Here is a 72089-nt window from a genome sequence, read left to right on the forward strand (position 1 = left end):
CAGGAGAGCAGTAGGAGTTGGAGCTATAAATCTGAGAGCCCATGTGCATGAAGATGCCATTTAAAGCAATGAGACTCAATGAGATGACCTATGAGTATGGAAAAAGAAAGAGAAACACTCCAACCTTTAGAGGTCAGAGGTGCACAGTGAAACAGCAAATGGGACTGAAAAGGAGTAATCAGAGAGATAAACAGAAAACTAGGAGAGTGATAATGTGGAAGTCAAACGAAGAAATAGTTTCATGGAGGAAGGAGGGATCGACAATGTCACTTATAGTTTAAATAATATGATTAAGTTTTGATGATTGGATTTAGTAATATAGAGGTCATTAGTGCCCTTGACAAGAGTAGTGTAGGTGGAGAATTGAGAACAAAAGCATAACTGGGGAGAGTTGAGAGGGAATGGGAGGGGTGGATTAGGGGACATCAAGTAGAGGCAACTCAATTAAGGAGTTTGACGGTAAAGGATGGCAGAAAAATGGCCCAGAGATGGGACACATAATAGCGGATGGAAATTATTCAGTAGGTGTTGGCAGGGAAACTGACTATTCAAGAAGGAGAGGACAGAATTGCTGGGTAATATCCTTGAGTATTTCAGGGAATGGAATTGCAATTTCACGTACAAGTGCAAGGGTTGCCCTTGGCAAGGAGCCAGGATAGTACATTCGTAATAACAAAGAGGAAGTTGGACCATAAGGTCTCAGATGCAGAGTCACTTAGATATGCTATGGACACTTGTGGAAGGTCTCTTGGGATTGCTTTGATTTTTCTCAATTAAATCGTAAGCAAGTCATTAGCTGAGAGTATGGAGGGGGGTGAAGTGATGAGAAGTTTGAGGAAAGTAACAAAATATGAAATAATTGTTGAGAAAAGTGGGAAATAGAATAGACTAAGGGATTATAAAATGGAAAACTTGTTTACTTAGATGTTACTACAAATAGAATTCCAACTTAGAAAGTCTAAAACGAGGTCACCTGGGCTTGTACTTGCAGCCATAATTCAATTGAATTATAAGTTTCCAGAAAAACATATTTCCATAGTATCTCAGTAGTTGGGAAACCCTCTCTACGAGAGAGAGAAACTACTGCCACCTTGATCCAAAGTAGCTTCCCAAAGACATTTGTTTTAGTCCTAGACAATTGATGGTATTTATGCTAACAAGATAGGTCATGTTAGCATGATATATTTCAAACTCACTTCCCGGGGTGTTCTGGCCTTTAATTTCATCAGGCACCTGTCACATCTCCTTGATAGAGTAGGCAGTTCCAACCACAACTCTGTAGGGATTGGTTACCCAGAAATACACATCAAAGTACCTAAAACTATGGGCTCAGGTGGAATCCTGACTCCACTTCTTTCTTTCTTTTCTTTTTCTTTTTTTTTTTTAAAGATTTTGTTTATTTATTTGTCAGAGAGAGAGAGAGAGAGAGCAAGTGAGTACCAGCAGGGGGAGTGGCAGACAGTGGGAGAGGGAGAAGCAGGCTCCCCACTGAACAAGGAGCCCGATGTGGGACTCGATCCCAGGACCCTGGGATCATGACCTGAGCTGAAGGCAGACGCTTAACCGACTGAGCCACCCAAGCATCCCATGACTCCACTTCTTTCAACTGGGTTGGTAGTTGAGCCAGTTGCTGAACTTCACTGTGCTTGTTTCCCTCAATGTAAATAAGTATCCAAATAGAGTTGCTCTGAGTATTGTTGAATAAAATAATGAATTAAAACATGCAGAACAGTGCCAGCACAGAGTAAGTACTCATAAACATGAACTATTTTTATGACTGTTGGTCATTGTTCAAGAACTGAGGGGTTCCTGAAACTGGTAACTTGGAAGAATAGGTCAAGGACTGGCCCTGCCTAAATATGAAGATCGTGACTCAGTAGGAGTCACGTAGGTTCTGGTGCTTCTCCCTGAAGTCTAGAGGAAACTATTTTGCTTGGGGCTTTCCACACAGAGCTATTAATTTAACGACAGCAATGATATATTTTTTTTAAAGATTTTATTTATTTATTTAAGAGAGAGAGCAAGAGAACACAAGCAGGGGGAGCAGTAGAAGGAGAGGGAGAAGCAGGCTTCCCGCTGAGCAGGGAGCCCGATGCGGGGCTCGATCACAGGACCCTGGGACCATGACCTGAGCTGAAGGCAGATGCTTAACCATCTGAGCCACCCAGGTGCCCAACGACAGCAATGATATTGACACTGAGTTAATCATACATGAATATACATAATGGCTTTAGACAGCCATATTATAAATGTTGGTATTCTTTTACCTCCATGTGAGAGCATCGCACTGGGTAGGAATTCACATAATCTTCTAGCCATGCTGGACCAGAGGCAAAGTCTCAGCCTGGGTTGGCTTTTCGAGCCTTTGATTTCCCCGAGTTGCTGGCTGAGTTGGTTGGCTTCTTACGGCACTGTCTCCGGCAGTAGGGGCACCTGACTTCCTTTCCACTTCAGATGAAATTCTCACCTTCAAGGCTTTTTGCAAGACTTATTGTTCTAGTCTGCCACTAATTGCCTTTCCTCTCTCTTGTATTTCCTTCATTTTGTAGTGCATTTTGCTTCTTCTGAGTGAAAGACCCCTCTCCTCTCTTTCCAGGTCCAGGCAGGAGAACCCAACAATTCCCACTTAATCTGTTACCCCTAAATTCCACCAACTGAAGTATGTTCATGTCCAAGGGTAAACGGCAATGCAGATTAGGAGCTTGTTATGTGTGCAGGTGCACCAACCTTACCAAAGGTGCATCATCAAAACCACCTTAGCATAAAAGAAACACAGATGTGTTGTGCTCAATGTTCTTAATTATTTAGGAAGAAACACATAACACCATAAAACTCCACTTCATGAAGTCAGGCACCTCAAATGATAGCGCCGCTCTTAGTTCCCTAGTTTCTGCCACCAGGCGTAGGGAGGGGAATGAGCAGCCAGGGCTGACCTCTGGGGCTACCCAGATCACGTGGTACAGGGATGGTCATGAAATCAAGAGGAGGGAATGCTGCCATCCCCATTTTGCCAGACGTATGCCAGGCACTGCCCGAGGACAGTTTCCCGGACCACTGGGAGGGATGCTGCGCATGCAGCCGTGTTGTTAGCGTTACTTGTGTGCAAAGTGCCCGGTGATTAACACTGGGACCGCGACGGCTTTTACAGTCATTAAGGTTACACGTCTCCCTGAAATTGTCACCCTCTCAGAGTTGGCCTCACATCTGATTGCAAGACTCATCAAAGAGACAATGATGATATTAATTACAATTATAAAAATAGTGCCTCACTCTCGTGCCCCACTTTACAAGCTACACAGCTTCTTTTCACATTAGCTCACATTATCCTCACAACAGCTCTCAGACAAGTACTCTCGCCTCCATTTTATAGCTAAAAAAAAAAAAAGTGGGGGAGGGGGAGTTCCACCAGAGAACTCTCTTGACAGGAGCTGGGATTACAGAGGTGCATGCATTTTTCACAACTCCGCAAAGGACACTTAAAATGTATGTATTTTCATGTATCTGCATTTTTTCACATCAAAAGAAGAAATCGTCAGCAAATCTTCAACTCTAATTCATTATATACATGCTTAGGTATGTAAGGGGAAGTATACCAATTTCTTCAAAATTACTTGGAAATCCATCAAAAAAATAAGAGATTAATGGGTGGATGGAGGGATGAATAGATGAGTAGATATGTGACGGAGGAAGTAAAACGTTAATGGTAAAATCCAGGTGATGGGATTATGCATGTTCCCTGTAAAAGTCATTTAGTTTTGCCTTTTGCTGGAAATTTTTCCTAATAAAGTGTTTTGGGGGTAGGGTGGGGAAACAGGCTTACAAAGATGAAATCTGCCTGCAGGTTAGTCTGCGGCTGGACTGAGCCCCGAATCCAGCTCATCCGGTCCCGGTTCCCAGGCCTGACAGGGATGTTTGAGCAGATCACCCCTGCTCAGCATTTAAAGGCGGGCAGCAGGGCAGGCAAGGACTCAGCTCTGGTTCACTAAGAGCTATGAAAACCAGGGCAGACTCTACCATAAAAGGGATGCTATTCAAATAGGGAGTCTGCGCGCTTCAATCCCTCACTGATAAAGCTCAGGGAGCATTGTCCCTTCGTAGCAGTCCCTCTGGGGCATTTGACATTTATTGTAATGATGCTCAGAGCCCTGTTGCCCCTCTTCAGGGAGTACTTTCCCGAAATTGAAGCACTTCACATGTTCTCCACGACACACCTTTGTCCTCTTAAAAGATCCAAATGTCACCTGAAACCCAGTCAGGTGAAAAAAACTCAAGGTTTACAATATGGTCTCTTTGTAAAGCTACGCAGTAATTACAGAGCGTCAAAGGAGGGTTTGCATTTGTCTTGTCCGTGCCTTGTTTTTCTTTGATAAAATGAGCTAGACCTCTACACTAACAAAACTGGTTTCCTTGTAGGACACAAACATTCTCTCTGGGACTACTCTGTGCCAGTGTTCGGGGGATGGCAGCGTCTCATCCATGAGAGAAGCCACCAGTCCTTGTCACAACCGCTTGTCTAACACTCAGGTCCCTCCGACAGACTGGAAACTTCACAAGGGTGGGCCCCTGGAAACTGTCTCATTCCCCTGATATGGGGCCTGTGGCTTTATTGACAAAAATAACTAATAAAAGAATTAGTTAGTTAATAGATGAATAAGTAAATCAATGGACTGTTTATGTTAACTAATTTGAAAAACTATGAGCCCTTGGATGGTGTCTGGCCCAACATTTCTACTGTAATTTTGTTTCTGTTACATCACAGCCCGGACAGGTTATGCTCTGCACGAATTGAAAAGCTGACAGGTTTCCTACAAATTTCTTTTTCCGTCTTTTAATTACCATGAATCATTTTTGGTTACCATCCCTCAATTTTCTTTTTTTTTTTTTTTTTAGATTTTATTTATTTATTTGACACTGAGCGCATGCTCGAGTGTGCACAAGTAGGCAGAATGTCAGGCAGAGGGAGAGGGAGAAGCAGGCTCCCCGCTGAGCAAGGAGCCCGATGTGGGACTCGATCCCGGGACCCCGGGATCATGACCTGAGCCGAAGGCAGACGCTCAACCGACTGAGCCACCCAGGCTCCCCAACCATCCCTCAATTGTCTAAGTATATAGTTACATCTTTTGTAGAAAGAATTCTTGCATTTCTCTATTGGCTTATTTATGTTTCTTTCCTACACTAGTAGTTAGTAACAGCACAGGTCACACCAAGCTAAGCAGTGGGGTGGCCTGGGCCCCTTGGTCTTGCTGCTTTCAACTCTTCTACGAAATACAATGGTAACTCTCGGGTTAAGGATACAGTACTGTCTACTTCATTGTGTCCACAAATACATTTTTTTTTTATTAATAGGTGTTTAGAATTTTATCAGTAAGTGGATTTTCAATGCAACTGAATTCCTTCCCCCTGTCTTTTAAGCTAGTGCTGTGCATGGGACAGTGTTGCTGGCTTCTGTAATGAAGTGCTGGGTGGGGCTGATTAGTCCCTACGTTCCAGAAGGCCGTGAGGATTGCGGAAGATGGACATGCAGAGCTCCTGGCGGTGCGTGTTACACAGTGGGTGCCCGTGCAAGCTTCCCATCGCCTTCTTTGGATTCTGCTCCGCTCTAGACTACTGAGCTGTCTCTTTCCCATGTGTCTCTGCTCATTCTCTTCCCAGTTCCTGACCCTGTTCAGGTGTTGTATTTGGCTTTCCCATTCCCGGTTTGGCATTCCTCTGGGTCCTTGGGTTCCTCATCTTCCTTCATCCCTGATGCAAAGTTGGCTCTTTTCTAGACTGTGGTTATTGCTCTGGCCATTCTCAGATTCAGTTCCTGCCTTCCTGGTGCATCCAGCCTTCCCTCCAGTGGGTCCCCAAGTCTGTACAGGACACATTAGCCGGTGTTCAAGTGACATTCTTTTCTCTGAGCTCATAGCTGACTAGCCTCTTCTTCTTTTTTCATTTAAAAATTTTTGATTTTTATATACCGTTTAAGTAAGAAATTCTTACATTAAGAAGGGAAATACATTTTAGTTCAGACATATAATTAAAATCATTGGGAATATCTAACAAACTAAAACATTTTTCTAAAAAGCACTGAGCCTGAACATATGTTAGGGCATCCAAGTGCCATGGGGTCCAAGTTCCATGGGATCCAAGTACCATGGGGTCCAAGTACCATGGGATCCAAGTACCATGGGGTCCAAGTACCATGGCATCCAAGTACCATGGGGTCCAAGTACCATGGAATCCAAGTACCATGGGGTCCAAGTACCATGGGGTCCAAGTACCATGGGATCCAAGTACCATGGGGTCCAAGTACCATGGGGTCCAAGTACCATTGGGTCCAAGTACCATGGGAATCTAGATGAGACACAGAAGTAACATTACAGTTTAATGACTGGCTCTCCCTCATGTCTGTGCCACACCAGGTCCCCTGACTTCTAGACATCTATGATTTTCGATATACTCATTGTCCCCTTGGGCAATATTTCTTCTAATCCTTACTTCCCATGTGACCAGAAAGTCTTTTTGTTGTCCAGCTTCCCAGTGAGACGCTTACTGTGGAATATTCACTTGACTTCTGTCCGTTTCCGTTTCTTTTGACCAATCATGTCCTTGATACACCTTATACACCTCCCGAGCTTCATTCCTGTGTCATTGGCCCTCTGTATGCCCACACCTCTGCTCTGCTTTGCTATTGCAGAATTTTACGTAATCCTATTGATGGCAATATTTTTAATTGAACATCTTTGTTTTTTACAGTTATTAAAGTAGTAAAATTTCACTCAATCATATAATAACAATTTTCAGCAACTAAATGAATAGCTTTTGCTTGGTTTAAAGCCTTAACAATTTCTACTATAATTTTTCACAGGCTTAATCCTTATAATGATAAAATAATAGCAGAATATTAATGAAATATGACCTTTCCTGGAAGTAAGGGCTTTTAAATTTCCACTTAATTAATTAATCAGATACATCTAATAAGTTCATGTTGAGCCTACTAGATAGAATTGCTGGTGGAACATAAGATAAAAGAGGCTGAGAATTACTGTACAAGGACATACAACTGTAGAAAAGTAGATTTTCGTTTCATTACTTTGTCAATAATTCCACCGTAGAGACAAAAATAAAAGTAAAATCTATACCATCCCATCTGAAAAATACTGAATGATGCCCCTCTTCATCTATATGACATACTTAAAATAACTGCTATCAAATAACTAAATATATCCATTACTGGTTTATATGCTTGAATAAACTATATTTTTTAAAAGTATGTGAGCCATAAGTATTTTATCATAAAATGACTCAGTCTCTTGAAATTCTGAAGTGAAAGTAAGCAATGTCTGTCGATATCTAGAGTAAAGCATTTGTCTGGTATTCGTGTGTGTGTTTCAAAGTAAAGTAAACTTTGAAATTCAGGGGGAATTTTGGAAAGAAAATCGCTGTCTAATTAGAATGCAGCAGCTTTGATCAGCCTCTTTCTGATGCACATATTCTTTCTTTGGATATGTGAATATCTTAAAGTTAGCTTCAGATTTTAACCTCAGAGGTATATATGTGTGAAGGTGACATATGAAGTGGGCCTGTTGCATATGTAATTTAAATTTTAGAAGAGCAATCTTATTTCTCTGTGTCCATCTTTATGGGATGGAGGAAAGGGAGAGAAGAGAACAACTTCATTCTTGGTCTCATGTTTATTGCCCATTCATCTGTACTGGATTTTCCCCATTTGCCCAACAGATCCACTCTCCACCCCTTTGCATCTGCTCTCTGAGTCAGGACATTGAATGCAATGAACAACTTCAATAGGCCCCACACTCCCCGCACTAGAGAGATCAGAAGGGGGAAGCATGGGGTTCTTGCTATTCCCCCAGCTCCTTGCCTGTGGGGTGACCACCTGCAGGCCGCCTTCCCTGGACAGCTCAGGACATTGCTAGTCTTGTACACCGGATTTACCACAACCTGACAATATCTTGGCATGGAGTCCTCTAATGAAGAGTTAATGCCTCGTTTTTTAAAGTGTAGGAATTTAGAGAGAAATGCCAACTGCCTAAAGACGTGCAATTACCTTCTTTGTCCAAAGTGTAATTAAGCTTTGAATAATCCTCTTCTTTGACGTATGAAATCATATCTTCTTAACAGAAAAAAAGTCTTAGATTGAGTGTTTTAGACCTGAGTAGAGAGGTATGGAGCACTCCAAATTAAGACTTGAAACCTTTAAAACAGATGGGGGAAAGAGCCTGGATTGTCTTTCTTTTAGTAATTTTTTGCATTATTATTTCTAATAATAATATTAACAATATTAACAATGGTAATAATAATAGATAATAGTCGTTGAATGTTTAGTACATGCCAGGGACTGTTTCAGGTGTCTTAGGTCATTAAACACCCTAACAAATCTGTGAAGTAAGGACTGCTATTATTCTTTTTTTATGATTTTATTTATTTATTTGAAAGAGAGAGAAAGAAAGCAGGCATGAGCAGGGGGGGAGGGGCAGAAGGAGAGGGGGAAGCAGACTCTTCGCTTAGGAAAGAGCCCAACGCGGGGCTCGATCCCAGGACCCTGAGATCATGACCTGAGCCGAAGTCAGACACTTAACAAACTGAGCCAACAAACTGAGCCACCCAAGCGCCCCAGGACTGCTCTTATTCTTACTCTACAAATGAAGAAATAAAATGTGCAGGATTAAATAGCTTGCTCAACATAGTGCTGTATGTTGTTGCCTTCAGTGGACTTAAGAATATACTGAACAATGACTCCTGTCCAGAAAAATCACATGTACTAGTACTTTTTTGGAAATTAAAAACCATTTTAATTCCCACTTCCATAGTGCTAACCGAATTCCAAATGTCCATAGACCTGGCTGAAATAATCATTGAGTTATGCAACTTTCTTAATTTGGAAGTTTGTTACTTTGAAAACTTCAGCAAAAGATGCTTACATCTGTGAGCATTTCTATCCATGTGCCACATGTATTCATGTTGGATCTGTGGCCGGCACAGGGTGAAAAGTAAAACATACTCTTAGACATCATTTCAAAGTTAAACTAATTTTATCTTAGCTGATGTGAAAAAAATCATCTTGCCTAAAACTAACTTGGGCAGCGCATAGATTTGTAAATCTTTTTATCATCCAGGATGTTATTTTATAAAAGTACTAAAAAAGAATATATTGAGGCTATGAATCTTTAAAAAGTAAAACTGTAAATACATATCCCTTTAATATACTTTTGTATTTTAACCTAGTTTGTGAAGTTGCAGTCAGTGGTCTGAGGAGCACTGATACTTCTCTGTAACTGGGAACATAATTAACCTGCCTTTTCTGTTTCAGGCAAACTGTGAGCCAGAGATTGTAACTTGAAAGCTAGAGCATTACAGGTAGTTCAGCTGCCCGGTGCTGAGATTAAAACCACACAATCAGATCCTCGATTTCCAGTAGTGACTGTCACTGAAACAAATCTTCCTACCAAAAGAGTCCTCGCTAGTACAAAAAAGTAAAAGGAATTAACTCTGTGTTCTCAGTTACTAGTTAAGTCTCAACTAGTAAACATATTAGTTCCTAAATCTTTGCTATGTCATCTAAGTATTAAATAATAACAATGTATTTTGCTTTCATCCCAAAATTTTGGTCACAGTGTAACTTTCAAGACACTTCTTTTTTTTTTTTAAAGATTTTATTTATTTATTTGAGAGAGAGAGAATGAGAGAGAGCACATGAGAGGGGGGAGGGTCAGAGGGAGAAGCAGACTCCCTGCCGAGCAGGGAGCCCAATGCGGGACTCGATCCAGGGACTCCAGGATCATGACCTGAGCCGAAGGCAGTCGCTTAACCAACTGAGCCACCCAGGCGCCCCTCAAGACACTTCTTATACAAATGCATCCATTATGACTATACATCCAAAGGACCGTGTGCCTAAAGAGAAGAAAGTCAGGTATTAATGAGGATCTTAAAGATGATCTACTTTAGAAGGTGAGGTCAGTAAAGATAAAATAATTAGCAAATGTATTCATGGAATACTGTTACTCTCATATTGATAACTGCAATTATTTCTTGTTTTTATTCCATCTTCTAAATCTTCTGGTTTTTAGTTTCACTAAACTGAGAAATGACTAGTGCTTGGAAATCCCAACCTACATCAATATTGTTATATTTGTGGCCTTGTCACTCTCTCTCAATATTTTACATAATATATCTTGGCCGCAATTAAGATGCAAAGCATCATTTTAACTAATAAGTGATTGTTCTTCCTAATTTTCAACAAGCAAGATCCCCAATTAAGAATATGTTCATTGTTCTTCTCCATTTAACATTAGTCTCATCTTTAGCCTGGAATAGAGTTAGATTTTATTCAAAGGTCCCATACTAATAATGCCTCTGTGAGAAGAAAATGTTTCCTTTCATCAATATGTCACCAATGATAGTGTAAGAGCCAGGGCTGTTGACATCCCCAAGGTCATGCCAAGGTTCCCTGGACAAGTCTAGGCAGTCAGAACTTGTGGTCCCAGGTCCCAATTTATCTATGATTTTGACAGTAATACCAAGAATGTGTCAGGATTAGGTGAATCAGAATTGCCCCTCTTTAACCCATCACATGTCCTTTGACATTTATCATTGAAAGAATGTGAACCAAAACTTTGTGTGTACTTGGTTTTGTTGAGTGTGTGATTTAATTAATTTTTAACTAATTAATTAATTTAATTAAGTAATCCTAATCTCTTTTCAGTACTTTTTGTTCTGCACTTTCACCTTTGTATCTAAAATAGATGGATGAACAATAGATGTTTAATCTATTTTTGGAGCAAAAAAAAAAATGAATTCTTCGTACAACTTGATAAAATGCAACTGTAGAAAACATCCGTGAAGTCACAAAGTGTTTCCACCACCATCTAATTGGTGGTTAACTCTGAGGTGAGCGGAAAGAGAAAGGGAGCCTAGAAGAGGGGCTTTAACTATATATGTGAAATGTTTGATACCTTTAAAAAAAAAACTAGAGATCAGAAACCATATAACAAATCTGCCAGATTTGATCGATGGGCTCTTTTGGTGTCATATTACTTTCTGAGATTTGAAATATTTCATGTTTTAAATTTTTAGTAAAACAATGTTTCTAAATTTCAGTAATAAAGATACCTGTTAAGGGAAAAAAAAATCGCAAAGCTCCAAAAAATGTCTGCAGACCTAGTTTGAAAGAAACCAAAATAGAATGCTTTCTGGAAAAAAAAAATTAAAAACAGCGTTTGTTTTTCTTCTGTATGTTTTGGTGATTCATCCCCGGATTTGGAGTTGCAGATACAAGAAATGTATCTACATCTAATACCTGTACTTTCGGGGCTTGGCTGCTACCTTATTTTCACCTACTCTTGTCTTGCTGAGTGTTAGGCTTTCAGGTCTTATTGTGGGTGTACAATTAATGTGAGTTTCCTTAATAACCCTAAAAAAATTATAAGTATAGGGGGCACCTGTGCGGCTCAGTTGGTTAAGCATCCAACTCTTGGTTTCGGCTGGGGTCATGATCTTGGGGATGTGGGATCGAGCCCCAAGTCGGGCTCCATGCTCAGCACGGAGTCTGCTTGAGATTCTCCCTCTCTCTCTCTCCCTCTGCACCCCTTCCTCTCTCTCAAAAAAAAATTATAAGTAAAAATAAGAAAAGGGTATGTGGGAACAATGAACCTAACTTCTTCTTATAGTTGACATTTTAGTTGTGATATTTTAGAATTTTTAATATGTAGTTTTAAGGAGAAGAGAGAGAAAAGGGTAAAAAAAAAAAAAAGAGAAACAAGGATAGAAGCATAAAGAGCTGGAGGAGGAGAGGAATAAAAAAGAAAATGAAAGAAAAGAAATCATAGTGGAAAGGAGTGGAAGGGGAAGAGGAAAGGAAAATTAAAAATTTCATTATTTTCAGAAGCCCGAATTTTTTATCATAGATAAACTTTCTACTGCTCTTTGTATATGCTCACGTGTGTCAAAGAATATTCTATCAGGAATCGCATATAGTCTTGAAAACAAATTAAAAAATTTACCCACTCACACATTTTACTACTTGGACTCCCATTCCTAGAAGAATGTGTGAGATGAAATCAGAATTTGCTATATTCTTTCTTACCTTAGATAAGTGTATAGGTAGCTATTTCCTCAATTCCAGCAGGATTAAGAAGTTAGTCCACATTACTGACTATTAAGAACACAAACCTGGGTACACCTGGGTGGCTCAGTCGGTTAAGTGTCTGCCTTGGCCTCAGGTCATGATCCCAGGGTCCTGGGATCAAGTCCTGCTCAGGCTCCCTGCCCAGTGAAGAGCCTGCTTCCCTCTTTCCTCCGGCTCATGCTCTCTCTTGCTATCTCTGTCTCTTTCTCTCAAATAAATAAACAAAATCTTTTAAAAAAAGAATACAAAGCAAAGTCCCAATAGTTTATATTTGCTTTTGCTTTCTTTGCCTCAGGAGACATATCTAGAAACAAGTTGCTACGGCTGAGGTCAAAGATGTTACTGCCTGTGTTCGCCTCTAGGATTTTGATGATTTCAGGTCTCAGCAAAGAAAACAGTCAACAAAACTAAAAGGCAATGTATGGAATGGGAGAAGATGTTTGCAAATGACATATCTGATAAAGAGTTAATATCCAAAATATATAAAGAACTTATAAAACTCAACACTCAAAAGAGTTAATATCCAAAATATATAAAGAACTTATAAAACTCAACACTCAAAAAATATCCAAAATATATAAAGAACTTATAAAACTCAACACTCAAAAAAAGTTTTAAACTTATAAAACTCAACACTTAATTGGAATAATCCAATTAAAAAATGGGCAGAAGACATGAATAGACATTTTTCCAAAGAAGACATCCAGATGACCAACAGACACATGAAAAGATGCTCAACATCGCTGAACATCAGGGAAATGCAGTCAAAACTACAAGGAGATATCACCTCACACCTGTCAGAATGGCTAAAATCAACATCACAAGAAACAAATGTTGGCGAGGATGTGGACAAAGGGGAACCTTCTTACACTGTTGGTGGGAATGCACACTGGTGCAGTCACTGTGGAAAACAGCATGGAGGTTCCTCAAAAAAGTAAAAATAGAGCCACCCCACTATCCAGCAATTGCACTACTAGGTATTTACCCAAAGAATACAAAAATACTAATTCAAAGGGATACACACACCCAGATGTTTATAGCAGCATTGATAAGGAAAATCTGTGTCCTAAGACGGCCGACTGAGCCAGGGAGAGAGTCCCAGTCCTTGCCTCTGGGTTCTTCCGGGTTCTTCTCCCTGCTCTGCTTCCCGTGTGCACCATCCGGGTTCTTCTCCCTGCCCCACTTTGCGCACGTGCCAAGAGTGCCAAGTGTGCGGAAGTAGAAGTGTATAAATTGACCTCTTTGTTTGTGCTCGGGGCTCAGACCTTTGGAGACCGCTCTCCTCTGAGCCCACTGGCGTTAAATAAACCTCTTATCCTCCAAGATCTCCTGGTGCTGCTTGGTTCTTCCGTCGGGTGATCCAGTCCAGGTTCCGTTAACATTTGGTTCCCTGCTGGCCCATTGTTGCCACTGGTTTGGAGCAGTGACAGAATGAGGGATCCTAATGGAGAAGGTGTGCCCTGCCTAATTTTCGGCAATCTCCCACCCCGGTTACCTCGGGCTGGCCCTGCTCCACTGTTCCCGCTGGACTCGAGGAGACTTGGCAGGTGAGGACCTGGTCCCGACGTTGGATTCTGGTAACGCCTGGGGCCCCAGGACCTAGACAGGCCCACCCACACTGGGGTGGAAGGGAAGCCTGATCACCTCCCAGAGACATCTTAGAGATCTCACAGGTAGGGATTCCCAGGGAGGGAATGTAATAACTTTTGGACTGTGAATGTGTGCGTGAATGTGCAGTTCGACCTGGCTTGCTCAAGCGGACTGATTCTGTGACTCCATGGGCCGGCACCCTTAAGGTCCCCAGAAGCCCACGGAGTCTGAGTGGGCCCGTCTGTGATTCCGTGGTGAACGGCATACGGTCTATGGAGGCATCGGAATAGTTTCCAATCGTAAGTCACAACACTGAGACCCCTACGGCTAAGTCTCACCTAAGCTCCTTTGGGACACAGCCAAATGGGCATCTGATTGGTCTCCTCATCTCAGGAGGCACCCCTCCCCGCTTTGTCTGTCTCTGCACCACAGCACACAGGGACATCACCATGGGGTCAGGGCAGAGTAAACCTATGGTTCTAGAGACCATGATCAAAAGTTTCAAGAAGGGGTTTTCAGGAGACTATGGAGTCAGGATGAACCCCGGCAAGTTGAGAACCCTATGTGAATTGGAATGGCCCACCTTTGATGTCGGGTGGTCTTCAGAAGGGACACTGGATGTCCCAATGATTCATCGTCATCGAGTATGGCAAGTCATAATGGGAGAACCAGGACACCCTGACCAGTTTCCGTACACTGACTCCTGGTTAGGAATTGTTCAGACCCTTCCCCCCTGGGTGCGATTTGCTTGCAATAGGCAGGGACAGGCCAGGGTCTTAATCAAGCTTCATCCAAGCGACCCAAAGAAAATCAGCAAAAGCCCCAGTCTCCACAAATCCTAGCTGGAGATCCTGAGGATGAACTGACTCTGCCCCCACCATACATACCCCCAAGACTGCCTACACCTGGCCCTTCAGCTCCAGACACTCTGCCGCCATCGGTTTCACTGGCGCCCCCAGGCCCAGAGGATCCACCAGCACCCCCAGGCCCAAAAGATCCACTTTCTCCAGTACCAGCAGCCAGGCTGAGCCCCAGGCTGGGCGCAAGCACCCTCCAAATGCCGGTACGAGAGACGCGGGAACCCGAGAGGCACAATGAAGACAGGACGGTCCAATGTGGCCATTCCATGATGTATTATCAGCCCTTCTCCACCACCAACCTCCTCAACTGGAAACATAACACCCCATCCTACTCTGAGAAACCACAGGCTATGGTAGACCTCATAGAATCCCTCTTCCAGACTCGTCGGCCAACATGGGAAGACTGCCAACAGTTACTCCGCACCCTGTTTAACACAGAGGAAAGGAGGAGAATAATGAAAGGTGCATGGCAGTACCTGGAAGAGCACGCACCAGCGGGAGTCATCAACCCTGCTGCCTGGGCTAATACAGCCACACCCAAAGAGCGCCCAGCATGGGACTTCACCACAACTGAGGGACAGGCCCACATCCGCTGGTACCAGGAAGCCCTCCTCTGGGGAATCCGGGCAGGAGCTAAGAAACCCATACACATGACTAAGGTATCCTCAGTCACTCAATAACCAGGGGAGTCCCCCGGGACTACTACGAAAGACTATGTGAAGCCTACAGGATATACACTCCATTTGACCCCGAGGCAAAGGAAAGCCAACAGATGGTAAATACCTCCTTTGTGGCTCAGGCTGCCCCAGACATCAGAAAAAAACTTCAGAAACTAGAGGGTTTTGCGGGGATGAACATCACCCAACTAGTAGAGATTGCCAATAAGGTCTACATGAACAGGGAGGTCGCAGCCGAATGGGAAGCCAACAAAAAGATGAAAAAGAAAGTCAGCCTCCTTGCCACTGCCCTGAGAGAAAAGGACAACACAAAGATGGGAGACCCCAACCACCAAAAGGGGAGAAGCCTAGAACCCCCTTGGCAAGGGATCAATATGCCTACTGTAAAGAGAAAGGGCATTGGAAAAACGAATGTCCCCACTGGGGAAAGGCTCAAAAGCCCAGCCGCTACAAGGAAGAATCCCAAGAGGAGGACCTCATAGGCCTTGCGGGAATGGACTGAGACTGAGGGGGCCCGGGCTCTTTCCTCCTTGGCCCCCATGAGCCCACAGTCAAAATGAAGGTGGGGGGCCAACCAGTGACTTTTATGGTTGATACTGAGGCCAAGCACTCTGTTGTTACCTCCTCAGTGGCACCTTTCAGCAAAAGGACTGCGACCGTCTTCGGGGCCACTGGGACGCGGGCGGATACAGCAGCCCTTTTGCAAGGCTCGCCAGTGTGAACTCGGAGACCACCAGGTCTGACATGAATTCCTTTATCTGCCAGATTGCCCCATCCCTCTTCTGGGCCGAGACATACTCTCCAAGCTTAGGGCTCAGATAACCTTTGAGCCCACTGGACACACTAGCCTCCGATTGAACCCAAGGCAAGAGGAGATGGGGTCTCTAATACTAGCAATTACCATGCCAAGGGAAGAAGAATGGAGGCTATTCTGTGCCCGGGCCCAACCAAGCAGCCTGCCGGAGTTCAGACTTGCCTTCCCTTCAGTATGGGCTGAAAACAACCCACCTAGACTAGCCCAGAATCGGGCCCCTATCATTGTTGAACTGATCCCAGGAGACCAACCTCAGAGGCAAAGGCAATACCCCCTTCCACAAGAAGCTAAGATCGGCATCCAAGGACATCTGACCAAACTCAAAGAAGCAGGTATTCTAGTTGAGTGCCAGTTGGCCTGGAATACTCCACTCATGCCAGTGAAGAAGCCAGGAGGGGGATACCAACCAGTTCAAGACCTGCAGGCCATCAACAAGGTGACCATCTCTCTGCACCCAGTGGTCCCGAATCCATACACCCTCCTTGGCCAAATCCCAGGGTCGGCCAGATGGTTCACTTGCCTAGATTTGAAGGATGCCTTCTTCTGCCTCCACTTAGCTCCCCAGAGTGAGCCACTATTTGCCTTTGAATGGTCTGAACCTGATACAGGGCACCAGATGCAACTGACTTGGACGCACCTCCTGCAGGGGTTTAAAAACTCACCAACTCTCTTTGGGGAAGTGCTGGCCACAGACCTCGCCAGCTTCCCAAGAGAGGCCACACGATGTGCCCTCCTCCGGCATGTGGATGACCTCCTCCTCACCACTGACACACAAGAAGACTGCACAAAAGGCACAAAGAACCTCCTACAGCTCCTGTCAGACTCGGGATACCCAGCCTCATAGAAGAAGGCACAAATCTGCCAACAACAGGTCCGATATCTTGGGTTCCTCCTCACCCAAGGGAAAAGAGAAATAGGGGCAGAGAGGAAAAGGGTCATCATCTCCCTGCCACAGCCCCAGACAAAAAGGGGCCTACGAGAATTCCTGGGGACTGCAGGATTCTGCCGCATGTGGATCCCTGGATTCTCGGCAATAGCAAGACCCCTTTATGATCTCTTAGGGGGACCAGACCGAGAACCCCCTACCTGGACTGAGGAAGCAGAAGCTGCTTTCACAGAGATAAAGACCGCTCTGGGGCGGGCTCCAGCCCTGGGACTACCAGATGTAGAAAAACCCTGCAATCTTTTTGTGCATGAAAAGGAAAAAGTAGCACTTGGGGTACTCACCCAGACTGTTGAACCCTGGCAATGGCCAGTCGCTTACCTGTCAAAGAAGCTGGATCCCGTGGCAGCAGGATGGCCACCATGCCTCAGGGTGCTGGCAGCCACAGTCCTACTCATCAAGGAGGTGGACAAACTTACCCTGGGGCAACAACTTAACGTCAAGGTCCCTCATGCAGTTGTGTCCCTCATGAACGCACAGGGACACCGCTTCCTTTCCAACTCTTGGCTAGCACAATACCAAGGGCTCCTCTGCAAAAACCCATGGGTCACCCTGGAAACAGTAAGGACATTAAATCCAGCAACATTTCTCCCCACGGAAGAGGGGGAACCAGCCCATGACTGCTCTGAGGTGACTGATGAAGTCTATGTGAGCCGTCCAGATCTGCAGGATCAAGCCATAAAGAATCCAGAGCTCACACTGTTCAGCGATGGCAGCAGTTACCTACAAGAGGGTGCCCAGAAAGTGGGTTATGCAGTAACCACAACCACTGAAGTGCTAGAAGCTAAGGCATTACCAGCTGGATGGTCAGCTCAATGGGCTGAATTATATGCCTTAGTCCGAGCCCTCACCCTCGGTGAAGGCAAGTGAGTCAACATCTATACCGACTCTCAGTACGTCTTCACTACTGTACATATACATGGAGATATCTACAAGGAAAGGGGCCTCCTAACTGCAGCAGGAAAAGCTATCAAGAACAAAGAGGAGATGCTGAGACTCCTCAAAGCCGTCTGGCTTCCAAAGGAAGTAGCAATCCTGCACTGTAAGGGACACCAGAAAGGAGCCGACCCCATAGTGTGGGGAAATCATCTGGCAGATGAGGCAGCCAAGACTGCAGCCAGTCAGGACATGGACAGAGCCCGTTCCCTCACCATGGCCCTAACACCTCCGGAAGAAGTCCCTCCACCCAGCTACACTAAAAAGGAAAAGGAATGGGCTATGGCTGAGGGAGCCACCCTGACTGAAAAGGGATGGTAGATGACTCCAGATGGGCGCATCTTTGTTCCAACAGCAACTGGAGGGCCTCTAGTCAAGGAATACCACCAACTCACTCATCTGGGACAAACTGCATTAGAGGCCCTTCTCAAGAAGCACTACATCAGTCAGCTGCCAGCACTGTGCTGAGCAACGAGTGAACGATGCATAACATGTGCTACAAATAATGCTCGGTCTGCACCACGGCCCCCGCCAGGTGTCCAGAGGATGGGAGCAACCCTCTTCAAAGATCTAGAGGTAGACTTCACAGATGTGCAACCGAGCAGGGGGTTCAGATGTTTCCTAGTAATAGTATGCACATACTCTGGGTGGGTCGAAGCCTTCCTGACCAGGACAGAGCAAAGCCGGGAAGTAGCTAAAGTCCTCTTTCAGGAGATCGTGCCCCGGTTCGGCCTGCCATTAACAATCCATAGTGACAATGGACCCGCATTTGTGGCAGACATTGTACAGGTCTTGACCAAATCTCTCAACATCACCTGGAGGCTCCATACCTCTTACCAGCCCCAAAGTTCAGGGAAAGTAGAGTGAATGAATCGCACCCTCAAGGGAACTTTAGCAAAGTTTTGTCAGGAGACTAACCTCCCATGGCCGGATCTGCTACCCCTAGCTCTCCTGCGTGCTCACTGCACGCCCAGGACATCAGGTTTCCCCCCATTCAAATTAATATGTGGATGGCCTCCCCTGTGCTTGGGAAGCCTTCCAGGAAATTTGCATCAGGTTGGAGATAAAGGGATAAAGGAGCAGCTTCAGGCCCTGGGGGCCACCCTAAATAAATTACAAAAGTACACCATTGAGAGGGCCCCAGTCTCCTTAGGGTCTCAGGTACACTCCTTCCAGACAGGGGATTCCATTTGGGTCAAAGATTGAAAGAAATACCCCCTCAAACCACAGTGGACAGGGCCCCACACTGTTGTTCTAACCGCCCCTACTGCCCTCAAGGTCTCAGGGTCCACCACTAGAGAGTGAACAAAGCTCATCATTCGGACGAGGGATGGTGCCAGTGGAGAATCCAGCCAGGCTTCACAAACCCTCTCCAGCTTCACAGTCGACGAGACCCCACCAACTGATGGACACCTGCTCACCGCGGTCCCTGGCTCTCATCAGCGTGATTTCGCTCATCTTGGGAGTCGGACTCTACACTGTTGCCCCTCCTGACTGGACTTTCCTTCAGAGACTTACTATTGTCATTGCTTACTCGGTGTCCCTAGGGTGTATTACTGCACTCACTTGTCCACGGGTTTCATCTGCTGACGGGTTAGCCACGATGGCTCCCTCTACCTAAGGTCATAGATCCCACTTTTATTGACCCTCTGCTGTCTACTCCTGAGCACATTTCATCATGGTTTTCCTGGCCCTAGTCAGTCCCGGTCTTCTGCTACCTGGTGTGCTGTTCCTCCTCACTGCCTCTAGCTTGCCCAGCCAGGCAAGGGGGGCAAACTCTCGTATCACTGTTATTGGCAAACGGACTTTCCAACTTAACCCCCCAATCCTGCACCAGTTCCCCCACTGACTTCTTCCACCTGGGATGGGCACACACCAAAGGTTAACCTCCATTTTTATGGATGCCAGCTTCTTAATACCTCCTGGGAACCTCATAGATGGTGTTCCTACCATGGCCCTCATTCAGGTTACCAGCTGGTAGATATCTACATCTGTGGGGGCCCTACGCCTCAACAGCCAAACACCTGCCCTCAGTTCTGCTCACAAGCTGGAGGATGCGAGTCATGGGTGGCGACTTGGCCGGGAATGGAACGATGGTCCACCAGGTGGTGGCACCTCAAACAGCGCAGTGACATCTGGATTTCCTTGTCATGCAATGCCACCTCTTGCCCTAACAATCACTATATACCACTCACCCTCTCAATCTTAGAACCCAGTGCCACATCATGGGCTACAGGAATCATTCTCCTGTTGGGCCAATATCACCCTATGGGAACCGACCCCATGGCCAAATTTATGATTAAGTCCATGTCCACTCCAAGCCTTACAGTCAACCCCCAGAGTCAGACAGGAAATAACTCACCCTGGCGCATCCCTGGGTCCCCCATCCACATGCAGCAAGCATCTATAGCACAACTGTTAGGTATGATTAATGCCTCCTACCAAGTGCTTAACCCCTCGAATCCACCCTTAGCATCTGACTGCTGGATCTGCATAAAGCCCAGTCCCGTCCAATACCTAGGTGTCATCCTCAACCAATCTACCATGTCACCTCCCACCTCGGCACTAGGGGCCTCAGATTATCCCTTTCTGGCTCCGGTACCACTGTATGGCAACTCTTCCTCTCCCATCATGGGCCATAGTCAGGTCTGTGTGCCGAACAACACTTTTCTGGCTTGTGATCAAGGTGTATACATCTCCATCACCCCGTGCGATCAATCATGCACACTTGTCAGTCTCTTACCTGATCTTTCAGTCCTCTGGGAGCGATGCCCCACTCATATGGAGACCTCCTAGCCACCCTCGGCACTCCCCCGCGGCCATCCCTCCTATCGTGAGGCCGCTGGCCACATCAGGTGTTGCCCTCAGGACCACTGGTGTCGGATGTCTCAGGCTCAGTACCAGGGGTTAACTCAACAACTCACAGCAGATTTTTCAGCCCTCACTCAGTCAGCCCTGGTCCTGCAGCACCAACTCAATTCACTGGCCTCAGTGGTCCTCCAAAACAGGCGTGGGCTCGACTTGTTCATGGCCGCGCAAGGGGGGTTCTCTGCCTCTTCTTACAGGAGAAATATTGTTTCTATGCTAATGAGTCGGAGGTGGTCCAAGAAACTCTGACCCAATTACAGGAACAGGTACATCGCCGGTGGGAAACACTCCAGCAGACAACTTGGTGGGATACCCTCTCACAGTGGTTCCCTTGGTTCGCCTCCCTCGTCAGCCCCCTCCTATCACTTCTCCTCATAGTGGCATTTGGTCCTTGTATTCTTAATGCCCTTACTAGGTTTATCACTGCTCAAATTGCTAAAATCAGACTCCAGTTACTCCTTACTCACTATATCGCCCCTTAGAAGATGAAGATGATGCCCTCTAAACTAGGTGTTTAAAGGGGCATCAAAAGGGGGAATGATAAGGAAAATCTGTGTCCTAAGATGGCCAACCGAGCCAATGAGAGAGTCCCAGTCCTTGCTCCAGGGCTCTTCCGGGTTCTTCTCCCTGCCCCACTCCTCGCACGTGCCATAAGTGCCAAGTATGCGGAAGTAGAAGTGTATAATTGCCCCCTTTGTTTGTGCTTTTGGAGATCGCTCTCCTCTGAGCCTGCCGGCGTTAAATAAACTTCCAGTCCCCAAGATCTCCGGGTGCCACTTGGTTCTTCTGTCAGGCAATCCAGTCCAGGTTCCGTAACAGCATTATCAACAATGACCAAATTATGAAAACAGCCCAAGTGTCCATCGACTGATGAATGGATAAAGAAGATGTGGTATATCATACAATGGAATATTAGCTATAAAAAGAAAGAAATCTTACCATTTGCAATGACATGGTTGGAGCTAGAGAGTATTATGCTAAGTGAAATAAGTCAGAGAAAGACAAATATCATATGATTTCACCTGTATGTGTAATTTAGGAAACAAACAAACACACAAAGGGGAAAAAAAAGAGAGAGAGAGACAAACCAAGAAGCAGACTCTTAACCATAGAGAACAAACTACTGGTTACCAGAGGGGAGGTGGCAGGGGTGGGGGAACTAGGTGATGGGGATTAAGGAGGGCACTTGTGATGAGCAGCGGGTATGGAAGTGTTGAATCACTATATTGTACACCTGAAACTAATATCACACTGCATGTTAACTAACTGGAATTTAAAAAGTTAGGGGTGCCTGGCTGGCTCAGTCCATTGAGCATGTGACTCTTGATTGCAGGGTCATGAGTTCAAAGCCCCATGTTGGGCACGGAGCCTACTTAAAATTAAAAAAAAAAAATCTTTTAATTTAAAAAAACTTGAAGTAAAAAAAAGAATACAAAGCTGATAAAGTTAATGCTTCAGGGCTACAAGCCCCTTCCAAAGCCCTGGTAGAGGACTTGGTGATGTGTTTATATGTCTTACGTTTATGTACAATTTGTAAAATGGATTTTTGTATCCATTTTTCTTTAAAAGGAACCCCCAAACTTGTATGAGCTCCAGGCCCCACAAAACTTGGATCTGTTGTGTAATAGGTTATTCAAGGAGACTGTCAAATCTGCTTTAGGAAGTTTAAAGATGAAAATTGTGCAAAATAATTCCAGAAGCCCTTCATGTGAAGTCCTGCCTGAATATGAAGGGTGGTTAGAAAATTAGTCAGCTTCTCAAGGACTCTTCCAGATCCTTGAGACTAGGACTATTTTTTGAAGGTCTTCTAATCAAAAAGCTTATTTGTTATGAAGCAGTTGTTTAAAACAGGCTTATCTCACTTGTAGCTAATGCTTCATCTTGCACATTTTGAAAATAGATAAATAGACAAATACAGATCTCCAAGACAATTGCAAGTGTCCCATTTTTTTATATATATAATTAACTATGCAGTGTTTCAGTTTGACATCACATTGTAAAACCCCAACCAATGAAAGCGTATAATCCTGTAAGGCCGTATCAGGTACCACTGCATTATGTGACTGATGACTTAATGCCAGGACTACTATAATCCCAAGATATCTATGCACAATGAGTGGGTTATGATGAATAATGCAGAAGGTTGAATACTTCCATTTACTTGAATGCTAAATACAGCGTAATAAGCAAGTGAATTTAATATCCCTACAATAACCCTCAAACAATACACTCATTGGTTACACCCTAGGCTTAGAATAATTCACATAACTTTGGTGGGCATTGTTTTCAAGATGAGGAAGCTGAGTTCTAGACCAGGGATGGCCAGTAAAGGGCATTAATGTAACTATCCCTATTTCCTGTCCTGTGGCAGACATCAGTAATCAATCACCAGATTCTTTCCCTGCACCCCAGGCAGCCATTACCCACTGTGATCCAGGTGGACACATCAAATAAAACCTATTTAATAAACCAGGTCTACACCCAGAACACATAACGGCCAGGGGATACCAAGGAAGCAGGATTAATACCCCTTACCACTCCCACCCACCCAAATTTGTCACTACTGCTTCTTATTTTGATAACCCTTTTCATATGACTTCATTCTCATAAATACTCTTCTTCAAGAAAAATAATCCATTTATCCAGTTTATGACTAAAACCACTCTCCTTTTCTCTTGACACTTTGCGGGTGATGATGACTGAGAATCCTGTCTTCATACTTGGCTCTCCCCATGACCTCACGCAGTTGGCGCAAACGTCTGCACTTGGTCTCCTGGGGCCTGGTGCTCCAGGCGTGGACTTTTGCTTTCTCTGGCTAGCAGCACTGCCTGAAGCCATCTGTCCAAACATGGAATCCCTGAGCCCACATTCCCTCATTGCTCATGTTCTGCCCCTCTCGACCGTCTGCGGCTTTGGGCTTGGCAAACACCAGGGAAACTACTCAGGGCTTTACCTGTATTCTGAATAGTATTTAACCATGGAAAATGAGATGTTTCATAACAAGGGGGCTTTTCATCTTCTTTGAAGAGGCTTTCCTTTCATCACCTTCTGCTCTCAGAGCAACAGGCGAAGACACAGAGAAAGAAATAGACTATTTTGAACAAATTAAATAATAGTGATGGATGTGTAAGTCTATTTTTTAGCTTAAAAAAAAAAAGAAAGCTTATGGAAAGTACTTGGTACTACAAAATGGCGGGTGGGGAGTTGAGATCCAGTCCCCTTGAAGCTTGCCCCAGTATAATCAAGGGCTCATCCTCAGCTGTCTGGGGACACATTTTGTAACACTGTGAACTTTCCTTCTTACTTGCCACCAATAATTTTGAGAAATATCTATTTTTTTCCCATTCTGATGAATTTAGACTTACATATAGAACAGTGGTCCCTAACTAACTCAACCTACTAACTAACTCAAAAATAAGAGGGAAAGGCCAGAGCCACTACCTTCCCCTTCCACTGCTCTTCTCGGGCTAACACTATGTAAACCTTGGACGTGCGTACAGTGTCAGGAATTTGGGTGAAGAAGCTGACTGGGTTAAAGACAGTGAAGTGTATTCCAGACAAACTTCCTTCTCAAAACTCTTGAGGACTCCTTCTTCTCCTCGTCTTCATTAATTTACGTATCGCACGTGAATCTATTGCATCCCCTACTAAGGGCTAAGCACTGATTTACTAAAAGATAAAGAACAGTGAAAATGAGGGGTAGACACTTCTTGAGCACCATATGTATGTACCTTCTTGAGTACCATATGTAGGTAAGTACATATCTGTTCCTTATTCAAGCCTGAGATAAAGGCATTATTATCCTCTCTCTCTCTTTTAACCAAATGATTTAAAAAGGAGACTTAGGGAGGTTATCTAGTTCAACCTGTGTCTCACAACTAAAATGTGGCCTAAATGGATTTGAACCCAACCCCATCCTTCCCCTATATTGCCTCAACCCTCACGATTGAGTGAAGAAACCAACATATAAGAATATGTTTACCTTCGAAGGGATTAATGCCATCATGAGGTGTGCACACGATGCTGAGAACACATGGTGGAGAGTAACATTCTGACCAGAAGCTTCTGACCCTCACCTGGCCCTGGTGAGGAGTCAAATGTGGGAGACCCCTAACACAGGGATCTGAAGCACTGTTTTCTTTGTTTACAATAGCACGCAATTCCCAAAGCAGCCACACCTGCCCGGGTTAATGGTCTGCTCTATGTTTAAGTTTTGTACAACTTCAGCCCAAAGAATACCTTGACTATATGGCTCCTGTAAGAAACTTAAAAGGAATGCCAATTCAGCAAACTCATCTGGACAGAAAAGCAACAGTTACTCAATAGAAATCCAGTTTGAGTAACCATCCTTTTATCACTTTTCCAGAGGCCATGAGAGAAGCAAAAGTATTTCCTTTTGAAACTTAAAGTATCTTGGTAATCAACATCTGGTTAGTTTGCCAGGAAAAACATATAAATTGTAAAAAGCCTTTAAATAATGCTTTAGGATAGATTACTAAATTATAGTAGTGAATTTGCTCGGCAGTCTTTTTTTTTTTTAATGCATCAACATAGTAAGAAAATGAATCATAGAAATAAATTGGTAAAAAAAATCATTTTACTATTGTAACTGAGTATTATCATTATAAAACTCCTAAGTCAGGAAGGTCTCCTGCTAATTTGTTTTCTTTCCAGTACGTGGAGGAAAATGATAGCCATCATGCGTTCTCTGGGGACTAGGGTGGGACCCACAGGCTAAGCCCAGAGCCGAAAAAAGCAGCATATTTGTATGAAAGGGGAAGCACAATAAACCCGTAACACTGAAAAATGAAAGTACCTAGTTCTAGAAATTTTGCGTTCCCACGCTGACGTCACTGGGGAGCGATTCTTCGCTCATTCTCTCTTCCACTTTCTCAGTTGGTACTTTTTGACTGGCAGTATTTATGTTCACTTTAGGACTTGAAAAATAAAGGAGCATGTCTGTCCTGCGGGTGAACGGAATAAGGGCCGCAGAATACAGTCATTAGAACGGCTGAAGGACTTGCGAGGGCCAGGCAAGAGGCAGAGCCAAGGCTCATGGCCCAACCGTGGGGCCTCCTCAAGCAGCCATACCACAGCTAATTAGGTTCACCCGAACCTTCAGTCAGTTGATTCAGCTGCAGCTGTTTAGACACGGTCTTTCCCCCACAGCGGGGGCCATACTGGAGCTCTTTCTACGGGGCTGGAATGACCAGTAGCAAAGCCGCTCATTCAGACCACGCCCCTAGTCTAGCAAGAGCCCGTGATCACATCGCAGGCTTAAATTATGGGTTGAATTGATGCAGTGTTTCTTTTTCCAAAGTGGAAAGACTGAATAACCTGTGTTTGTTGTTTTGCTATTTTCGGTACAGCGGAATATTTAATACTCAGTTGATTTCACAACTTTTTGCACATGTTGATAGAATAGAAGCATTTATATGAAGACTATTTTTTTAAATGAAAGATTCCCCCTCTCCCTCCCCCCCCAGTATTGATAACTGATTGCTGGGACTTTCCCACATTTCTTGAGCTATCTCATCCCAAACCCACCAGCATGTTATGCATGGTTCTTCCAAACCTTCCTGCTCAAAAGTCTCCATTCAGGCCCAAGACTTGTCCCTGGGGGATCTCACCCAGAACACTCTTTAGGTGAGCCACCTACAAGTCCACCTGGCATCTTCCAGCTCTCAGACCTCCATTGGTTGTACAGGAAACTCGGGTAGAGTCTGACCTGAAATCTCCAGTTGGACAAACTGATCCACAAATGATGGAGAACAATCTTCACTCAGCTTTCTCCTCCAGCAACTTTTTTCTCCTTCCCTCTGTCTCCTTACCTCCAACAATCAAGCAGAGTCCTCTGCTTCTGCTGTGCAAACAAGCTTGACTGTGACCATATTTGATTGGCTCCTTGCAATAGGGCCACACAGCTCTGGCTTAACCTTGGCATGCCCCATCCAGTGCAATTCTGCCGTTCACCCTCTGATCTCCAATCATGAGTAAGGGTCATGCCAGAAATAGACTTGGAACTTTTGGAAAATCGCCTAAAATTAATATTACCCCAGAACATCAGTATCTGAGTAATCAAGAATATAATATCAGATAAAGTTAAAATTTTAAAGAGAAACTACAGTTGATGCTTCCTTTTTGTTACTATGGCTTTGCTATCAGAGAAAAAAATTATCTCCTCAAAGAGCTAAGTTGACTTTTTCCTAGGATGGCAAATGGTGTACTTTTTAGTGTTTATCTGATGATATGTTCCAGTATGTTTGATTTAAAAAAGTGGAAGAGATGTCACAGGATATTATCTGAGTTACTGTCAACCAAATGGTGTATAGAATTGCTAAATCTTAAAAAAAAAGAAAGAAAGAAAGAAAAGAAAAGAAAAAGAAAAGGAACAAACATGTTTTGATCTTTTTTGGGTACCTGGCACTAGGCTGAAAGAGTCAGTAGGGGCTTAAATTGCTTGGAATGATCCACTCTTGGCTCCTCTTAATCTCTTACACCAATTCTCTCCGTTATCACTTCTCTCCACTGTCACTGCCACCATTCTCCTCCATCATTTTCCTCTGGATTCCTTCCACAGCCACCCGCTGGTCTCCCCCACTTCCATTCCTGTCCTCCTCCCATCTGTTGTCTGCACCTAGCTTTCTAAAACATACATCAGCACCTGACATGCTGCTCATTCTGCCAGGTGCTCTGTCCCTACTCACTCTCAAAGGACACCTGGTTTCTCCTCATTCTTCAGGTCTTAGCTTAAATGTCACCACCCTCTCTGAATAGGTTCGCCTTATGATTCTGTCTCATTGCTCATTCCTTATTACTTATTTGTTTGCTTTCCAGTGAACTGTCTGCCTCCCTCTAGGCTGTAAGCTTCACAGGGCAGAGAGCATGCTTGTTTACTCACCAGTGGGTACCCCAAACCTAGCATGCCAGTCGGTATGTACCAGGTACTCAGTGAATGTGTGTTGGATGAATGATAAAGAGGAACCTGAACTGGATGTTGATGGTAGAAAGGAGCTGGCATTCAGAGGTTAAGGCATCGTAATTTATGTTGGTAAACAGGCAAAGGTAAAGATGAAATAATATAAGAAAAAGAGAAGTGGGAAAGTGTGTGAGGGCACTGTGAGCAGACCAATACACAGCTGACTTGGGCAAGGAGCAGCATGAGGTGGTTTGAAGAAAGTAGGCCAGGTGTGGGGGGCACTGCCGTCGCCTCACCGTCCACCCTCTGGACTGGCACGGTATTTCTTACACAGGGGACATCAACTTGGACCTCATAGAAGCTCAAGGGACAAGTCCCAGAGAGAATGCCGTGGCCAATTTTCAGAAGCATGTGCCCCCGAGTGCATGCTGTTACATATTTTGAGACATTTCACACCTGCAGGATATCCTATACATTCAAAAGAGGTGTTCCTTACACCCCTCATGGGGCTTTATAAAGAAGAGCTGAAAAGAACATTTGGAAAGCTCTTCAGAATGCAAGGACCTACAATCAGAAAGTGACATGAGAAGAGTAGCTCCTGGCAGTGGCGGTGATATATAACTCAGCCACTTACTAGAAGTGTGGAGCTGGAGGTGGGAACCAACTAGGAACTCGAGCTGTCACTGAGCTCCCATTTAATTCTCTACTTCTGTTACTGACCTGGAATTACAACACCAGGGCAACAGGACAGCCTGTCTATTAAAAGTCTCCAGGGAGGAATAAATCACAGTGTTTATGGTAAACCTGATCTTTGTCACAGGATCTCCAGCCCTATTTCAACATATTAATCCTATAGTAAGAAAGCCAGGTGGATGGGACACAATCCTTGTATTCACAAGTGTTTCAGATCACGGCCCAGTGTTTACTGATTTGATTAAATGTTATCTCACACCCAAGAGACTTGGTGCGGATGTTGGTTAGGAAAATGAGACTGGGGTGCTGGTGTTGGGTTGAGCTTCTTAGGCTAAGGGAAAGTCCTTAACCCAGGAAAAGAAAAGCTAACAATAAAATTGCAGAGGAGCAATCTTGGTCTTTATTCCTTTGATAAGAAAGGGCAGGTATGGGAGAGTAATGTTGGCTTAGTTCCCAAAATGTTTATTAAGCTCCCAAGTAGAATGGTATTGGAATTTTAAGGACAGTATTGTGTGAATTGTTCACCTGTAGGAAATTGTAGACCTATCCAGCAATGCCTACATTCTTTACCCCCTTGAGCCAGCTGACTAATGGTTTACCATTCTACTCTAGTATGTTAGGATAGGGGTGTGCCAATGTACAGCACAATAAAGTACACGCCCCAAAGATCTGAAGGGTCTGATCTAGAGAGTCCTGTGAAGAAATACTAAAAAGACTGCCAGTAATTAAGGATTAGGCTTTAAAGTTTACGATGATGCATTCTTGTAGTCTTTTAGAGCCAGACCAGTGATTCGGTTTAAATACGAGTGCTAAGAAGGTATAGGGAAGGGCTTGGAATAACATGGGAGATGCGTTCTCTAGAGAGATGATTCTGGCCAAGTAAGCCACATCTCTGTTCCCAAAGTTCAGATTCAGTATCACAAATTGGAAATAGGAGCACCACACTTGACCTCAGAGGTAATTACCCTCTAAAATGCCCAGTTTCCAAGCCCAGTATCCACAAGGCGGAAGACTGATTCTTCCTCAACCTCTGAGGGCCAGGAAGCAGAACTGAGATAAAGGTATCCCTCATTGTGTATAAACCACTAACTGGGATAGGGTCTTCCCATGGGCTGTAAGTAGCTCACCTCCACCCATGCAACTCTCATTCCACTGGACATGCACAAAAGACTTAGATGACCTTACAAGAGGCATGCACTTCTGCACTTCCCACCAGGCACCTTCACAATTTTCTTCCATAGCCCAATAAATTAGCAACAGTTCCCTTCTCAAGAACTCTGGCTACAACATATTACAAAAATTTATGGATAAAAAGAACATTAACAAATATGACATACCCTGAGGCTGATGCATCACAGTAGATTAAGGTCCCAGAACTCATTAAGTTCTCACAATGAACACTGTCTAATGTCACTTAATCTCTTAGCAAATATTGGTGGCAGAAGTCTCAGTTTCTCTCCATAGAAGGCCAGTGATTACAGCTCTACTTGGAGAGTCCACAGCTCTAGAGAAATGCTGCAAGAGCAGGGAGTCCCTTCCCTACATGGTGAGCATCTGATGGGCAGAGGGGACTATGCCCTCTGCATACAGCTGGCTGCCTCCTCACATGGAGGGACTTAGGCAGCAGGGGGTCATTATACTAACATCTGTTTCCTCCACCCTTGAAAGCATGGGGCAAATGCTGTCCAATGTGCATAATAGGATAGATAATCCCACCACATAGGTTTTTCTAGTGAAGTTCCAAATACAGGCTGCCTTGATCTCAGACTTTTGTCCTCTCCAGTGCTAAGAGAAATGGGGGAAAGGGCAACAACCAAGACAGTAACAATTGGCATGTGACTGACTGATCATCAGTCAATACTCAAGCTTGTGTAGAACCTGGCACACTGTTTCTTTCCACGACACCTATTTTTAATTGCCTATATGTATTCATTTACCCCAGTCAGGTTTTTAAATTACTTTGTGTGTGGGACACAGGCTCTGCTTTTTAGGTAAAGTTTCCAAATTAACAATATCTCCATTAATTCAGTTGTGCTAGTGTCAGCTCATAGACTGTAGGATTCCTGCCTTTATTCGTGCAATACCTATTTATGTCAGAGAGGCACAAGAGATATACATTGTCTTTTTTTTTTTTTTTTAAAGATTTTATTTATTTGACAGAGACACAGCGAGAGAGGGAACACAAGCAGGGGGAGTGGGAGAGGGAGAAGCAGGCTTCCCGTGGAGCAGGGAGCCCGATGCGGGGCTCGATCCCAGGACCCTGGGATCATGACCTGAGCTGAAGGCAGGCGCTTAACGACTGAGCTACCCAGGCGCCCCATACATTGTCTTTTAAGAGACATTTCTATTGGTCTCCACCCAAGCACCCTCAAAAAAAAAAAATCCTCCCATAAACCTTTAAGTTACTTCTGCTTTTTGAAATGTCATTTTATCTATTCTCCTCTCCAATCTCTGTATCTGGCCATTTTGGTTTTTCCACCACTTTGGCAACTTAAAATGAAGGTTCTCATCATGCCCCAACTCTCAGTGCTACATTTAAGGCCTTCAAACAACTATGCATAGTAACAGAAGATCTTCCATTTTTAAAGTAAATTGCACATCCAAAACAGCACCCAAGTATCTCTAATTAGCGTGTCCCCTTTTTATGCTCATACCTGTCCCCATTCTCCTTCTAGAGTTCTCCTCCATACAACAGCCTCTTCCCTTGTTAGGGAGAACCTCAAAACAACCATCTTTCTAGTAGGTTAATTCAGGCATAACTTGTCAGCCTGATAATTTTTTTTTAAATTCAGTATCCCAAGTTCCTCTCATTCTTATTCAATTTTTCCCTAATCTTATTCAGAACTCTCCCTGAAGAGTATATGTAGAGGATTGTCTATTCTTCTGCTATCATCTTGGTAAGAGGGACCTATGTGCTTCTTGAAATTTTATGTAAACAAAAAGTACTACATGTAAAACTGTTTGAAGAAAAGCAGTGCATAATATTATACAGTGGTTTCTAAACCTAGTCGATATCACTTGGGAAGTTTGTAAAGATGGAGATTCCTGGCTTTTATCCCACAAAATTCTGATCAAGTAGGTCTGAGATATGGTCAAAGAGTCTGTATTCTTACAACAATCGCCCCCCAATAATTCTTACTATTAGCTGGGTTTGGGATCCAACCTAAGGTATTACTACAATTTCTACAATAAAAACTGACTTTCTGGGGGTTTTGTTTCATTTTTTAAAACGTTCTATTTTGAGATAATTATAGATTGACTTGCAGTTGTGGGAAATACAAAGAGATTACATGTATCCTTCATCTAGCTTCCCTCAACAATAATGTCTTGCAAATCATAGAACAATATCACAACCAGGATATTAACATTGATACAACCCACCTATCTTATTCAAATTTGCCCAGTTTTATTTATACTCATGTGTATGTGTATGTGTGTGTGTGTGTGTGTATTTAGGTCTACTTTACCTATGTGTAGGTTTGTGTATGCACCCCCATAATCAAGATACAGAGCAGTTCTAACATGACCAGTGTTGCCCTTCTTAGCTACCCTCTCCCTGGCAACCATCGATCTGTTTTGCAGCTGTATAATTTTTTCATTCAAACAATATTTTATAAGTCAAATCAAGAAGTATATGTGATAGGCTGAATAATGGTTTTGCAAAGATGTCTACATCCTAATTCCTCGAACCTATGAATACATTACCCTACATGGTAAAAGATACTTTGCAGATATGATTATGTTCAGGATCTTATGAGAGGGAGATGGCGGTATCTGGGTGGCTCAGTCGCTTAAGCATCTGCCTTCAGCTCAGGTCCTGGTCCCGGGGTCCTGAGATTGAGCCCCACATTGGGCTCCCTGCTCAGTGGGGAGTCTGCTTCTTCCTCTCCTTCTGCCCCTCCTCCTTCTCGTGCTCTCTTTCTCACTCTCTCAAATAAATAAATTAATTAAAAAAAATAAAAAGAATTTTAAAAAAAGAAAGGGAGATTATCCTGGATTGTCTTGATGGGTCTAATATAATCACAAAAGTCCTGATAAAAGGAGGCATAAGATCAGAGACATAGTAGTAGGAGATGTGGCGATGGAGGTTGGAGGGATACCAGGGAGGGGCCATAAGCCAAGTGATGTAGGCGTCCTCTAGGAGCTGAAAATGTCAAGGAAATTAATCTTCCCATAGAGTCGCCAGAAAGAACCAGCCCTGTCAACACCTTGACTTTTCAAGGCTTTAGAGACTGATTTTGGATTCCTAGTTTCTGTGTAAGATAACAAAATTGTGTTGTTTAAGCTGCTAAGATTATGGTCATTTGTTGCAGCAGCAACAGAAAACTAATGCAGTAATTGACCTGTTAGGATATTGACCTTTTTCCCCCCTCGGCATAATTCCCTTGAGATTTACCCAAGTTGTTGTGTGAGTCAGCTGTCTGCTTCGTTGTGTTGCTGAATAGTATTCCATGGTGTGGATGAACGACCGGATGTTTGACCATTCACCTGCTGAAGACTATTTGGGTTGTTTCCACTTTGAGGCTTACAATAAAGCTGCTATAACCATTCATATATGGATTTTGGTATGAATGTAAATGTACGTTTCTCTGGGATAAATGCCAAAGACTGCAATTGCTGAGTCATATGGTAACTGAATAGTTCATTTTCTAAGAAATGGCCGAACTATTTTCAGACTGACTCTCTCATTTTAAATTCCCACCAGTAATGTATGAGTGATCCAAGTCCATCTTCCTCATTTGATGTTTTTATTTATTTATTTGTTTTTAATTGTAGCCATTCTGATAGGTGTATAGTGATAACCTTATTAGACTTTTAATTTTCATTTCCTTAATAGCTGTTGATGCTGAGGACCTTTTCATATGTGTATTTGCTGTAAATCCTCTTTGATGGAATGTCTGCTCATGTCTTTTTACCATTGAGTCTTTTTTGTGATTTCTTTTTTTTTAAATTTTTATTACATTCAACTAGCCAACATATAGTACATCATTAGTTTTTAATGTAATGTTCAATGATTCATTAGTTGCATATAACACCTAGTGCTCTTTGAGTCTTAAGAGTACTTTATATAGTGTTCATACTAGTCCTTTGTTGATATGTGGTTTGCAAATACTCTTAATCTGTGGCTTGTTTTTCATCTTGTTAAGAGGGTCTTTTGCAGAGTAAAATGTCTACATTTTGATGAAGTCCATCTTATCAGCTTTTCCTTTTATGGATCATGCTTTTGGCATCAGATCTAAAAACTTTTTGCCTAGTTTCAGATCCTGAAGATTTTCTCCAAAGTGTTTTTCTGAAAGTTTTATAATGTTACACTTTATTTTTACGTCAGTGATCTGTTTTGAATTAAGTTTGTATAAGGTGTGAGGTGCAGGGTTGAAGTTTTTTGTTTTTGTTAACCTATAGATGTCCAATTGCTCTAGCAACATTTTCTGAAAAAGCTATCCTCCTCCACTGAAAAGATTTTGCACTTTTCTGGAAAAAAATCAAAGGAGCACATTTGTGTGGTTCTATACGTAGGTCTTCTATTCTGTTTCATTGATGTTTATGTCTGTCCCTCTGCCAAGACCACTGTCTTCATTTCTATAGCTCTATAGTCAGCCTTAAGAGAGGGTAGAGTGATTCCTCTCTCTTTAGTCTTCCTTGTCAAGATGATTTTAGCTATTGTAGGGTTTTCATCTCTATAATAAATTTTAGGATAACGTTGTCCATGTCTGCAAAAACCTTTGGCTGGTATTTTAATAAGAATGACATTAAACCTCTAGATCAATTTAGGGAGAGTTGGTATCTTTACTATATTAGATTTTCCCATCAATGAGTACAGGATATTTCTCCATTTATTTAGGTATTCTTTGTCTTTTATCAGCATTATATAACTTTCACTATACAGATCCTGTACATGTTTTGTTTAATTTATACATAAGTACTTTTTTCAGGGGGCACTTTTTACATAAACAATCATGTTATGTGTAAGTAGGAACATGCCATGATTTTTTTAGTCAATGAGAAAATTCTAAAGCAAACATACAGCATTTTGGACTAAAAGGTGCTACCACATCATGGTTTTGAAAGAGAAGTGATTTGACTATAGAAGCAAAAGGGCAGAATTTAAAAAGAAGAGCACTTGTCTCTATTCAAATATATGGAAAAAACTGTCAGTCCCATAGCACCGAATTTCCTCTGTGTTGAGCTGGTAACTATGTCACAAGATAAAAAGTAGGTTGGCTTTGATTCCCATAATTGAAACCAGCCCCATCAGGCATGATTTATGCTGTCCTTGTTTTGTAGACAAGGAAGTATGGGCCAGCTATGGAATTAGATTTTCATTCTGCATGGGCTCCATTTTTAAGGGCATCTTCTGCCATCAAAGGGGTCCCAGTGTATCAAAAACTATGTTCATTTAAGTAGAAGACAGACCTAGGCTCTGGGGCTCTCAAGGTGATACCAGGGAGCCCAGGGCTGAGTCCTCAGAGTCATGTCAAAAACAGAAACAGAACTGCTGACATTTAGTCTGCCAATCTAACCACCGGACCGCATTTCCTCCTTTTAATTTCCACTCTGTCCTTCACATAATTACATCAATGCTTCACTGTGTTTATGACACATGGCACAGATTAGAGAGCTGAATGTGAAATGCTCCGCCTGAGAAGGCAAATTACTTTGAACAATTGTTTCATTTGGATTGAAAGGTGATCTTAAACACCCTCAATTCAGGTTCATCTCTGAGTAAGGCTCCAGGGCTGTAGTCCAGAACTCAAGGGCCAGGAGACCACAAGAACCCGACAAGGATTTGGAAATCTGTCAGGACTGCCTTTAATTCTCGCCTCTTCCCTTAAGGCTTTATTTCAGATTCCCACCCCACCCCATCTGTGTGTGTGTGTGTGTGTGTGTGTGTGTGTGTGTGCTTCTCCTGCTCTGGAATTTATGTGATGATAACCATGGCCCCAGAAATGTATCCACCACAGGCCTACCCACTGGAAAAGACTGAATTTCCTTCTGCCCATGACTCTCAGGGAAAGGATTATGACCACACTCCTCTCTTAGGGGGCCCACCCTGAGACCACACACTGGGGCCAGGGGAGTAGGAACTTAGTGTACAAAAAGACTCTGAGGAACTATTAAAGGGTAAGGTGGGAAGAAATTCAAAAAGTACTGCACAAAATAAATAGTTGGATACTAATACTTTTTTCCATTTGAAAAAAAGAACTGGAAATAGAAATCCCCTATCGATTAAGTCAGTTTGTTTAGGAGGCATCAAGGCTGGGTTTTAGCATGCTGTCAAATCTTTCACATCTTGACTCACAACCCAACAGACTGGTCACAGTTTCGTTTCTGCCCTAGAATCACAATACTTGAAAAATCAGAATATTAGGATTTTTAAGCAACTTGGCTCAGGAAGTACAGACAAATTTAGTGATCTGATAAAACTCTGGCACCTAAGAAAAGTGAAAGACTAATTGACAATTATCACAAATCAGGGGCTTTCAGTACTCCTTTCAAGACTCTGTGACCTAAAATAAATCATTTAACCTTACTGGTTCTTCATTTCTTTACTTATGAAATGAAAAAATGGCATCTATCTGGTTCCCTGAATTGTCTTCTAGTATTTTTGTATATATCAAATGAGTTATTGTATGTAAAAAAAATGTTTTGCAAGCCATACAGTGCTCTAGAAATATGAGATACTGCAAATCATGCTTGTCTTGAGATTCATGTTTCTGAAAATAAACATAACAATCCTATAAAGTAACTTGTGTTTATTTATTTTAATATAAGGAGAAAAAATAATTTATGTATATGCCCATACTGATTTTTACAAGACCCCTTTCAGGTTATTTGGGACAGAAAATATTGTCCTCACTTTGTTGGAGGCAAAAATGAGGACCAAATAAAACTACTTGCCAAATGTCACATAAAAAGTCATGGAACAAGACCTTTGGGCTAGGATATGATGTTAAAGAAACCAGTGTCAAAATCCTAGTCCAGGTTGCCATCCTATTTACATTACAGAGGAAAGGTGTTTGTTAGCATCAAACATTCCTGGATAATGACCTTTGAGCCATTTCTTCTGGAAGCTGGAAGCGCTGAGTTGGACAGTAGCTTCCCGAATTTCATTGCTGCCCTCGTCCTGTTTTCGCCTAACAAATGCAAAGCACTGTTAGATGTAGTAGTTTGGGCCCTCTCTAGACTGCAGGATCCCTACAGCTCTCCAGCCCTCCGGAGACCGTGCAAAAGACTCTAGCTCCTAGGATTTAATTGCAAGCTCTGAGTCAAAAATGCTCCCATGGGCGCTTTCACGCTCCTCTCAATTGGCGCCAAGATTCCTGAGAGGCAGGAAACAACAATGTACCTCCCTATCGCCTAAATTTTATGGAGTGAGGAATTTGATTTCTGAGAGAGAAGAACCCATTAGATAAGAATGTTTTTGCCTATATTCTCTTAAAAGACGAGCAGAATCACACAAAACTTTTACAAATACCCCCCCAGAGACCAAAAATCTGCTACTCTAACACACTTTAAAAGTGAGACTAGCTTCAACTCCCTGTCTCGGATAGTATGGCTGAAACCAAAAGCGGATTTTCCTGTAGATTTACTCCATCATGTTTGTCCTCAGTCATGGTGAGTGGCCCTTGTTTATTGCTCTTCTCTTTAATAACTGAAATAGCTCTGAGAAGGTCTGAAACTGGAAAAACCAAAAGCCATTTCATGGTAATGGCATTATTAAAAGCATCTCTTGTTATTTCTTTATTAGGGTGCATCCTACAAAGAAAATACCCAAAGAATCAGCCTGTGTCCATTTATTATCAACACAGGTATCCCAGATTGATTCTGCTGTGTTAGTTTAATTGAAACATTATTGAGAAATGCAGGTGTCCGATGAGAAGGGATTGAAAGTCTAGATAAATCACCCCAAATAGCATATGGCTTTTTCCTATGAAGATCATAGGCAATTTGTATGCCATTTGTTTTCCAAGGACAGGGGTTTTTTGGTATTAAACTGAAATCTAAAGTAAGGTACATTGATTTACAGGAAATTGTCCCTTTACACACAAATTCATCATTTACAAATACTATTTCAGGGAGCCAGCTTGAAGGAAGGCTTACATTTTTTTGAGCCAAGTATGTCATCAACCATGTCAGTATCTGTTTATAAAGTTTTTCCCAATTTGAAGATCCAAAGTTCACAAAAATATTTGTTTTAAATCATTTCAAATAAGCGGCATAAAATCAGGGTTAGGGCTCACTTCCAGGGAAAGCTGTCTTCACTTATATTTCATAGAAAAAGAGAACGGTGGGTGGGGGTGGTTAGGGGATAAAGGGGGGCAGCCAACTAGGAGGTAGTGCCCTTTTCCTAGGAAACGGGATCGGTGTTTTCTTTCTCAAACTAAACACATAAACGCACAGAAATGATGTGTGTCCCGGTCTCCTTTATTGTGAGAACTTTGAAAGTCCCCCAGAATTTTCCATGTGCAACTCTGAGCTTACAGACAGCCCTTTTATTACCTAGTATAATTTATTTGCAGATCTTAAAATGTCCATATGTCATGGAAGGTATGAGCCTTTGGTGAAAGGTCCCGAGATGTGTCCAAGAACTACTTTTCCAGGGCCCAGAGCCTGCAGTCTTGATTTAAGGGTGATGCACCCCCGGGGCGCAGTGAAGCCATGAGCACCACCAGGTGTTTAGACAGGACCCCTCTGCACCGCTCTTCAGTTTCGTCTGAGATAAGATTGCAATGGAGCCAGGACATTCTCTATTTTTAATTCTTCCCATCCAAACCTATTGCTAGGAAAGCTCTTCTTTTCGGAAAGGGACTCAAAGAAGGAAAAGGTGTTGAGGACAAAAGCTGTGGGAGAATGTGCCCATCTTCCCGGGTTGGGTCTACCTGCTGTGCCTACTGAGTTTTCGGTGCCAGAAAGGCACAGAGGCAGGAAGGGCAGGGGAAATCTGTTTTGTTCTCTGCTCTATCTCTCCTCTTGAGTTTCAAAGAAAAATATTCAATATCCAATACATGCATACTTCGAACAAGCCCGATGCCTTCCCGGAGGCCACAAATTATCCAAGTGCAATTGAGAAAACAACCTTTTTGAGATTCCATGGAAGGTGATCGTGCTAGGGAAGGCGCTTCCGGATATGTGACCAGGACGCCGGTGACTTTACAGGGGCTGAACAGCTGCTGAAATGGAAAGAAGGAATAAGACAGCCTCAATTCTGAATGCTTAGTTTCCATTCACATTGCCTTGAAAATAAGGTTTGATCTGGGTTGGTTCCCAAACCAGTGATTTATTACGTCTTGCTCCCTGGTGTCCCACCTCCAGCATTGGAAATGCAGGTACTGTCATAGGCAGAGGAAGGCAGCATGGGATCCTTTGCTTTAGAGTACAAAGAACACTCTCCTGACCCCATCTTCTGCCTGGTCCGCTGCTGACACTACCAGAGACAGGACAAGAACAAGGGAGACATGCGCCCCTCACCCACCCTGCCTACTTTCCCCAAATGCAGCCATTCATGCCTCTGCCCATGGCTCCAGCAGCAGCAAGGAAAGATCTGCTTTGTTCTGAGATCCACTGCAGACACACTGGATGGTTCTGAGCCACGACTCACGACTCACTTCCTGCGCCCCCCCCAACCCCGCCAGGATCTCATTCTGTATATTCTGAGACCACGTTAAGAATTGCTAATTAAGGGGGCGCCTGGGTGGCTCAGTTGCTTAAGCGTCTGCCTTCGGCTCAGGTCATGATCCCAGGGTCCTGGGATCGATCCCCATATCGGGCTCCCTGCTCCGAGGGAAGCCTGCTTCTCTCTCTCCCGCTCCCCCTGCTTGTGCTATCTCTCTCTCTGTCAAATAAATAAATAAATCTTAAAAAAAAAAAAAAAAAGATTGGGGCACTTGGGTGGCTCAGTCCGTTAAGCGGCTGCCTTTGGCTCAGGTCATGATCCTGGGGTGTTGGGATCGAGCCCCGCATCCGGCTCCCGCTCAGCGGGAAGCCTGTTTCTCCCTCTCCCTCTGCCTGCCACTCTGCCTAGTTGTGCTCTCTCTCTCTCTCTCTCTGTCAAATAAATAAATAAAATCTTTAAAAAAAAAAAAAGAACTGCTAATTAAGACTGCGTCTGTGAGAAGCAACCAGATAACCATTCGGGCTTAACTGTCTGTGTAATTCAAACAATCTATTTGGCTGGGGAGGGGAGACAGGAGGCTTTTTTGCTTGTTTTAGTTTTAGGTTTCGGTTTTTTACTCTAATGAGGTTTGTTTTCTGCAACTGAATTTGCATCCCATATATTCCCGCTTCCCTTAGACCTTTTGCTTCTCCTCACCCTTTCTGACTACTTCGCCTTTTGTTTGCAGACAGACATACGTTTCTCTTTTGCTCCTCTCATCCATTTCCACTGCCACCCACAATCATAGCTTTTCCCTGATCTTGTAAATTCTGTAGTTTGTAACCTATGGCCATCCCTCGAGGTTTTCAGTGCATACGTAAGGTAGATCTACAGAGATTCCCAGACACCCAGTCTGACCAGCCACACCCGAGGCGTCCCCCACCCGGGGCTCCTCTTCCACAAAATTCTGTTTTCTTGTTTTATATATTGCTTCCTTTTTTGAAGGGTGGGACACTACAGGTTTGGGTCTTGCATTCTTTCATTTCAAGCCTCATGTACTTTAATTCTCCAGCTAACTGATCTTAACTCTGGCCCGGAATGTCTTCAGATTGCTCCACTCTTCCAAGCCTCTTCCATACATTATGCTAGGAAGACACCCTGGGAGGTAAATTAGTTTCTATTGCTTTCATTTCACAAATGCGGAGACTGAAAGCAGAGACAGACTGAGTGTGGAGCACTGAGCTAGAGGTAAGCAGTGATTCAAACGCCCAGTCCTTGCTTCTAGCAGCTCTCACTGGGAGGTAGCTCTCTTCATTCATTGCCAAGTCCTCTTTGGAGCTCCAGTGACTAACGATACAATGCACTGCTCACAAGGTCTCATTGTATGCTTGACAGGAAGCTTCCCTGTGTAGACCAGGTTCTTCCACCTTCTGTAGTGGCAGATGTTGTCTTCTACGGGTACCTGCAGCCTCTCCGTCAATGTACACAATTATGCTGGGACCCCCTTTGGGTTCAGATAAAACTGTTCTTTAATTGGTCTTAGATGGTTACTGTTTCACGATCCCTGACCTCCTTCCTCCCCTTCCAGATCCCCGAGAGCCAAGAAAGCATACGATCCCTTCTGCATGCCATTTCTTTATTTAACCTTCCTGCCAATCACACACTTAGAATCCGTTTCGGGTCATGACAGAAAATTTAACTGCAGCGATTAGCCACAGCTCATCAAGAGCTGCAAGAACCTGCTGGAATTTTCCTCAGAAATCAACGCACTCAACTGTGACATTCTGATTGAGATAATGAGCTGCAAGATGAAAATTAAGGAAAAATAGAATGGATATCTTTTCTTTCCCCCCTCCCACTAAGATGCAAGAGAAAAGCAAAATGAAAAAAGAGAAGGAAGAGGCAGCTAGGAACTAAAGTCGATTTTCTAAAACATTCCTTGTTTAATTTTTCCCACCTAAATCTGACTAAGTCCACTGCTATCCAAGGCATTCGCAGATTTCCACCAGTTGTGGCTTTCCAGCTGAAGAATGTCTTTGGAAGAATGTAACTTGAATTTGTCTTAGGCCATGTGAGTCATAAGAGCCACAGTGCCAACAGCTTTTCTCCAAATCCCTTTTCCTTTTACCCCTCCTCTATCCCAAGGATCGACTTTAATAATTAGCTTTTGTTTGGCACCGGTACTTTGTATTGGATGTCTGAGCTTTAGTCGTCCGCAGCAGACACGGCCCACGGTGCCCATTTGCCATTGCCCCGCTGGAATTCCAGAGGCGTCTGGGCCACCTGGTGCTGCTGCCCTCTCAGGGGAAGCGCGACCTCCATCCAGGGGATCCGGTGTGTGGAAGCCAGGTTCCCACGGCTCCACATCCCAGCCCAGGCCCCTTTCTCCCAAAGCAGGATGGAGTGGGGGTGAGGCACCAAGGCTGCCAGGAAGACTGCGCTCTCTGAAGTCCCAGCCTGTCTCTCAGGGAGAGCAACGGAAGTGGCAACCATTGAGCAATGAACTTCAGTTATGAGATTGTAAGATTGCAGGAGAGGCTTCGGGAGAAGGCACATGGGCACGTCGTGTGCGTGTATATCGGGAAGGTGGATGCGGATAAGGAAGAAATAGTTTCTGCTAAACATCTCAAAAAAAAGTTCTTTGGCAATTCCTGGTCACTCACATTCAAGACACTTTAAACACAGAGATGACAGCCCTTACATAATCTTAATCGACCCTGTGGCATATTTACTGAATTGTCTTTCATCTTAATGGGTAAGTTTATGTAGAGGTCTGCATTAAACTTTCATGGTGTTTGTTGCACAAATAACTCTACCACTCACCCCTCAAAATAGAAAATGCATGTGTATGTGCATACATATCAACAGCTTGAAATGAGACATAGATATAAAATCATCAACATCTTGAAATTAATTAAAAATGAAGTATAAATTGATTAAACTTCACACAAAAAGTAATGCTTCCCAAGAGTCGTTTAAAATACATATAGAAGGGCACCGGGCTGGCTCAGTCTGCAGAGCATGCGACTCGGGATCTCGGTGTTGTGAGTTCAAGGCCCACGTTGGGTGTAGAGCTTACATTAAAATACATACATACATATATAGTAAATACACATATGTAGTAAATTCATACATATATATGTAGTAAAAGAAAACGTTAACGTTTGTGTGCACATTTCTCCTTTTCTCTCCAGTTCTCTGTCATTTTCTTCTTTCTTTTTATAACTGACCTTCTCTTATCCAGAGAAAGATGCTGCCGAAGAGACAAGGCAGCTAAGCTAAGGGGAGAAAGCATTCGATTCAGCCCTGTGGGCTGCGCCACCACCCTACCCCTGATGAGGCATGTGACCTTAGCACATCTCTTTAACCTTCTATGCCTCATTCTTATCAACAGGAGAGCCTTTTCACATTACATGGTAAGGAGATGATGATAGGTAGCTCACAGCATTGCAAACCTCTCCACGGAGATCCACAATTTCATCAATGCTAAGATCTATACCATTGCAATGTCTCAGAACATACAGTTCATTTTACAATGGATGATGCATCATACTTAATAGTAGCATCTCTTTTTCCCCCCTAACGGTACATAAAACAACGGTGTTTCTTACAATTGAAGATGTCTACATTTAATAAAATACAGTTTGGTTTAAAAGTGTTTTGGGTTAAAAGGTTTACAATATTATTCAAAAATCACATTTTCTTGTTCAAACAAGATGGATCATGGAAGTATCTCCCTGACCTGTTCTGAACAATTAAAGACATGCACCGAGTTACAAAGTACCCAGCTGAACCAAAAGGAAGGACTCCGTAAGTAGAAGGAAAATATGTCTCTCTTAAAAAATGTCATGCTTAGGGGTGCCTGAGTGGCTCAGTCGTTAAGCGTCTGCCTTCGGCTCAGGTCATGATCCCAGGGTCCTGGGATCGAGCCCCTCATCAGGCTCCCTGCTCAGCGGGAGGCCTGTTTCTCCCTCTCCCACTCTCCCTGCTTGAGTTCCCTCTCTCGCTGTGTCTCTCTCTGTCAAATAAATAAATAAAATCTTAAAAAAAAAAAAAAGTCATGCTTAAGGGCAGCTGGGTGGCTCAGTCGGTTAAGTGTCTGCCTTCAGCTCAGGTCATGATCCCAGGGTCCTGAGAGTCTGCTTCACCCTCTCCTTCTCACCCTCGCCTCCCTCACCCCCTCCACTCGTGCTCTCGCTGGCTCTCTCTCTCTTTCTCTCAAATGAAAAAAATCTTTAAAAACAATGTCATGTTTATTTTTTTTTCAATGTCATGCTTAGAAGAGCTTCTCACTTGTTTTAATTATCACCATCCTGAAATTTTTCATAAGTTTTGAACAAGGGTCTCCTGTGTGTTCATTTTATGCTGGCCTAGAAAAATGCTGTAGCCCATTCTGATGGGAAATTTATTTGGTTAAAAAGAATTAAAGACTATTTGATTCTTCTTACATTTCGCCTTCTGGCCCCTGGTATGGGAGACATTCAGTTTCTCAAAAAGGGTTATGAACTCTGTGAGGACTTGAATCCGAGCATTTCAGTCACACAGTGTTCTGTTTTCAGAGTCCGTAGTGGCTCAAGTTCACACTGGAGAGCACTTACATTCTGGATTTTGAAGTTTAGAAAGTGATGAAATATTTCAAAATCTCTATCTTTTAAAATAAAGAGCCTTAGGGAAAAGTACCGTACTTTGTTCAATTTGAGGGAGAAATCTCCCTGAAACTCCAAGACAGCTTTTCATATATCCATGTTATATATGGCATATCATGAAGTTTTTTCCTAAAGAATATGATTAAAAATGGAGTTACTGTCAGAATCTATTCTGGTTATATTTTTTATCTTCAGCCAATATCTACATCTTTTGTTTTATTTGAGACCAATATGGTCTAAGCACTTGGACAATTTTCTTTGCTAAAACCAAGGGAATTAAAGCTCCTCCTTTGAAATTTGTCATCTAGAGCCAAATTTGATTCAGCAATAAATTGTGAACATGATTCTATAAAATACACACCTAAATTCAGAGTTTCTGGCTGATCTGGGGGAGAATGTTGATGGGATGAAATGAATAGGCTCACAACATGTGGAGTTTGTAAAATCTACTCAAATATATAAAGATCTTGCCAAAGTCAAAGATTAAGTATTGTCGCTTTCAAGCTTGTTTCAAAATTGAATATTTCCAAAGGTTTCAGAGGTGTGATTGGCTTGTCTAAAAGCTTGAGGAAGCAAGAAGATACATAAAGACTTCCCATAAAAGTCTCTGTTGCTTTGGGAGCAACAAAGATTCAACTAATGAATAAGACAAAGGTAACCATGTTAAAAAGGAAAATAATCAGTGAAATTAAAAAGATATCAATGCAGACGATACTAACAATACCCAAATCCAGTTACTTCTTTTTCTCTTTATTTCAAGGGAAATATATCCATGGAAGACAATGCCAAGGGATACTCTCATGACTGTTAACCTCTGGGCCCAAACCACAATGTAAACTGAAATGAATTAGACTGAATTACTCCTTTTGAAGATTTCCCAAAACTGATTCAGTAACGTCTATCTTATCTCAAAGATCGAGGCACAATCTGTGTGATATTAACAGCATAAGTGTAGTGTTTTCAAAAAAAATGTATAAACAACACAAAAAAAGGTAAGGGGTATGGTGCAGGATGAAAAGGAATTTAAAATCAGGGTTCCTGGGTTCTGGTTCCTTAGCTCTGTTGTGCTGGTTCTTTGGATGGTACCTCTTGTTTCCTCGCTGAAATTTATCTCATGATACTCGAGACCATTCTTTCCCACCAAAGCCACATTTCTTATGGGCCCCTCTCTATAACTATCTCTAAAATTGTAGAGATCTGTTTTACAAAGTCTAGGGTGAGTACCTAAGTTCTTAGTGCATTCTTCACCAGGACAGATATATATATAAAGAGGACATAGTCACCTTTTTCCAAAATGTTTAATAGTACATATCACCAACTCCCTGCCCCCCGCCTCTTTGAGTTAGAATTCACTCTGGCTTAATAACCCCTCATATTACTTTCTCTCTTTTCTCTTATAATCTAGCAATATCCCCAAAATGCAACATCACACCTTCAACCTTACAGCAGCAAGAACCACCTTCATTTCTTTTACTTTCTCTAGAGGTTCTAGAAGAATTGGGGTAAGGAGAAGAAAGGCAAGGGAAAAATAATGGGAGCAAGTATCCTGTGATACTCTGTGAACAGATCCTTAAAAAAATGAGTTGTCTTTCTAAGGCAGTCACTACTGTTCTAAAAAAAAAAAAAAAAAAAATCAGCATTAGAAAAACGTAATATGTATTAGAGGGCATATAAGTGTAAAGCTTTATCACTTCCCTTTCTAAGGCAAGAGGGAAAGAAATGTTTGGAAGCCAATAATTTAAAAAATTGTATCTTAATGAATAAATGCATCGAACATTTATTTCAGTACTTCTCTTCTAGGAGCAATTTTGCTCCACACTCTCACCTAAGTGGCCTTTTGGCAATGTCTGGAGACATTTTTTATTGTCACAACCAGAGGGGATTACTGACATCTACTACATAGAGGCCAGGGATGCTGCTGAAAATTGTCTAATGCACAGGACAGCCCTCCACAGCCAAGAATGGTCTGGTCCCAAATGCAAATAGTGCCAAGGTTGAGAAGTCCAACTCTACTTTATTCACAGACAAACAAGAGGGAGGACAGACTCATTAGTAACTGCCTTCACAATCCCTAAAATGGGTGTTCCAACCACAGGGGAGTCATCTGCCTGGGCGTTGTGCTTATGGAGACCCTGAGTCCAGTCTTTCTGATCCTCTCTTTTGCACTCTTTGTCATTTTAACTACACCAACTCCCAGGGGCTCCCCTAGTAATTGGACTGACTCTGCCCCTGTGTATGATTTAAACAGCTGGAAGCTTGACTTTGACACGCAGAAATCAGAAGTCCTGAAGCTCAAGAAAGCAAAAATCTGTGCAGAGGCTTAAAAATAGCCTGGTGCAATGAGTGTCAAGAGGTAGACACTCTGATCATAAACATCACGGAGCGTATTCTAAAAATGTTCCAAGTAGAATCGGAAAATCTGACAGAAAGTCTTTTGTTGGTTTGATTTTACATGAAAGTCAGAGTTTGCGGCAGTCAAGGTTATAGCGCTGATCGGTGAGAACTCTCAACTAGAACACTGTCTTGCCTTCCTCCTTTGAAGCTTGAGCCACAGGCCCACAGTGTTTTGGTTCTTTTATACCAATTCACTATTATCATACTTCTGCTTCTATTTTTTCTTCAGTATAATGTGGGAAACTGACTTTTGTGGACATTCCTACTGTGAATATTTGCATTTTTGAACATTATCTGAATGGCACCATGTTCCTCAAACAACTGAAATCACAGAGCCTTGCAGGTAGCAATCAGAGTAATTTCATACAGATAGAAATTATTATGCTGAGCAGAAAACCATAGTAAAAGCACTCTAAAGGATAAAAGAAATCAACCATACAAGTGCAATAAAAACCAAACATTTGTCTAAAATAGTAAAAAAAGAGAGAAAGAGATTAGAGTTTTATCATTCTATTGGCGTCATTTGTATTTGTCTTGTATAGAAGTGTATGTTTATATGCACATAGATATACATGGACACATGTACACGGACATCTGGAGCACACAGATATCTCTCTCTGAAAATTTTTCAGTTATTAACTAATATCTATATTCTTGTCAACAATAACAGCAAATGCAAAGTAGTGAGCATTATAAAATGAGCGCCTACTAAGGGGTCTGAGTGATGTCAGAAGCTGAATAATCCATTCCATTCCAAACTTTGCTCACCACACTGAAAAGAAACAAGTCTCTTTTCGGTGCACATGACACATTTTCATACTAAAATTTTGTTCTTTAAAGAATATATTTTTTTCTGGGGCACCTGGGTGGCTCAGTCAGTTAAGCGTCTGCCTTCAGCTCAGGTCATGACCCCGGAGTCCTGGGATCCTGCCTGGTGTGGGGCTCCCTGCTCAGCGGAGAGTCTGCTTCTCCCTCCCTCTCGGCCTCTCCCCCCACCCGCCCCGCTCATGCTCTCTCACTCAAATAAATAAATAAAATCTTAAAAAAAGAATATATTTTTTTCTGTTATCCTAGAACCAAAAGGAGATAGTGTAAGTCATTATTTCTCAAGTTCCTGCCAAATCTTCCTTATTCAATATCAATAATAAATGAGATAACTCTCCCCAAAAGAAAAAGAGAAAATACACAGAGGGGGGAGAAAGAGCAATGAGAAGGGAGTGATGTCCAGTGGGACCTGATCTTAAGGAAAGGGTCACGTTATCACAGGGTAGCGTTTTCTAGTAGAGATTTCAAAACATCTGTGTTTTCCTTCAGCTTTAATTTGGGGGGAGTAAGCCACTTCTTGGGGCCTCACTTTCCTCACCTCTACAATAGGGTAAGTAATGCCATGTTAAGTTGCTTTGAAAATGCCAAAGAGCAACACATAGGCAATTTAATATTTAATATGAAAGTTGCTAAAAGGAAATTCTTCTGGCTGGGGCACCCGCACGTTTAGAGGACAAGACTTACCTGTGATGAAGAGTCTTGTCTGCTCAGCAAGCAAGTTTTTCGTTAAGAGCTAGAGGTGAGTGAACTACATTTACAACTTGAGCCCCACCGAACTTGTGTGGTGGGAGAACAAGGTCAACTCAAAGAACATATAGGGTGTTTGCAGCCCCTGAAACTTGTCCCACAAGGAAACAACATTGAAATTACCCTTTCCCAAATAGAACTATGTTTGGAGCAGACTCTGGGTGAAAAGTTAATGTGAGCAAAAACTAAGGAGGCCCTAAGGAAGGGGTGCATCACCCAGGATGCTGCCATAGATAAGCAGCATTGCTAACCCAAAGGTAACCAAATGGAAATGCATGGTGACAATTTAAAAAGGACCCAAGGGGAGAGACTTGACTTAAAAGTTGATCCAAGAACCTTTTGGAAAAGTCCAGTTTGCAAGAGTAACATTATATGAGCAGAGGGCTTTGGTGCATAATGAGGGACCCACACAAAACAGCTGAGGTGGGGCCAGTGAAGAGATGCCATGACACATGGGAGAGCCGTGAGACTCAGAGATGTGGGCCTGGAACAGACAATCGTGGAATAAGTTTGCCTGCCGAGGACCTGGGAGTGAGAGAAAGCAGCCATCAAGGTGACAGGAAATGTATAATTGCTGTGTTATGTTTTCAGTGACCTGAGCTAGTGTTGGCTAGTAGGAAAACACTCATATGTCCAGAGGATAAATATCATACATTCCTAAGTTGGGATTCAAACTACCAAAGTGGATACTTGGATTGGGAGCAAGCCCCCAGAAAATTCATGGGACCCTTTCTACCACAAACACTGATGCATACAAGTGAAAAGAACAATTATTCTCTCTCCCATTTAAATGATGGTGAAGATCAAGAATGTTGGCATTTCTTTCTGATAGCTGTAAACCATGTTATTCAACACTGGCCAGAGATTAAAAAATGAATCCTATTAACATGAATAATCTTTATCTTGCTGGTTCATGTTAATCCCTGTGATTGCAGGACCTCTACCTGTCCTTTAATTAGAAATGGGAATCCCCAGGGCTCCTTCATTCTCACCAACATTCCTTTGAACTCCTCGGTGGGATTCATGACAGTTGTGTCTTCTCTCCTATTCAAGCCTTCTTTAGGACCATCTACTACCCAAGCCTCAATTCCCTAAAGCCGCATGAAGCTTCTTGCCCTTGCCTCTGAAATCCACTGTTGAGCTGTTTCCCACTATTGAGTGTCTCTGAGTGTCACTGGTGTGACCACCACCACCACCCACCTTGGCTTGGGCCCGGGCCCTCAGGAGCCCCTTCCGGTACTACCCCACCTGCTGGGGCTGAATGTCTGTGTTCTTTCTATGTTGAAACCCTAATCCCCATTGTCATAGTATGTGGAGGTGGGGCTACTGGGTGGTCATTTGGTCATGAAGATGGAGCCCCATGACGGGATTCATGTCCTAACAAGAGACACAAGAGAGCTTGCTTCTCTTCTCCCTCTCTGCCGTGTGAGGACATAACAAGGAAGAGAGCGCTCACCAGGAACTGAATCTGCCCACGCCTTGATCTTGGACTTCCCAGAAATAATTATCCATTGTTTAGTCACACAAGTGGTGTGTGGTGTTCTGTGGTGTTCTGTTGTCATAGCCAGAACACTCTAGGACACCACCTTTTCTGCTTCTGCCCCGGTATAGCTGGCTCATCAGAACCATGTTTTCTGGGATCCTTAATGGAGGCCACACAGAAAATCCACGCCAAAGTAGGGAATTGCCTCCTCCCCTGAGTGTGAATTTTGGTACATGAACACAAAAGTTTCATAGCAAAATTACTCTGGTGGCTGGGGGTGGGGTGCGTGGGGAATGGACAGACACATGGATTGGCTTCATGCTCTGACTCATGACTGCCTAATCAGCTCTGTCCTACAAACATCCACCAGGCTACATTCAGCAACCTGAGATTACTGGAAGAATATAAATGCATGCCTACTGGAGTCTCATCGTCATCATTGAAGGGTTTTTTGCTAGTTTACCTTCCTGTCACAAAATCAGCATTTCCATTTTAATGAAAAGAGCATGTCCAATCCTGATTTTGGGGTCTCTTATCCAACTACCTTACAAGCCCCAAAGTCATCAGCCACTGGGGGTGGGGAGATAGGGCTGGGAGTGTCAGGGGGAAGACACGGACCTAAAGTATGGTGGAGGGAAATGCTCTCTCCTGGCACAGACAAAGACCCAAAAGGCCTGTGGCTGTTCCCTAGAGGCTGTCATTTGCAACTTATCTTCTCAAAGAACAAAAGGTACAAGACATCCTTCCTCTGGGTGGCAGGAGGGGCTGGGTAAGAAGCTGAGGCAATAGAATGCTCAGAGGGCTTCTGGTCAGGAGCTAGAAACCACTGGCCTTAGAACACTGTAAGACCCTGCCACTTGGACCAGGGGCACATGGTGTAGTATAAAGAACAGGGGCATTGAAGTGACCTGGACAGAATTCTCTAACTTCCTTGACAGATGATAATGCCTGCCTCTGACAGTTATTTGGAAGGGTAGAATGTGACAGTGAACCTACAACCCCTGTACTGTACTGATCACATGGTTCTTCACATGCATCCTCCATTTATGCACTAAGCGTGGTTTAAAAGGACCCGTCTTCGGGTGTAGCAAGTAACAGGGCAGTGGAGGTACTGGGCCCACTCTCCACTAAGTCCTGAGGAGGAACGAGGAGGACAAGGTGGATATCCGGGGAGGAGTGAATGTTAGAGGCTGCTACGCAGGGCTGAAAACAAACTGAATCTTCTGGGAGGCTGGAGGGAAGGTAGGGAGAAGAGGCTGAGCGTGTAGTCGGCCTGTCTCTGAGAAGGTCAAGTGTAGCCGTGTAACTTCCTGGGGAACATCTCAGATGTGTAGACACCACACCTTAGGTCTCTATTTACACACTCCCTAATTCTTTCCTTCACTCCCTCCTTCTTCCTTTGCTTAGCCATGGACCCTTTCTACACTTGGCAAAGGGTAAGTTAGAAAAAATTAAGGCATGGTGAAACTCCAGCCAACCTCCTGGTCTAAAGCCTAGCTGTTCTGTTACCAAGGTTTTACTGAGTCAGGGAGGTCAAACAGTGACCATTTTAAAAAATGTTATTTATAGATTTCCTTTATCAATGTTTTCTCTAACTCTCTCTTTACATGAAAAAACAAAACAAAACAAAAAAACAAAGGGTGGTTTTATTCCCTCCCACACAAAGCATCTCTAACAAAGCAAAAGTAGGATTTTAAATGACAGATTCACCTTTGCGGGGGGGGGGGGGGTGAATGTTTAGTTTTTATGAACAAAACCCACCGAAGGTGAAGCACATAAGGGCTTAGATACATAAAAATTGCCAGCATTAAGGAAAAGGCACAGGCTCATATTATCTGTGCTGATTTGTGGTATTATATAATTTATTGTACTTTTCATAAGTGTGCCGGCCTTGTGAATTGTCTTCATTTCGCTACAGAAGCTGCACTGAGTCATTTGCTATCTTGGTGCAGGATTTTCTTTTTTGTTTTCATATTTATGAATTTGTCCTCCTGGAAAATATCAAGGTCAATTTCTGCCATTTGTTGCAAAATGCAGAAGGTTTAACTGAAGGTGATGTTGATTATGCATGCATCCAAATATAGATCTGGGTCTTAAATATTTATTTAAAAACTGAAAACACTTAGATGGGAACACATACAAAGGCACAAAGTAAATAAAACAAAACAAAAGTGAAACGAAATCTGAAATATGTTTTCTTAACCCACAGCATCATGCTGTATGAAGTGGGAGGACCCAGTCTCTGCAATGACTGGTTCCCGTTAATAATAACAGTCTAAAATGAAAATAAGCAGGTAACATATGATAGCTCACAAATTAAGTTTTTGAACAAATAGGGATTTTTATTTAGTTGATGTTTTGCTTTTCAGGGGATGTACTTTTAGATTTTTAGAGAAATAAATAGCAACTCCAACTCCAACCCTATTTTGAAATAAAACAAAGCATCAGGGAAAACTGAAGACTATGGACACTTTACTACACCCCTTTTAGACAGTCAGGTTATAGCTCTGGAGTTCCAACAATTTCCTGGGCACAGCAAGGAGTAAAGGATGAACCCAGTGCGTAAACATGGGGAGAAAACATCAGTGAATGATATTTGCCAATTATCTTGTTAATTTTACAAAAACATGGAGAGGGAGACAATCTTTTTTTTTTCCTTTTCTTTATTTTTTAAATTTATTTATTTAAATTCAATTAGCCAACTTACAGTACATCATTAGTTTCAGATGTAGTGTTCAAAAATTTCTCAGTTGCGTATAACACCCAGTGCTTATCTCATCACGTGCCCTCCTTAATGCCCGCCACCCAGTTACCCCAACCCCCCACCCTCCTCCCCTCCAGCAACCCTCAGTTTGTTTCCTAGAGTTATGAGTCTCTCATGGTTTGTCTCCCTCTCTGATTTCTTTCCATTCACTTTTCCCTCCCTTCCCCTGTGATCCTCTTCACTGTTTCTTATATTCCACATATGAGTGAAACCATATGATAATTGTCTTTCCCCACTTGACTTATTTCGCTCAGCATAATACTCTGAGGGAGACAATCTTTCAGTTGGAAATCAGATTCAATAAACCCAAAAAATAGAGATCATAGGCTGCCGTGGAATGACTACGGAGCACTGACTTGGATGCTAGAAGCAAATAGAGAAATGCCCTGAGTATTCGGAGGAAAACTGAATTGCAATTCAGCAAAGCGCAAAATAAAGACATCCCAGAACATGCAAGGACTCAGAAGGTTTAATACCCATGAGTCCCTTCACAGAGAATATTGTTCACCAAAACAAGGGAATAAATCAAGACATAGATTAGGGAAGCAGCGGCTCCAAGAACAGAGCTGGGAAGGGAAATCTCTGAATGACCACTGGGTCCCTGGAGATCAATGAATCCACATTAGAGAAGACAGAGGCCACCAGGAGTGAGGTTTCCAGGAAAAGAAGGAAGCTGAAGGGTCATCCAACTTAGCAGAACCCTTTTTTTTAGAGTTGACTCTTTTTGGGGGCAATTTTATTTTTTAAGGTAAAATATACGTTACATAACAGGTAACATTTTAGCCATTTTAAGTGTATAGTTTTGTGGTGTTAATTACATTCATATTACTGTGCAACCATCCGTTACCATCCATCCCCAGAACTTTTTCAACTTCTCCAACTGAAACTCTCCACCCATTAATCACTAACTTTCCATTCTCCCTCCCAAGGTAACCACCAAAGTAGTTTCTGTCTCTCTGACACTGACTACTCCAGGCACCACATATAAGCGGAATCATATTCATCCTTCTGTGTCTGGCTCATTTCACTAAGCATAAGGTCTTCAAGATTCATCCATATTGTAGCACGTGTCAGAATTGTTTTCCTTCTTAAGGTTGAGTAATATTCCATTGTATGGATCCACCACACTTTGTGTATCCATTCATTCATTGATAGATATTTGGGTTGCTTCCACCTTGTGGCTACTGTGAATAATGTTGCTATGAACATTGGTGTGCAAATACCTGTTCGTGTCCTTGATTTCATTTCTTTTGCTTATATCCCACATGGTAATTCTATGTTTAATTTTTTGAAGAATCACCGTACTTTATCCCAAAACAGACCCACGGTTTTCCACCGGCAATGCACAAGGGTTCCAATTTCTCCACAAGCTTGCCAATACTTATTTTCTGTTTTTTCAGCAATAGCCAAGCTAATGGGTGTGAAGTTGTATCTCATTGTGATTTTGCGTTTACCTAATAATTAGCGATGTTAACTCTCTATTTATGTGCTTATTGGAGATTTGCATATCTTCTTTTGGGGTAATGTCTATTTAAGTCCTGTGTGCAGTTTTTAATTGTTTTATTGCTGTAGGGTTGTGAGAATTTTTTATGTATTCTGAATAACAATCCTTTATCACACGTGATTTGCAAATATTTTCTCCCATTCTGTGGGTTACCTTTTCACATTGATAGTGTCTTTTGATGCACAAAATTTTAATTCTGAAGAAGTCAGACTTATCTATTTTTTCTTCTATTGTCTGTTTTTTGGCATGATATCCCTTGCCAAATCCTTAGACATGAAGCTTTTCTTCTATGTTTTCTTCCACGAGTTTTATGATTTTAGATTTTTTTTAGATTTTATTTTTTTATTTGAGAGAGAGAGAAAGCATGAGCGCAGAGAGGTAGGCAGAGGGAGAAGCAGGCTCCCCACTGAGCAGGGAGCCTGATGCCGGACTCTTATCTCAGAATCCTGGGATCATGACTTGAGCTGAAGGCAGACACTTAACCAACTGAGCCACCCAGACATCCCTGATTTTATATTTTATATTTAAATCCATTTTGAGTTAATTTTTATGTATGGTATAAGGTAAGTGTCTAACTTCATTCATTTGTATGTGGGTATACAGTTTTCCCAACACCACTGTTGAAAAGACCGTCTTTTCCCTATTGAATGACTTTGGTCTCCTTGTTGAAAATCATTTGATCATATATATGGGGGTTTACTTCTGGGCTCTCTATACTATTGCGTTGGTCTGTATGGCAGTTTCATGCTGTTTTGATTGTTGTAGCATGATAGTAACATGAAATCAGGAAGTGTGAGACCTCCAACTTTCTTCTTTTTTATGACTGACTATTTGGGGTCCCTTGAGATTCCATATGAATTCTAGAATAGATTTTTCTATATTTGCAAAAAACATCCCAGGGATTTTGGTAGGAATGCAATGAGTCTGCAGATTGCTTTGGGTAACAATACTATCTTAACAATATCAGGTCTTCCGATCCATGAACACAGGATGCCTTTCCATTTATTGGTGTCTCTAATTTCTTCCAGCAATATTTTTTAGTTTTCAGTGTACAAGTCTTTTGCCTCTTTTGGCTAAGTTTATTCTCAAGTATTTTACTCTTTTTGATACTATTGTAAATGGAATTGTTTTTTCAGTTTCCTATTTGGATTGCTCGTTGTTAGTATGCAACTGATTATTGCATATGTGGAAACTTTGATGAATTTGTTTATTACTTCTAAACTTTTTGTGGACTCTTTAGGATTTTACATATAAGATTATCTCATCTGTGAACAGAGATAATTTTACTTGTTCCTTCTCAACTTGGATTTATTTTATTTCTTTTTCTTGCCCAATTGCTCTGGTTAGGACTTCCAATACTATGTTGAACAAAATTACAAAAGCAGCCATCCTTGCCTCATCCCTGATCTTAGAGTAAAAGCTTTCAGTCTTTTATTTTATTTATTTTAAAGTATTTTATTTATTTATTTATTTATTGCAAGCAGAGAGGGGCAGAAGGAGGAGAGACTCCCAAGCAAGCTCCACACTCAGCACAGAACCTAACATGGGGCTTGATCTCACAACTATGAGATCACGACCTGAGTCGAAATCAAGAGTTGGACGCTCAGTGGATTGAGCCACCCAGGCATCCCTAAAAGATTTCAGTCTTTTAAAATTGAGTATGATGTCAGTTTTGTGTTTTTCAAATATGGTGCTTATTATGTTGAGATAGTTTCCTTCTATTCCTAGTTTTTTGAATGTTTTTATCATGAATGGGTGTTGAATTTTGTGAAATACTTTTTCTGCATCAATTGAGATGATCAAGTGACTTTTATCTTTCATTCTATTAATGTGGTGTATTATATTGGTTCATTTTGAAATGTTGAACCACCCTAATGTTCCAGGAATATATTGTAATTGGTCATGGTGTACAATCCTTTTAATTCCCTGTTAAATTCATGAGGATTTTTGTATTAATATTCATCAGGAATATTGGCCTATAGTTTTCCTTTCCCGTAGTGTCTCTATCTTTCTTTGATATCAAGATAATAATGGCCCCAGAAAATGAACTAGGAAGTGTTCCCTCCTCTCCAATTATTTGAAAGGGTTTGAGGGGCACCTGGGTGGCTCAGTCGGTTAAACGTCTGCCTTTGGCTCAGGTCATGATCCTGGGGTCCTGGGATCCAGTCTCACATCGGGCTCCCTGATCAGTGGGGAGCCTGCTTCTCCCTCTCCCACTACCCCTGCTTGCGTTCCCTCTCTTGCTGTCTCTGTCAAATAAATAAATAAAATCTTAAAAGAAAAATGAAAGAGTTTGAGAAGGATTAATGTTAATTCTTTAAATATTTGGTAGAATTCATTAGTGAACTCATCTGGTCCTAGAGTTTCATTTGGGGGAAGTTTTGATTACTGATTCAACCTACTTACTAGTTTAGGTCTATTCAAATTTTCTATTTCTTCACAGTTCAGTCTTGGGAGGTTGTGTTTTTCTAGGAATTTTCAATTTCATCTAGGTTATTCAATTTGTTGGCATACAGTTGTTCATAATACTTTCTTATAATTCTTTTTACTTTTTTAAAATCTGTAGCAGTGTCCCCTTTCATTTCTGATTTTAGTTATTTAAGCCTTCTCTATTTTTCTTTTCTTAGGCAATCTAGCCAAAGGACTGTCAATTTTGTCAATCTTTTCAAAGAACTAACTCTTGGTTTCATTGATTTTTCTCTTCTGTTTTCCTGTTCTCTATTTTATTTGTCTCTGCTTTAATCTCTATGACTTCCTTCCTTCTAAGAGCTTTGTAATTAGTTTACTCTTCCTTTTCTAGTTCCTTAAGGTATAAAGTTAGGTTATTTATTGATTTGAGACTTCTCTTCTTCAAGCTATAAATTTTTCCTTTAGTACTGCTTTTGTTGCATTCCATAAGTTTTGGTATGCTGTATTTTCATTTTTATTTGTCTCAAAATATTTTCTTAATCCTTTAATAATTTCTTCTTTGATCCATTCATTGTTTAAGGGTGTGTTGTTTGATTTCCATATGTTTATGAATTTTTTAGTTTCTCTTCTGTTGTTGAATTCTAATTTCATTCTACTGTGATCAGAAAAGATACCTGGAATGATTTCAATCTTTTACATTTCTTTTTTTTTAAGAAAAAGATTTTATTCATTTGTCAGAGAGAGAGAGCACAAGCAGGGGGAGAGGCAGGCTCCCCACTGAGCATGGAGCCCAACCTGGGACTCAATCCCAGGAACCTGGGATCCTGATCTGAGCTGAAAGGCACTTAACCACCTGAGCCACCCAGGTGTCCCTCTTTTACATTTCTTAAGACTTGTTTTGTAGCCCACAGCACTGTCCATCCTGGAAAATAATCCATGTGCAATTGAAAAAAAGATGTGTATTCTGTTGTCATTGGGTGGAGTGTTCTGTACATTTGTCAGGTCTAATTGGTCTCCATGGTGACTCATTTTTCTCTTACTGCTTTCAAGACTATGTCTCTAGCTTGTGACAGTTTATGTCTCCTTTTGGATCTCTTTGGGTTTATCCTACATGAATTTCACTGAGATTCTTGGATTAGTATATCCATGTCTTTTCTCTAATTTTAGAAGTTTTCATCCATTAATTTAGCCAATAATCTTTCTGTCCCTTTCTCTCTCTCTCCTTCTGTGGTTCCCATAATGTATATATTCATCTTGTGATTCCATAAGTCCCTTGGGCTCTGTTCACTTTTCTTCATTCTTTTTCTTTTTACTCCTGAGTTTTAATTATTTCAAATGACCTGTCTTCACATTTGCTGACTCATACTTCTGCCTGTTTGTCTTTGAACATGCCTAGTGAGTTTTCTAATTCAATTATTGTATTTTTCAGCTCCAGAATCTGTTTGGTTCTTTTTCTTAATAATTTCTATCTTTTTCTAGATATTCTCATTTCAACTATTTATTGTTTTCCTAATTTCCTTTAGTTCACACTAAACAGAATTAAGACAGTTGTTTTGAAGTAAGTCTGAACCATGTGCTTCTTAAAAGACTGTTTCTGCATATTTATTTTGTCCTTTTGAATGGGTCATGTTTCCCTGTTTCTTTGCATAACTGTGAACTTTTGTTGAAAATTGGGCATTTGCAAAAACAGTTACCTTTCCCAGTCTTTGCAGACTGCCATGGAAGACTTCTACTGATTTGCAGGTCCCTGAACCTTTATATCAGTCTAGGGTGATAGCTTCAGGCCTTCTCAGATCTTTCCTGAGCATGTATCCTGTCTGGATCTGTGCATGTACTTTTTTTTTTTTCTGTACTACAAACTCTACCAAATAAATCAAATAACAATCTATAGTCTTCTAATTTACCTAAGATGCACCTATTAGGAACCTAATATATATATGTACATTTCATATATATAAAAATCAGCATGTTAGGTGTGCAGGCCCTTTCATTAAAAATGTATGGTTAAGGCTTTGGTTGTCAACCCTGGGAACTTTAAAAAAAATACCTGTTTGAGCTCCAAGCAAATCAATTAAGTTAGTATCTCTGGAAATTAATATTGTTTTAAAAGCTCAACAGATGATTCTAATGTGCAGCAAGAATTGAAAACCACTGGGTTAAGAAGGCAGGATATAGGGGTGCCTGGGTGGCTCGGTTGGTTAATCCACTGCTTTCTGCTCAGGTCATGATCCTGGAGTCCCGGGATCAATTCCTGCATCGGGCTCCCTGCTCGGCGGGGAGTCTGCTTCTCCCTCTGACCCTCCCCCTCTTGTGCTCTCTCTCTCTCTCATTCTCTCTCTCTCAAATAAATAAATAAATAAATAAAATCTTAAAAAAAAAAAGAAGACAGGATATAAATAACAGAAGTCCAAAGAAGAAAAAGTGTACACATAGGGTCATTATTTCTTAGTAGTGTGAGATGGGCAAGGTTAGACTCTTGGTACTAATGTTAACTAGCTATATGATTTTGTATAATGTGTTTATCCTCTTTCATCTTCAATTTCATTAAATTGGAAATTTAATTTCCATAAATTGGGGTAGTAATGGTTCCATCTTAAAAGAGTCGTTCTGAGGATTGAATGAGGTAAGGCATGGAAAACACAACTCCTGGTACCTGGTAAATGTTCATTAAATGTTGGCATTATTAATTGCACTGCAGAATCTCACTAGATAAGGTATGAATTAAGCAAGTCTTACGGGGTGGGAGGTAGGGTGGAAATATTTCATATGAATATTGGAGAAGGATAAGATTAATTTGAAGGCAATTACAACTCTATTGCCCCTACATAAATTGGTTTAACACAGTTCAGGGGTGTGATTCAATAGAGTGTTTTTGTTTTTGTGTTTGTTTCCTTAATCCTTGATGGAGAAAAGGACCCAAACTAGTAGATTTGGCTGAACAGAAAGGGTTTTTGGCTACTGTTGATGCGTTCTGAAAGGGTTTATTGATCTCTAACACTAGACCTTTCATGTCTTGAGAAAAGGGCTCCCCTGAAACCATGACAAGCCAGGCTGGCTATACTGCATAAACAGTCCAGTTTACTGTTAGTATATAAACATTGCTTTGGCATTAATATAGAAAATATGAATCAGAGGGTCCTATTCATAAATAAAATATTTGGATAAGAAGTGAAGGCACCACAGAGTTAATTTGTCTGTAAAGTCAAAAAGAAATAAGAAGAATAAATAGAAAAGTTGGTGTCAGCATCAGGTAATACTTTGGATATATGGCAATTACCTGGTTAATTTCGTCAGTGTGGAAAAATTCAGGAACTCTTCCAAATTGGCTATTCACATTGACTGAAGTATTCAAACAATGAACAAATCTCTACTTTGTGTTAAGTAGAAGGGTAATGTTCAAAATACGTAACAAAATGGTAGAGTACAAGAACTCAATAATCAGAACAAATACTTGCCCAATCATATATGATGTCATCTGTAAATATGTGGCTTCATCTCTACCTGTGTTTACCCACTAAGTGTCAGCTCTGGGGTAGGTAATTCTCTTGTCTCTTTTTCATACCACTCCTCCGTGAAAATTGACTCTTCAAGAGGTTTTACCACAACTTTCAATGATCCCAGCTGGCTCTCTGCACCCATCAGTTTAACCACTTAGCCACAACAAAAATTTCTCCATTTTTTTGTTGCAGAGATATCTGAGAGAGGAAGAAAGAATTTTTAAAATTATTAATGTTAATGCACTGGGTCCTTTCAAAATAGATCATTTAAAATACCACTGGAGTTAGAAAAAAAAAAAGCAGAGTAAAACAACAAGGAGAAGAAACAGAAATGTAAGCTCCATCTATGGCAAACTAGGAAGTATGTCTAATCATGAATATAGTACATAAGAAAAGTTGACAAAAGCAGTGAGGATAAAAATACCAAGAATGAATGCTCATAGCTGCAGATCTCAGAGAATCAATAGAGTATAGTTCTATGAGGTTTGTCCCTTAGAAGGACAAAACCAACCATCTCTTGTTTGAAACAAGAAGCACAGATACTCTTGGCAGCTTTAGGAACCTTGGAAGGCAACATTGAATGAGGAATCACAGAGACAAGCCACTTTGCAGGAAACAGTCTATCAGTGAGACTAGGAAGCAGATACTGAGTTCACCTGATAGAGAGATATCAGATTTCAGTAATTCATTTACAAACACACACAACCACAGATATTAAGAAGAATTTCTACTCGCCTGAAACATGGCACTGATTCCTCTTTCACATAATCTGTTACAAATAGCTAGTCCAGAAAGAATTTATCTCCTTCGAAAATACAACAATGGGGTAAAGGGAGTAAATAGAAATTTAAAATATACAGAAAGCACTTACACCAGGAGAAAAAAATGCATTTAACAAATGAGAATTTTAACTAAATATATCACGGCAAAATTTTTAAATCTTTAAGAAGCAACCACTTCTCTAAACCAAGAGCACAGAGCAGAAATGTGAGAGCTCAGAGAAGCTGTGACAGGACAATAGAAGGAGATGAAAAATGAGCTGATGTAACTTAGAAAAAAGGGAAAATAAAAACTAAAATTCTCCCATAAAGCAAAGGCTAAACTAGAAGCAAACAAATGAGAAATACAGTAAGACTGGTAGAGAAGAGAAATGAGAAAAGCAAATAAAATGAAATGAAAATAGTTTATACAGATTGGAGAATAGGAGAGTCAAAAGGGCATAGGAGAATCAAAAGGGCATAACCAAAGTCCCTGAAAAAGGGGAAACCTAATGGAAATGGAAAATATTTATTGATATACAATTTTTTTAACTTTCCAGAATTAAGTGAAGATTTGGTTCCACAAATGAAGGCAATATATGGCCCAGGAAAATCTGACATAGAAGAACCAATGTTGAGACAGCCTAGTAAAACGACTGATTTCAAAGATAAAATATCCAGTCACCTGTAGTAGAGGGAAAAACTCATGTTGTCATCAGATGATTTTATTACTGTAGTCACTACTGAAAGATAGTCAGCAAGGCCTATAAAGTCCTCAATGAAAGAGAGTGACCAAAGAATTTTATCCTTAGATCGAGTGACCTGATCCTACTTTATTCAGGGTGGCCCTAGTTTTTGCACAGTAGGTCTTACATCCCAGGAACCCTCTCAGTCCCAGGCAAAACCTTTATTTCAAGTGTCCACACAGCACTTATTACAATGCTGTGCATCAGGCCACAAAGTGAAAATCCATTCATTCTAACATGTAGAAATAATACAGATTACATTCTCTGGATACAAGAAATAAATCTCGAAATTAATGCTAAAACTAAAAAATAGAAAAATCTCTGCCACCTGCCAATTAGAAAGGGAAAATCAAAATATGAGTTGCAGAATATTTAGAAAATAAAGACATAAAACACCAAATAGAGACCCTATTACTCATTGGTAAAATAGATTTGTGATCTTAAAAATGTATAATAAAAAGGGAGAAAATTTAAAATAGTCATTTAACAATCCTCATGAACATAGATGCAAAAACACTTAATAAAATATTAGGAAATGGAGTAATAGAAATGATTATAGATACAAAAACTTGAACAGAATCATGCAAATCAGTTTGGAAACTGGGATGTAATGCATGTAATGCATGTATTGTTATTAAAATAAAAATTATTGTTAATAACATTGTTAATAACATTATTAACATTGTTAATAACATTATTAAAAAATTAATTGTTATTAAAATAAAAATTTAAAATAAAATAATTAAATTAAATTAAAATAAAAATTTCCAAAAATGATGCCAGAAGAGATAGAAAACCTAATTAATTTAAAAATATGTTCCCATTTTCTTATTCAACATTTTTATGTACTCTCTAATGAGAAGGTATTTTCAGATATATAATCTACCATATTTTCATAACTGGAAATCTGTAAAAATTTCTTGCAAAGCTAACCTACAAAAATTTCACAAAGATAACATACCAAAAAAGAGAACCCACAGACCATGCTTACTTATGAATATTGATGCAAAATCTTCAATAAAATAAAAACAAACAGAATCCTCCAGTAATGCCTCAATAATTCCATATTAGGAAATCCATTACTACATTACCATAGATCAGCATATTAATTAGTTAAAAGAGAAAATTTATTTTATCCTCTCCATAGATACTTAAAGGCCTTTAATACAATATAATATCTATTCCAGATAAAAAATGTTAAATACTAAATACTAAAAATAGGTACTTCATAACATGAATTACATACACATATGCATATCTATATCTAATATCTATTTAAATATAGATGTAGTATATATCTAGATACAGACAGAGAAAAAGAAAGGAAGGATGTATGCATGTATGTACATATGTATGTATGTATGTGTGTATGCATACCAGCCTTCTGCTAAAGCATTATCTTTAAGATCTGGAGCAAGGGGCACCTGGGTGGTTCAGTCGGTTAAGCGTCAGACCCTTGATTTCAGCTCAGGTTATGATCTCAGGGTCCTGAGATCGAGGCTTGCATTGGGCTCTGTGCTCAGCGGGGAGTCTGCCTGAGATTCTCTCTCTCCTCTCCCTCTCCCTCTGCCCCTTCCTCCCACCCCAGAAGAAATCTGAAGTAAGAAAGCACATTCCTTGCCAGCAATATTGTTTATATTGTTTCAAAGCTACCAGTCACTGCAATAGACAATAGAAATCATAGAGGTATAAAATTTAAGAAGACAAAATTATTTTTTGATTATTATTATTAAAATTATTATTTGATGTGATTGCTTTTCTGGAAACAATTGTTTTCTCTGGAAAACCTAAAAGATTTAACTAGAAATATATCATAAATAATAAGAAATTCAGTAAAATAGCTGAGTAAAAAAATAATAGTCTTCATATATACAAACCACAACCAGGTAGGTGATGTATTAACAAAAAGTAACTAGAAATAAATCTATTCCTAAAATGTTATTGAGGAGCATAAATAAAAACTTTAAATATGGACATACAGTCACATCTTGAAGAGTCAATATTATAAAGCTTTCAGTTTTCCCTAAGTCAATATATATGAATTTAACTTATTCACAACAAAAATACAAACTATTTTTTGACTATACAAGCTAATTCTTAGTTCATGAGAAATTTCTTTTTTTTTTCTTTTTCTTTTTTTTGAAATTTCTGAAACTTCAAATTGAGAGAAAGGAGATAACCTAGCAGATATTAAGATATATTAAAAAGCTACATTAATTAATTGACCAATCAATAGATTCGTGAACACTAGATTCATGATTCATGAAGAGAAGAAAAAGCAATAGGAAAAATATTACAAAGGCCAGAAATAATAAGTAGAGAAACAATAATAGGTATTGTTATTTAGAGTTTATTATATACCAGGTAATGTTGTAAGCCCTGTACAATATTTGCTTTGCACTATGTTTTCAATAATCCTATGAAATTGTTTTATTCTCACTTATTGGATGAAGAAATTGAGACAAAGAGATGAATCATTTGTTCAAGTTTAAACCATTGGTTTGTGGAAGAGCTAAGGTTCAAACCCAGACAGACTGCTGAGCACATACTCAAATGTTATGTTTTACTGCCTAAACACATGAAAAGAATTTAGTATATGATAAAAGTATACTTCAAATCACTGGGGGGAAGATAGACTATTCAACACATCGTATCTGGTTAAAAAATAAAGTTGAGTCCCTGTCCTCTACCTATTGGGAAAGTCAGTACCAGGTAGATAAAATAGTTAATATTTAAGTGACGAAATATTAAAAGTAAAGAACAAGTATATCACTGCAGCATTATCTATAATAACAACATCAAAATATCCGTTCATGTAGACTGGACTATAAATTAGAGTAAATCATACCGTGAAATACTATACAATCATTTAAAGTACTGGGCAGTATTATATATACAGCTAAGGAATATTATGCAAAATACATTCTGAGTATAGAAAGGAAGGAACAGAAAGCACATGGTGTACCACCGTGCTGTCATTTGTTTTCAGAGTTGCGCATGTGGTCTGAGTGGGCATGTGTGGATTCCCTCTGAAGCGTGCCAGGATTGCCTTCGGGGAAGAGAATTTGGATGGGTAAGGTACTGGGGGAGAGACTAAACTTTCACTGTATATCCTCTTGTACCTTGTGACTATTTTGCAGTATACACCTTATTATCTATTCATAAATGACAAAATTTAAAATAACAACTAACAGGGCAGTTGTTTTCATCATCCCCTGCATAATACTCTCTCTGCCCATTGAAGCAAATAACCTTTGTGAAAACACAAAAGGGCATCGTGAGGTTTAAGAGAAAAGGAAAGAGTGGCAGAGAGAAAAAAGTGGTTCAATGAGTGGATCTTCAGGTCTGAACTTTCTTCGGGTCATTCTATCTTTTAACAATCAACACAAATGGAAGTCATTTAGGAAATAACACACTTAATTTAAGACAAGGGTATCGGTCATAATAAAAATCACAGGAACGACTCACACTGGCTTGGCGCTCAGTTTGTCAGACACTTTTTTCAGTGCTTTGTGTATATTTTCCTCATTTAACCCCCACAGCCACCTGATGTGCCCTACGTGCGTACTATTGTTTGCATTTTTCCGAAGAGTAAATTCGAGTTTCCATTTGGTTCGTTTCCATCAAATGAAGAATTACAGTGTATAGTGTAGACAAGGGCAGATGACAAAACCATCTGGCCACGTTTCTACAAGCCAGGCCGCCGGGCAGAGTTTTCCGAGACATTCCCTCCTCCCACACCTGGAATGGTTCCAGAAGCACAAGGTCCGACGTGGGTCACAAAATGATGATGATGGCCCCTGGGGTGGCCTGACCCTGAGCAAGTGTCAACATTCAAAGACAATGTTGCTGATGGTGCAATTTCCTGCTTTGAATGTTCCACATTCCTGAGTACTCACAGTGAAGGCTCATATAAAGATTTATCTGGGACAGCATACCAGTACCATGTGGCGGGGGACTTGCTAAGATGGCGAGGGCAGTTGGGCACCATGCTTACAGCTGATTATTGCATAGTGCTGACAGTTGTCACACAGGGAAAGCTTTAAGCATGGCACTTCGAGAAAAATCTCACTCCGTCATATCTTTTTTCCATACCTCTGCCCAAAGTGCCTGAAGTTCCACAAGGAAGCATTGCGGGCTGCTGGCTGCCAACTCCACTTTTTAAATGAAAATCCAATGAAATATATTTATATAACTAACACTAAATAAAAGTGAATTATTTTAAAAGTGCAAAGCATAGAAGTCAGTGTCAGATATTTGTTCTAAAGTTTCCTATGCCTTTTTTTTTGGAGCCCAACGTGGGACTTGAACTCACAGCTCTGAGATCAAGACCTAAGCTGAGATCAAGAGTCAGGTGCTTAACCGCCACCCAGGTGCCCTTAAACTTCACTCTGCCTTTTAATGACTCTATGCCATCAGGCAAGCTCACTCCATCGGGGTTAGTGTCCTCATCTGTGAAACGGGCCTACTAATTCTCATTTCTCAAGGTTGTTGTGAGAATTACATACAGACACACACACTCAACCAGATACAGAATCCAGTTAAACGCTAAAGCATTCACAGTGAAATGTTCCACTAACATCAGGTTCCTCCTACACTTTCCTACCCAATTAACCCCGTCTTCTTGGCAGGCGATGCAAGAGCGCTGTGCCGAAACCAAACTTGACCATCTTGCCTGGAAGCAGCCCTTTGTACAGTAACCACCCGTGCCCTTTTGTTCGCTCCACTCCCGTGACCCCTGACCCAGTCTGCTCACTACAGTCCACAGCGTGGTGAGCCAATCTCACAATGAAAAGGGACATTTCCTACCTTTGGAAAAAAAAAAAAAAAATGGGCAGAGAACCAGCAGACTTGTGGTGCCTTCCATTTCCCATATGTAAATTTCTCAAACTACTTTCCAGTAAGCAATCTCTGAGGGCTCATAACGTGATTAATAACGTTAAGTGTCTTGGTCGCCTTTAGAATTTCAGGGAGAATGGTGTCTTAGGAACGTATAGTCGTTGAGTCATGAAAGGGAGGTGGTCTGATCTGTCTTCGTCCCCTTCGCACGCATGCTAGAATCTCAGAGGGGCGATGCGATAAGCGAGCCATCATTCAGCAAGTAAAAATGTTGCTTCAAATCCGGCAGGGAATTAATAGTGCTGCTGTGGGTAAAGTGTCACCTTCGGAATCTGGAGACCTCAACTCAGCAGGACTCACGAGAATGGACATCTCACAGCGGCTGTTCCTGGGAGCACTTGAAACCCCGCTTTTCAGGTTCCTATTGTCTGAAATGTCATTGCTGTCAAGTTGAATCTCACAAGTGCCAGTATGAGTGAGTGCGGTTTCGCTCTGCCAAACCCATTTCGATATCCCTTACCCTCGGCGGGGGGTGGGGGGGTAGGGGGGGTGGTCGTGTTCTAGAAATGTGCTTTCTAAAGCAGCCTGTGCTAGCCACCTGCTCTTCAGCCCCGCTCCCCGGCCACTCGCAGCCCACGCCGTGGCCTCCCACTATCATCAGCAGAGCCGAGGGCCCTTTTCCGGGCTTCCACCATTCGTCTTCCACTCCACGTCAGACAAATGAAAACACAGGCAGGGCCTGTGTTCCAGCCACCCTCTTTATCTGCCTTCGCATTCCTTCCTCTGCCTATTCATGCTGCTGCAGAGGTCTGGACCAGCTTCCGGTAATCTTAGAGGGGAAAATTTCTCCCTGTAGCAAGGCTTCGGAGCCCAGTTGTTTTGGGTAACTGATTTCCTCCCCTCTCCTCACTGGGGTTCATATAGCTTCCTCTGCTCGCCCTGCTCACCCTCCTCCCACGACAGCCAGGAGTGTCTTCTAAGCTCTAGGATTTCAGCCTGCTCCTCTGTTTCCTGCCGTCAGAGTGCAGGATTTCCTGAGCCGGGGATATACACAGAGTGGAGGCACCACTGGGCTCTATCCTGACCGCGCCTCGTAGGGATCATCCTACTCTGTACAGCATGTTATATTTATATCCTAGGGCACTGAGGTCGGTCCCTGCTTTGATATATCATTTCCTTCATTCTCCAAAGCTGAGCAAAGTGGAAAAACCTTTCTTCTCAAGCACTTTAGCCCCTACCTTCTCCCTGATTTGATTTGACGGTGGTCTTTCTGCCTTTCCCTAAGCTGAAGGATTTAGTTAAAATTGAAGATCAATTAATGGCTAGAAGAGCAAAATGTTGCAGGAGATGTAATCTCCCCCCTGACATCTCTTCTGAGTATCCTAAATATTGAAAACACTGAATCATTTGAAGATAAAAGGATTGGTAGATATACCTGAATTAGGGTCGGTTCTCCAATCCTTCTTTATTTCTCATGGAGGAGTGTAAGTAGACACTTTCAACAATTTAAAATATGGATTGCATCTATGAATAATCAGAAAACGACCATAGAGATAGGTCCATTTTAAGTCTGGGAAGGTGACATTTACCAGTGGAGATGCAAATAAAATACATTTCTCATGTGTTCCTATAGCAGGAAAACCAGCCCCTTTACCTCCTGCCATATCCACCTCCAGGTGCCCATCTCCTTACCAGAGACATGACGCAGCACAGAATTCTCAAGTGTTTACTAGAATCCGAAGATGATTCCCAGCTTCCCAGCCTTACTCCTGGAGCAGGGACTCAAATGCCCACCCGAGGTCACCTCCAGTGCTGCTTCAAAGCCACCGAGTTGCCACCAGATGGTCCTCCAGTGGCCATGACCAAGTGTTTTGCAATTGGTTCTGACCAAGGCCATGGGCCTGAGCCTAGGCCTCCGCTCCAATTCCTAACGAGTCTGTGCAGTTTGGCAAGCTCCCAGTCCAATGCTCACCTGGGGGTACACGCGACCAAGTGAGCCTGAGTTCAACACAGCGCTCTCAAACTCATTTTCTCAGGCACCTCCTTGGCCCTCAGACTGCCCCCCGGGGGTATACCTCTGCAGCACTCATACTCCGGGGGCTTCCGAAGCTTCAACAGCCAGCTCAGGGTAGGAGCCCGGCCAGAGGCCTCTCTTTGGTTCTCTCGGGGAATCTATTTGGGGAGACTCACTGTTCTCCCCTGTGCCTGGGCCTTGGTTAAGGACATTGTCTGCACCCAGACAGGTTTCCTTAACTTTGAATCTAAGAGAAAGGGGGTTGGAAATCTCCTTAGAGGCCTGTGGACAATGGCTCTATGAATCATTCACTCTCTCCCAGTACACTTAAAGCCCTGATTATCTGCAGTTTGGCCTAACTCCACCTCAGTGAACAGCCTACTGTGTTCTAGACTGTGAACTCCCTCCGTATCCAATGCTTACAGCCCCTGCTGCAGGATCATGTCCAGCAAAGGCAGGCTGGTCGGACCTGGTGCTCGGTGGCTGAGGTCTCCTCCAGCTCCTGTTGCAGTCTCCCCACTAGTCCAAGCCCCTACTTCTGGATCTGGCCGCTCATCTCTCACCGCTAGTCTAGGCAGCACCCTTGCCCTCGAGGCACGCTCCCTTGAGGATCCTGCATCTGAGTCCCTCTTTGCAGGTAAACTCAGGTGGGCTGTACCCCGATCTAGGCAGACTGATGCTCACGGCAATCTCCCAAGAGTACTGAGTGTAAGCTCTCGGCTCACCATGAAGATGATGGAAGCTTTGCCAGGTACAGCTTTCACATGAGATATCGTGCCTGGAGCGGAACCGACTGCACCAGGCCTAAGTCAAGCCACAGTGCAGCCATCTTGCTCCCCTGCCCGCCACACGTCCACCTCCAGCCCAGCTCTCTAGGAGAGTATGAAAAATTACCTCACTTGGCTTGAGGTTACCCTGATTTCCGAAGATGTTCAACTAGATAGGAATGAAAAAGGCACCTTACTAAACTCCGAAGTTGAATTTGTGTATGAACATTGAATTGCTGTTGTGCGTGGCTACTCCTAGCTTGAGGGGCACCCAGGTCAACGGGTAAAATGGTGTTCAGATGTCCTGGGATTCAACTGACACAGATTCTGGGTCATTTGCTGGTGCGGAGTCACAGAGTCCAGATCAGGGACTATGTTTCATAATATTGGGTACGTGGTCACTTAGCATTAGTTTGAATTGGCATGTGGTCTCACAGGGCTGTGGGAAGTATTGTCCTTTACAGTGTCTCAAGCACATGAGTAACACTGCCAACTGCCGTCATCGTGAAACAGAAAAGATAGTTCCTGTCTCCAAGAATTTTACATGAAACACAGAAGACTGTAAAACAATTCTAAAATAAGATCCTGTGTTCACTTAAGGCATTAAGAACAGAAAAAGGAAAGCTAAAACAAACAAACAAACATTAGTCATGCGGCTATTATAAAAGCCAGGTTTTTATGATGCTGAGCATTAGTAAATCTCTAAATAATGCCATCCAACTAGCCCAGTGGCCACCATGCCATTGTCAATGAGAATATTTACTTTTGTTTGGAAAGTAAAGGTTTCCTAACAAAGGGCACAGGATTGAATGATACAGCTTTGTCTCCACCTGCAGGAATGAGGAGACTGAATTCTTAAAATTATTTGAAAATATGCAAGGCCTCTAGGATTACCACTAAAAATATCAGGTGTAGTCAGTACTCAAGGTTTAACTACACATTCTTCTGTAATCACATTGTAATTGGATCAAAACAGAGTCAATTACAAGCCACAATAGACGTGGACCATTATGCTTACTTCTATAACCTTGTATTGAACTATAATATACATAGAGAAAAGTTCACAATCCTCAACATAGAGCTTGATGAATTGTCCAAAGTAAACACACCGGTAACCATCACCCAGATCAAGAAACAGGACATTACAACCCTAGAAGGTCATTCACAAACTGCACTAATTTTTAAAACCAGGATTGCAAACCTTAGTCTTCAACCTATCCATCTGTACATCCTAAGGGAGGAAAGAAGCCACAGGCTGCACACAGACTCTTGCCCCCTAAGCATCACAGTCCTGGCGCTGCCCCTAAGAGGGCCATCGCCTGCCCTGCTGTGATGGGGAGGAGGCAGCCACTTTCTGACTTTCTATGGCTCCTGTCTCCCACAGGGCTCCAAACACGATCAGCTCACACTCCTGTTCAAGGTTAGGTCTAGCCTTCATTCTCATTAAGAGTCCGTCATAAGACTCAGATGAAAATGAAGCAGAAATTGAGGTTCGTCCTCACCAAAACCCATCACCTCTCATGTACTCCTTGCAGAACCCTGGCCCACAGTCCTCAGGGAGGACTCTTGTCTGATCCAGAGAAGAGTGGAGGTGCCCCCAGGTTACCACAATCAGCACTTCCAACATTCGACACCCACACTAAGTAAGAGATCACACCCCTTTGCTTATGGTGCAAAGTACAACTTCTAACAAAAATAAATCTGCACCTGATTTAGGTTATCCCTAGTGCCTATTGTCTAGTGTCTTGAAACTATTATCTTATAGATAGTTTTTTTCCCCCCTTTGGTTGTTTCTGACAGGAGAGTACATCCAGTCCCTGTTTCTCCATCTTGGCTGGAAGCAGAAATCTGGAGTTACATTCTGACAGTCCTCTGGCCTCTGGAGAAGAATAAGGTTTCTAGAAATACAAAGCATCTTGATTATTTTTATGCTTTGCTGTATAATAGGAACTGTTTATTTTGTTTGTTTGTTTGTTTTACCACATATGTGTGGTTGCTTGTTTTGTGATCACAAAGTCTAGATAACTCCAGGCTCAGATTTAAAAGCAGTTAATAATCCCACCTCTGACTGATTCAGCTGGGGAAGAACAAATTCACATTTTCATGTTAAGAACCCAAAGGAAAAGAAGACAAGATGAGAGGAAGAATAGAAGGGAAATAATAAAACTTTATGCAATTTAACAGACTTCAGTTTCTTCCCAGTTTTTAAAGTGTATGTTAAAGTTGTTTGTTAGACTATTTCTAGTATTTGCTTAAATCATTGTAAAAACACATTCGGATGGTTGTCACTCAAAGAGTTAAGCCCGACTCCACGGGGGGGACTTGGGAGGCTAGTGACCCCGCCAGGTGCTTTTGGTAAAAAGGAGGTAACAATGTGTCTAGTACATATTGTGGGCACACTTCAGCTATTCAAACCCAGACAGAGGAAATGGGGGAATGGAGCTGGGGGAGGGATGGGGCTTAGAAAATGAATAAAGAGAGAAAATGGCCCCAAACTCTCTGCTGTGGCTCTTCATGTGATGAAAGCCTGCATTGTGTGAAGCTGTGAGTCAAAATAAGGTTATTCAGCTATTACAGTCTGCATCTGAAATATGAAATACTTCTATTCCAGCCATTTAGCTTCTCATCCTACAAAAAAAAAAAAAGAAAAAAAAAGTCCTCCTCATTAGCTACCACTTTTTTTTCTTTTGCACAAAGTCATCTCATATTTTTAGGAAAAAATTAATTTTTTAAACCTCTCTTCTCTAACCTGTCAAATGAATTTGCACATTCCAGTGGACTGGGGTAAATGTTTGGATCTAACCTGATATTTGCCAAAAGAGCCCTCCAACCCCCTAATAAGCATCCGAACATTATGTGGGGAGCAACCCTTACGCCCTACTCTCTTCACTAAAACAGCTCCCTTCTGCGTCCCTGTCCCCCTCCCCCAGGTCCTTCACTGCCATCTATTTTCCTTGGATGAGAGCCTCCCAGTGAATAGGAAACATTTTTAAGAGAGAGGAGGAGGGGTTGTGAAAGAGATTTAGAGGCCAAATGGGGCCTTTGGAGGAAAAAGAATTCAGAATCGCTGATATAACTCAATGGCATTCACTGTTGCAGAAAGTAATGAACGTTTTTCCTTAGCAGCAGTTCATCTAGTGTCCTAGACTAATTGGAGACCATTTTCCAAGAAGAAAAGAAGGGTATGTGGTTTACAGCCATGCATCTGTGCCCGGTGCGGAGAGCCATCCGCCCTTCCTTGTGCAGATTTTGTGCAAGGAAAAGACTCATCTTTATTTCTCTGCCTGGTTTCTTGTGTGGCTTTCTCTCATAGGAATAAACAAGGGGAAATTAGATGGTTTGTAATCCACTTTAAAAAGGTAAAATTTGCCTGAAAATTATGTGCTGTGACTCAATCATAATATTCTATGTCCAAATGTCCTCAGACCTTCCTAAGTAATAGAGTGTATAGAAAATATCCAAATATTGATCATGAAGCTGAGTCTTCTGTTAAGTTAGCTGAAAATGCGATCCCTTGAGAAACAATGGGGTCTCTTTTCTCCTTTCTTCCATATTCATAAGAATACCTGACCAGAAATAGTCATTTTCATTTGTTGGTATTGAAATCTATAAATTACTTCACCCTGGATACTGCCTTTGAATAGAAGGGACACGTCTCTCAGGGAAGGGCCAGCC

Source organism: Phoca vitulina, unplaced genomic scaffold (genome assembly GCF_004348235.1).
Source record: "Phoca vitulina isolate PV1807 unplaced genomic scaffold, GSC_HSeal_1.0 scaffold5, whole genome shotgun sequence".
In the NCBI taxonomy this organism is placed as follows: Eukaryota; Metazoa; Chordata; class Mammalia; order Carnivora; family Phocidae; genus Phoca; species Phoca vitulina.